Source organism: Humulus lupulus, chromosome 2, assembly GCF_963169125.1.
Source record: "Humulus lupulus chromosome 2, drHumLupu1.1, whole genome shotgun sequence".
In the NCBI taxonomy this organism is placed as follows: Eukaryota; Viridiplantae; Streptophyta; class Magnoliopsida; order Rosales; family Cannabaceae; genus Humulus; species Humulus lupulus.
This window is the reverse complement of record NC_084794.1, coordinates 170,516,634-170,588,722: the sequence shown is the minus strand read 5'-3', so window position 1 is coordinate 170,588,722 and position 72,089 is coordinate 170,516,634. Positions and strand designations below refer to the sequence as shown.

Genomic DNA, 72,089 nt, shown 5'->3' with positions numbered 1-72,089 from the left:
AATTTAATCCTCAAAATACTTAATCCATAATCATCCATACATAACATGTGCTTAAAATCCTATTGGTTGTTATCTAAACCTTATAGTATAATAAATATTATCCTTAATATAAGTCATATTAATCAAACCTTAGGTTAAACTTAATATTCTTAAACTATAGGTTAAACTTAGAAAATCTATAAGTACTACTATGAGTGTCCAAATAATTCCCGGTCTGAACCAAAAATCCACAGTTACAAAGATAATACTATACATACTATAATACTACTAAATAATTAGCTAAGTAAAGTTATTGGACTCTACAAAGGGATGCATCGCCTGCTAGGGATTTTGAAACCCTTCGCATTTTGACGATGCTACGCCACTTAGGTGGTGACGCATTGCCACCCCCTCTGACTTTAGACCCCTCCAATGGTCCTAAAATTGCTCCAAATTCTACAAAACTTTTTGGGAATGTTTGGACACCTCATTGTTTCAGTTTAGACCCATAAAAGTCACTTTCAGATGTCTTCTACACAATCTCATGTTTTTACTTCTCCTTATGTGAAAACTGTTAAGTGTTGTGCACCTCAACGTGTAAACATCTTAACCAGTATATTTATCACATCTCAACATTGCCCCACTTGGTTAAATATAATCAACTCTTCCTAGCTTAACAATTTTTGTGCATAAAATAAAGTATCTTTTGATTTGAACTTTACCTTAGTGAAAGTATTACAAAGCCTTATTGAATTCATTGGTGTCTAAGAGATTGAACCAAGTACTCTTAAATGATAGGACTGGTAACACCTCACACACCTCCACTTGACCATTCATTTCCCCACTGTCGCGCTTAACACTTTTCATGGCCTTGTGCTAATCCATTTCATGAAATTTCCAGGTAGAAAACTCAAGGAAACACCACCTCTAAGTTCACATAGGTGAAGTTCTTATAACATCTTTGCTTCCTTTAGAGATGTTTGTTGTACACAATTGAACTTCATTAAAATCCCTAGGCTTAACCCTCACTCGGTAGAAACCAACACTAACTATCCTTGGATGGAACTCACAACTTTGTTAGTGTTGAAACTATTCATCCAATAACTTGTACTACGAAGGAGGCTCGGGAGAACAGTGCCATGATGACTTTTGGCTTATTTGGAATGAAGAACATGATCATTCTTACCGATGAACTTCTCGTAGATCCCGTGGCCGTAAACCCTACTTCGAGTACTAGGAAGCTTTCGGATGCCCCTTTATCACCTTCATCAATATAGATTATATTGGACTTGGACACGATGAAAGAAATAAATTCTGATAATTTTTGTTAAAATATTGAATTTCAGCATTCATCAATTTTTGGTCGTTTGAGACTTGACCTCAATCCTGAAGTGAGTAATGAACTCCTATTTGTGCTTTTGTGACTTTTGACTTATCAGGTAAGGTTTAATATTCCTACGACTGAATTCCTGATATCTTGGATTCATAGAACTACAAGTAGCTGGGAGCATACTTCACATATATGGAATCTGCTCCTTACTTAAATGAAAGAAGATTAATTGTTCATTTTCGTGTTGATTCGAGTCTCGAACATAGAGCGCTTAATTTTTTGTTAGAGAAAAAAAAATTCATTATGTAATTAAATTTATAGAATAATGTTCATTAGAGGATCAATGAAACTAATTGATAAAGACAAAATTAGAAAGTTTAATTGACATTAAGACCTAGCTTTAATTATGAACAACTAGTAGAGGATCATAACACATGTAATGACTAAATCAATGGAGGATTTTATAGTTATAGCTTCTAATAATATAAGACTGTAGTTTTGAGAGTTCAACTATGAATTTCTAGTGGAATAATTAATAGTTAATAAATTAATTAATGGAACTAAAAGTTAGTGAAATTAATTAAATTATTGTAGCTTAGAACTACGGATTCATACTATCCCTGTACTAGCTCGATAATATAGAGGTAGGATTTTGATATTAAAAGGAAACACTAAGTATTATTTTTAATCTCATAAATTAATTATTTGTAAAATAATATATAATGGCAAATAAAATTATATTGATAATTTTGTGAAATTAATTTTATTGAAAATTCATTTAATCATATTTAAAATTTTTGGTATGATTGTATACTACATAAAATAATATTATAAATGCCCAACAAATAATATTTTATTGAGACAAAATACCACACGGCCCATAACCCTGAAGTTGGTGCCAACCATAGTCCGAATAACTTTGTTCTCTCTGTTTTGTGAGAAGAACACTCTCTCATGTGTTGAGATTCAAAAGTGTGTTCTTGTGTATCCTACCAAATAGTAGAGACATTCATCTGTCTCATTCTCTTTGTGTGAGGCATAGTACGGAAGATGGTTGGTTAGGAGGCTAAGATGCTATTTGATCTGCATCTAGAAAATCTATTTGTAATTTTTTATTTTATTCAGATTCATGTTGTATGAGAGAGATCTCATTCTAGTTATGGTTCCTAGAGTGATTCATTTTTATGCTTTAATAATTGTTATTATCGCATTGAAATGTTATCCCATGCTTTTGCTGCGCTGTCAATCACATGATCAAAAATCGACAATTTGTTAGGATTGGTTAAAATACAAAGTCCAAGTGGTCTTACACAAGCTAGGCGTAAAATACTAAATGGTTTCATATAGTGAAGAAGTGAAATTTGAATTTTTGTTGTAGGAAAATTGTGTTTTTGGCTCCAAAGTGATACATTGAGGTATCTAAGGATGCGTAAAAAGTCTGGGAGCATTTGGAGGTGTTTAAGGTCACTTTTGAGAAGTTGGACCTGACTAAGTGGCGTTGCGTCACCTCCTTGGAGGCGATCATGACCTGAAACCTTAGAGTTTTAGTGATGCTTACCAGGTGACGCTTCGCCTATAGATAGGTGACGCGTCGTTTGACGTGTTTGTACATATACATGTGTTAAGCTCCAAATGATGTGTTGAAAAGCTCCAATCCTATCGGATGGACTTAATGACAGTGCCTACACTATAAAAGGGTTCTCGTAGAGTTTTGATAGAATTGATCACTCTTTCAAATCTCTCTTTAACATCTCTCTCTAGCTCTCAAGATCATAAGTTTTCTCCAAGAAATTCATAAAAAAAGTACTTGTCTTTGTGAATTTCAAGGCTTGTTCAATCTTGATTCCCTTTCCTACTAGAAAAATCCTCAAGCATCCACAAAGGGCTAGGAAATAGAGAATTTGGACAATGATACATCTCATGTATAAGCCTTGGTTTTGATTCTCTCCGTCAAAAGTCAAAAGTGGTGTTCTAACAAGGTTTTTGCAATGTCCCAAATTCCCTAATGTGGCTTAATGCCTGGACTAGGGGGTCAGGAGGGCCATAATTGATTTAATATGAAATTATGTGATTATATGAATTATATTATTATTATATGATGATAATTGCATGCATGTGGGCCCACTTCTTATTAAAAGGGCATTCTCATAATTTTGGCCCGTTAAGGGTATATTTATGTATTTATGTGCATGTTTGTGATTTATGGGTGAGATCACATTATTATGTGGATATGTTTGAGCTATTTGGCATGAGATGATCCTAGAGTGCAAGTTAGCAGTTTTGTCATAACGGGATCAATTACTAGGATATTGGGTAATGAGAATGATTATTTGATGATATATTGGGAGTTAATGAGATCAGGAGAAAATTATGGGAATTTTGACTGTTTTACCCCCAGGGGCATTTTTGGGACCCCAAGCATTAGGATTTACTTGAGGTTACTTAAGCTTGAAGTAACCTGTCAGAAGGAAAATACGTTCAAACACTTTTTTCTCTTTTTCTCTTTCTCCCGTTATTCCTTTTTACTGTTTGTCGCATTTTCGAAGGAAACTTGAGTTTTAGGACTCAGATTCAAGCAAGGAATGAGTTATAGCGATTCTAGGGAAGATTATAAGCTTTTTAACTGGAGGATTTAGCGAGAATCTACTCAATCTTAGGTAATCCAAGCTTTAAGTTTTGAGTTTTCAAGTTTCTAAGCTTTGAATTGGATTTTATGTGTTGATGAGTTTTTGAGTTGTTTGAGCTTCGGGTTTTGATGGTTTTGGATCACTGGAATGTTTGGGAACATTAATTTTGGTATTTGGTTATGCTTGGATAGGTTTTTGGAGGATTTTAAAAGGGGAAAAATGAAGGTTTTTGGATGAGTTCCAGGTGGGGCCAAAATTGTGTTTTAATCGTGGGAACTCAAACCTAAGGCCTCATGATCGTTCCTACTACCCAGTTTAGTAGGATTCGACGTTGCAAAGGCTAGGTATTGGTCCGGGAACCTTTTATTACTTATTTTATTGATGGGATTTTATATTTGGTTATGATTAGGTGACCACTAAGGGACTTAAGGACTGATCATTCTCAAGGGTCATTCTTTTACTATTTCACTCTCGAACCAGAGGTAAGAAAACTACACTGAGTATGTGATATGCATGGTTATTGATGAAGCATGATAAGTGCTCTATTTATGGACATTGATTGCATTGTAAATGCTTAGCAGCTTTGCTTATTTATTAATGGTACTGGCTTATTAGTCAGAAACGACATTGGTGTTAGTATTGGTCGTGAAGCCTTGACTTATTAGTCATGATCGACAGTAGTACTGAGCACTGGTTGCATGGTATTGGATTAAGAGTCAAGAACGACATTGATGTGTTTAACATAGGCTGAAATCATTAAATCTAATAAACATGGGCATTAAATGCTTGACCGACCCAAAGGTCGAAGAAAACTAAAGCGCTGGTCTAGTCTAAAGGTTAGTTACTTAGAGCCAAGGCCAAAAGGCTCAGGTGACTGAAATGTCACGTGGTTTAGGGTGCAGAGCCCTAGAGTGTGACTCATTAGTCACCTACCCAGAGTGTGACACATTAGTAACCTACCTAGAGTTTGACTCATTAGTCACCTATCCAGAGTGTGACTCATTAGTCACCTATCCAGAGAGTGACTCATTAGTCACCTACCTAGGGAGTGACTCATTAGTCTCCTATCTGATTTGGGCTACAAGCCCCAGAATGATTACATGATCATTTATTGATATTGTATACATGTAGTAATAAGTGTTCTTACTGAGCCTTGGCTCACGGGTGCTCTGTGGTGTAGGTAAAGGGAAAGAAAAGCTCACACAACCTTGAGTGGAGAGCTTAGGTGGTGATGTGTACATATGCAACCACTTAACTACCACGACCAAGGTGTTTCTGAGAGGAACTAGGGGTTAACCCTATTTTTGCTGCTTAGGTCGGCGAGTTGTAACTTTTATACTATAATGACCATTTTTTATTGTAAATAACTTTGTAAACACTTTTATGGGCCCATGTACAGTTTAATGTTTTAAATAGAACATATACATTCCTCTTGACCGAGATTTTTTACCCTGGCCTGTTAATAACACCTAGATGCATGTTTATAACTTAATGACTCATTTAGCGAGTTAAGCACTATTTAAAGTCCACAGTAACGGTCTTGGAGTAACTAGGGCGTTACAAGTTTGAAGCTTGCAAGAAGAACAACAATTTTGTTATACAACTAGGCTTTGCATATCTCTATCTCATTCTTTCCTGTAGACTCTTATTATTATGGTGGTGTAATCTCACTCTCTAATGCTTCAACCTCTACCCATTAACTTTGAATTCACCTTGTTCATTATCATGCAACTCAACAACTCCATAAGGATAAACCTTGATAATAATGAATGGCCATGACCACCTAGACTTGAGCTTTCTAAGAAATAATTTAAGTCTTGAGTTGAACAATAATACCTGCTATCTTTTTTTTAATTCATGGAGTTGGATATGTTTTCAAGCTACCACTTTGTATTTTCTCTATAGAATGTGGCACACTTATGAAAACAGACACATTTTTTTTTCAAATTCATCAAGTTGTAACGTCCTCCTTTCACTCGTAAGTTGCAAGTCTAGTGTGAGTTGTTGGAGATCCCAATAAGATCTATTCTCAAACTCCACTGGTAAGTGACATGCTTTTCCGAACACCATGCGATAAGGTGACATACCCAAGGTAGTTTTGAATGTCGTTTGGTAGGCCCATAAAGCATCATCTAATTTCTTTGACCAATCTTTGTGATTTGGAATCGCCACTTTCTCAAGAATACCCTTGATTTCTCTATTCGACAATTCAACTTGTCCATTAGTTTGAGGGTTGTATGCGGTAGCCACCTTGTATTTCACACAATACATAGCCAACAAACCAGCCAACAACTTGTTCACAAAGTGAGTTCCCTCATCACTTATAATAACCATTGGAGTGCCAAACCGAGTGAAAACATGCTTGTGCAAGAAGCGCATGGACACCTTTGAATCATTAGTATGATAGGTATTGACTTCAACTCATTTAGAGACATAATCAATAACCACCAAGATATACAAATGGCCATATGAAAGCGGAAATTGGCCCATGAAGTAAATGCTCCACACATCAAACAATTCAACCCCAAGGATATTAGTTAAGGACATTTCATTTATCTTTAAGATATTTCCTATCCTTTAACAATGATCACATCTAGCAACATAGGCATGAGCTTCCTTAAAAAGAGAAGGCCAAAAGAAACTCGATTGTAAAATTTTGGCAACAATGTACACTCCCCTAAAATTTCCACCACAAGGAGAAGAATGGAAATGAAACAAGATATCTTCTACCTCATGTTCGACAACACATCTTTGAATCATTTAATCCCCACATTGCTTGAATAAATAGGGCTTCGCCTTTGTTGGCTTGTCATCTCCGACATAATTAATCCACTAGCCAAATAGTTAGCGAAATTAGCAAACCAAGGAAGCTCATGAGAATGATTTACCTCAAAAGGTTGCTCATCGGAGAAGGTCTCATTGATGGGGACAAGAGAGTTGGAATCTTTATCATGCTCCATTCTTAATAAATGGCCGATGACTGGATTTTCTACGCCCATTCTTTCTTGAATCTCAACATCAAATTCTTGAAGTAGAAGCACCCACCTAATAAACCGAGGCTCATCATCTTTCTTAGCAATCATATACTTGATGGCTGAATGATCAATGCAGACATTCACCTTAGTACCCACAAGATAGGGGCAAAACTTGTCAAAAGCAAAGACAATAACTAGTAGCTCCTTCTCTGTCATAGTATAATTCAATTGAGCCCCTGTCAAAGTGTGACTAACATAATAAATGGAATGAAACACCTTCTTATTTCTCTGCCCCATCACAACCCCAATTGAATAATCGCTAGTATCACACATCAACTCTGTTGACGCGGTTTTTCGCCAACAGTGAATAAGGAAAATAACAAGGTTAAATTAGTGCTTGATGGTAAACCGAAGTAAGAAAATAACTCTCAAGAACACTGGTCTTTTTACGTGGTTCAGTGGTTAAAATCCACCTAGTCCACGAGTCTATATTATTACTGTTTTTCTCTCTCTATTTGGACAGAGTCTCGGTATTTCAGAATAATCGTCCCCTTTTCCTGTCCAATATTCTCAACATTTATAGAGAAATTCCTTAGATAGGTTTGGGTAACCGCGTGAGTCAATCACGGATTTACATATATATTACATTTATTATGAAATATTCCCATTTATACTAGAATATGATCTGATCATAAAATAAATAATCTCCTAGTATCTGGGATATTAACTATCACAAGCTGGCCATAAATGACCGTATAAAGTATCCGAGTCTTCGGGGATCCATGGACATGCCATATCTCCAAGTTACCACGAGCTGAATGCATCGTCGAGCTCGTATCATGGAGGTCGTGCCTTATAAATATTACAAGCTCACGCTTTTCAATTTATGCATCCCTAGCTTGTGCAATCGTCATGAGAACCCTGCTATCAACGTGGAGGATACCTGGACTTATAGGCTATTCCTTCCCTGCAGTTACCTGCCAGCTGTACACGATCTGAGTAAAAGACTCGTACTGAAATTAGGATACACATTTTCCCCCTAAGTCCATGCTCGTGGTTTACAAAGTTATCTTCTGATCTACACAGTAGGGACTTTTAGACTTCTATTGCAATTTCCCATACGTGTCCACTACTCGAGTACTGGACACATGGAACACTACCATTGGTGTCTGTTCGGGTTTCGAGGACTGCAATAATGGTCTTGTCAACTTTTTCCCGTCGTTTCCCGTCGTTTTGTCCTTTGAAACACAGCCCTCAGATCTTGTACTGACCAAGTCGGATGGCTCACATTGATTTATGCCGTTTATGTATAAATAGGATAGAAAATTATCACTGTTCATCACCTTTTATTCGAAAACTTTCTCTATCTTCTCTCTTTTGTGCTTTTCAAACCTTTTTCTTTCTCAGAGAAAAGAAACCCCAAAACCTCTTCATTGCAAAATCTCTCCGACATCCAGTTGTTCGATTACTCAGGAGTGAGTCTTCCAGGCCTTGCGAAATATACTTCTTCAACCGACGAACACACAGTAAGTCTTGTCGTTTCAAATAAACTCATTCTTTACGGATTTCTGTGTTTTATTTACCACGCTCATCCATGCTTTGCCGTAGTTGATATTAGGGTGTTTTCTCGATGTTTTTGGCACTTACATTTCAACTTTAGGTTTACTGAGAAGGTTTAGAATATCTCTTAAAAACTATTACATTCACGAAACTGGGTATTTTCTGGGTAAATTTTAGGAAATACCCATTCGGGGTATAGAAGATGAAAGGTTAGGGTTCAAAAACCATATTTCTTAGGGAACACGTTTCTTGGGTGGTTTTTCTCTAAACCGCCCCACAAGGACAGTAGTGGCCAGATTTTCTGCACACAGATCCCTAAATATCACAGGGGTTTGTTGGGGAAACTGAGGCACATAGCGTAGGGTAGAGCGTGACATCACGCAACAGGTTAAGACTAACTGAGCTCGTATATCAGAGACACCATTTTCCTCTGTACTTATGTGTCTTTACCTTTACAAAATATTAGGTTGCCTACTAAGTGACTCATCATTCTTGTTCGTTAGGCGATCTAATGGCACCCAAGAAGAGCGTACCCAAGAAAAATGCACCTGGCCTATCGGCTCAACAAACCAACAAGGGAAAAGAGATCACCTTCGAATCTCCTCTTCCTCATTTCAGAATTATGGTGGAGAAGGAGATCGTGATTGACCTTAACGCATTCTTCGAGGCAGAGAAAATCATCTCCAAGATCACGACCCAAGGAAGGGTCAATAAAATAATGCTAAGTCACAATATAGAGGTCGGGTCCGGCGTCCTCATTGCTCGACCTCCTTTCGAAGGGGAACAGAGATGCGCGCCCCTCCAGGAAGACTTCACAGCCTGGGGTAAAGAGCACTTAAAGGCGGGGGCCTTCTTTCCCCTAGATCAATATTTTGTTGACTTCCTCAACTACGTGAAGTTGCCACTGTTTTAGCTCCCCCAAACTCATACCGACTTCTGGCGGGGCTGAAATACATCTTTTAAAAACACCAATGGGAGGTCCCCACTCCAGCAGATATCCTCTACTTATTCTTCCTTAAGGCCAACCCAGAGAAAAGAGGGCGAGGTGATGGGTTCTACTACCTCACCAGATTTCCGAACTCAGCCTTGGTTATCAAGCTCCCCAGCCACCCAACGACTACAAGGATCAATTCTTTATGTCTAATGGGTTCCGCAACTGCGAGCATCGATACTTCAACCGTCCTCATAAGTCTTATTTCTTTTCTCAGCTCGCGAAATCATTCTCTCTTTTTAATAGACATACTCGTATTTATACTAATTGAGTTTACTATTTTTTTATGCAGCCATATTCGCGAGGACGGAGAAGTCTGCAACCCTCAGGGGTCAGTATGACACATTATCTAGGCTTTCGGCCCGCAAGAAGGATTACCGCCAGCTCGTGACTGACGTCACGATGCTGGCGTGAAAATTGATCGATGAAGGCCAGACTTTGGCCTTAAGAAGGACACGAGCTACCCTTCCGATAGTCCATGAGCTCTCGCCTCCCCAAGAAGGAGACCATGAGGCTGCTGAAGAGGAGGAACAAGGAGAAGATGAAGTGCCTCTTGTGCGAAATAGGCGGGCTCCTGAGGCTGCTTGGGACCCTGACATAGAACAAGCTGCATCGGGGGCAGCAGTCGGCCCCTCCGGCCAAGGTAACCCATACCTTTATAGGGAATTAGATAGGGCTATCGCCGATTTTAGGCTAGTTAGAAATAGCCCAAACAAGCTCATCCACCTCCACCTTAGCAATCCAGACCGTAACATAACCCTGCTCCAGTGCGTGGACCATCTAGTGTTGCGTCATGATATGGGTTATCCTAAGGGCACTATTTTTGTAGATAACACCTCAACCTTTAGGTCAGCCATTTTTGAGGAGTATGGGACCAATCATAGGTCGTGGCCTTCTTTGCTCCAGGGCGCCTTTACCCCTAGATTTTGGCAATATGTAGATGAGTCTAGCCCCGAGGTAGAACTTGAACTCGAACCTTCTATAATCCAAGATTTTGTAGACTTAGACTCCCCATCTCTTCCAATAATCCCAAGGCTGGAGGTCATGATAATAGACTCCTCCCCCAGCCTGGAGGGTAGGACTTTCATTTATTTCTTTCATCTAAATTTATGACTTTACTTGTGTATTAACTCCCTTCTTGTTCTTTTCAGAAGAAGAAATGGAACGATCAGGAGCTCCTGACCTCCGCACAACATTTCAGGGGGGAAGAACCAGCTCGGGTCCTACCATAAAGAAGCCCTGGTTTACAAAGAAAACGCCTTCTGTGGCAGGAAACACCTCCAAATTTCCTGCTAAGGGGAAAGGTATGAGCTTAGCAGCTCTGAATTCCATCGTGACGGAGAAAAGGATTCCTCCTCCTCCGCCTCCTCCTCGATTTCCACCTGCTCCTACTCGGGATCAAGTTATACAAGCTAATCCCCCAACTCCTTTTGTCCCCACCACTACTGTGTGCATCCCAGTCAATCCTCAGGATTTGGAGAAGATCCCTGATACTTTTTGGGGAACTCTCTACAAGATGACGAACCACATGGTGGAGCACGTATATAAAGCCAACCCGAGGGATTTGAGGACGATAAAAGAAATGAGCCCAGAGAACGTCCTAGAGTCCGCCGTGGGGATGAATCTCATAATAAGATATCCTTCCTCAGTGAATTTCTTCTTTCAGTTTGCCCAAGCATGCGTCTAACTTGTCTCTTTATTTTGCAGTCGGCCCTGGCTCAGCACCACAGTATAGCCTGGGCTAGGGCTAGGAATGATGAATTTCAGACTGAGCTCCAGACTGCCAAGACTGCCTTGACCGCTGTTCAAGAAGGCAAGCAAACTGCCAAAGCTGCCCTCGCAGCTGCTCAAAAAGGCGAGCACAATGCCAAGGCTTCCCTTGCATCGTCTCAAGAAAACGAGCAGGCCGCAAAGGTTGCCTTGGCTGCTCTTTAGGTCGAGGTTGCTGAGGCCAAAGCCAAGCAGCTAGAGGCTGAGCTCGCTTTTAAGGAGGAGAAAGGAGCCTCACTATCCTCCATGGAAGGCATGTTGTACCATTTCTAGGCATTTAACCATGATGGAAACTTCTCTTTCATGGCTCCCGAGCTGTGGGATCCATACCTCGAGAAATTCAAAGCTCGGATCTTGCAAGAGCAGTCGGAGATTGGGGATGCTTCCACTGTGGGCGAGCAGGAGATTGAAGAGGTCACGTCCTCAGAATGCTCTGGAGGGGCTTGATGAAGCCTTTTTTATTTCTCTTTTTTATTTTTATGTGTTTGTAAACAACTGCCCTTGGGCCAGTTCGAGGTTTTTTTTCTTCGAGAAAACTTGAATTTTAATTCATATATTTAATTTTTAATATATTTGTCTTTCCCTTGATTATCCCTCATGTTTATGCTTTCTTATACTTGCACATTTGGGATTTTAGGAATCGATCATTAGATTGGGATAAATATTTTGAGTTTGGTTATTTCCAAATTAAATGTGTTGATTTATATCGTACCTGTTATGTGTTACCCAGTTATATCCGGGGTTTTAAATATTTCAAACTTAGTTCACGTTAGGTTTATTGACATCTCGAGCTTTTGGGAAAGCCATCGAATATTCAATTTTTGCTAACTTATAAGTTTTAGGCCTGGTTTTTATATAAGGTTTTAAGTAATTTGAGCTTAGTTTGTGCTAGGTTTATTGACACCTCGTGCTCTTAATAAGCCACTAGATACTCAATTTTCCAAGCTTCTAAGCTTCCGACCTGGTTATATCCAGGATATTTTTGTACCTGATTGTATCCAAGATTTTAAATCGGCAACCTTACTTTGATTCATCTCGGGTTATATGCTCCCCAAGTAACCAGAAAGTGAAGACTTTCTTGGTTGCTTTTACAAATATTAATACACGAACTAATTTATGAATAACCTTATAAGGGAAAAATATTTAAAACCATATTTATAGGAAACATTATATAACAATCCCTCATTATTTAATTAAATGGCTTTTATAACTAAGCCTTACATAGATGGTGGGTAATACTATTGATAATACTTCTTTAAGTGCATCGCATTCCAGGTCCGTGGGACTGTTTCTCCACTAAGTCGAGCTAACTTGAAAGTTCCCTCATGCAAAATTTCCACGATCTGATAGGGTCCTTCCCAGTTTGAACCTAAAGCGTTGTCTTTAGGGTCCTTGTTCGCCAAGAAGCCCCTTCGGATAACTAGATCGCCCAAACCAAAATTACGTCTTTTGACCTTGGAATTAAAATAACGAGTGATTTTCTGTTGGTAATGTGCGAGTTGTAGTTATGAATCCTCTTGTTTCTCATCAATTAGGTCGAGAGACGCATTAAGCAACTCATCATTCCGCTCCTGGCTGAATGTTTGTAACCTGTGCATGGATACCTTTGCTTCAACGAGAAGGAAGACCTCACTTCCAAAAGTCAGGGAGAAAGGAGTGTGCCCTGTGGAGGTCCTGTGGGAAGTTCGGTATGCCCAGAGTACCTGGGGGAGCTGCTCAAGCCAGACTCCTTTTGCCTCATCTAACCTTTTCTTGAGGCTCTCCTTTAGGGTCTTATTCACAGCTTCGACCTATCCATTGGCCTGTGGATATGCAACCGAAGAAATACTTTTGATTACGCAGTGTCTTTCACAAAAATCGGTGAAGAGATCACTGTCAAACTGGGTTCCATTATCTGACACGATCTTTTTAGGAAGCCCAAACCGGCACACAATGTTTTTAACCACAAAGTCGAGGACTCTCTTTGAAGTAATGGTTGCCAAAGGCTCGGTCTTTACCCACTTCGTGAAATAGTCAATAGCCACCATCGCATAGCAAACTCCTCCTTTTCCCATAGGTAAAGATCCTATTAAATCAACTCCCCATACTGAAAATGGCCATGGGGATGAGATCATCGTCAACTCAACTGGAACAGCTCAGGCGACTATGGCGAAGTGCTGGCATTTGTCACATTTCTGAACATGGGAGATGGAATCTTTTGTTAAAGTGGGCCAAAACTAACCTTGCCTTAATATTTTCAAGGCTAGGTTTTGCCCCCCATCATGATCTCCACAAAGCCTTTATGCACCTCTTGCAGAATGGTTTTAGCCTCCTCAGGCAGAACACACAGTAGAAGAGGTAGTGAATGACCACGTCGATATAACGTTCCATATATTATCACATATATCAGAGCTTGATAGAGTATCTTTCTCGCGTCCTTTCTTTCCTCAGGTAACCTTCCTGTTGTAACGTATTCCACTATGGGGCTCATCTTGGTCGGTCTTGTGTCAATCATCTCGACCTCTATCACTTTTTCTGCCATGCTTGGAATCTCTAAGAATTCCATTGATACTACGTTCAAAGTCTCAGCTTCCTTGGTGGTGGCAAGTCTTGCCAAAGCATCAGCATTAGTGTTCTGCTCGCGAGGGATCTGTTCAAGAGTACCATATTCAAATTCTGACAGCTCTTTCTTCACCTTGGCTAGGTATAAGCTTCCATCTTGGTACCATGCGCTTGATATTCTCCCAACACTTGATTAACCACGAGCTAGGAATCGCTATAACACTGGACGACCCCTGCTTTCAATTCCTTTGCCACTCTGAGCCCGGCTAACAAAGCCTCATACTCGGCTTCATTGTTTGATGCTTCAAATCTGAATCTCAACGTTGTATGGAATCGATGCCCCTCCAGAGAGATCAATATGATCCCAACTCTAGATCCATTCTTGTTAGATAAGCCGTCCACGAATATCTTCGACAACTCCTGCACCGGCTCCTTCAAAGCTCCTCTTGAAATCCGGTGCATTCAGCCACAAAATCAGCAAGGGCCTGGCTCTTGATCGAGGTTCTTGGTGTGTACAGTATCTCGAACTAGGTGAGTTCTACTACCCATTTTAAAAGGCGTCCCGGCGCTTTAGGTTTTTGTAATACCTGCCTTAGTGGTTGGTTGGTCATGACGTGGATTGAATGGGACTGGAAATATGGTCTAAGCTTCCTGGAAGCCAATATCAGGCAGAATGCTTTCTTTTCTATTAGTGGGTACCGTGATTTAGCCCCAAGGAGTCTTTTGCTTATATAGTACACCAGTTTTTGAGCACGGTCTTCTTACTGAACTAACATGACACTGGTCGAGTTTTCTGTTACGGCCAAATATAGGAACATGGGCTCTCCAGATATAGGCTTAAACAATACTGGGGGTTCAGCCAAATGCGTCTTTAGGGAGAGGAATGCCAGCTCGCATTCCTAAGTCCATTCAAATTTCTTATTTCCTCTAAGAAAGTTGCAAAAGGGTAAACACTTGTTAATGGACTTTGAAATAAATTGGTTTAGCGCCGCCACTTTTCCAGTCAAGCTCTGAACTTCTTTTCATGAGCTAGGTGAAGGCATCTCCAATAGTGACCTGATTTTCTCTGGGTTCGCCTCTATCCCCCTTGTATTGACTATGAATCCCAGAAACTTTCTCGACGCTACTCCAAAAGTACATTTTCTGGGGATTTAGCCTCATACTGTATTTCCTCAAGATTTCAAAACATTCCTTCAGATCGAAAACATGGTTATAGACAGTCTTTGACTTGACTAGCATATCGTCGACATACACTTCCATGTGTTTCCCGATCTGATCAACAAACATTTTGTTGACTAACCATTGGTAGGTAGCCCCAACGTTCTTCATCCCAAAGGGCATAACTTTATAACAGTATACATTCGTTGGAGTCATAAAGCTAGTATGCTCCTGGTCCGCAGGATTCATCGCGGTCTGGTTATATCCAGAGTACACATCCATAAAGGACATGAGATCGTGTCCCGCGGTGGCGTCTACAAATTGATCAATCCTTGGTAATGGGAAAAACTCCGTAGGACAAGCTTTATTCAGATCGGAGAAATCGATGCAGGTCCGCTACTTTTCATTCGACTTCGGTACCAGGGTAGTATTCGCTACCCAGATCGGGTATTTTGCTTCATGAATGAATCTATACTTTACTAAATGAGCTACTTCTTCTTCCAATGCCTCAGCTTGGACTGTTCCCAAACGTCTTCTCCAAGTTTAGGGTATGCATGATCACACTTGGGCTTATTCCCACCATGTCTTCATGAGACCAGGCGAAGACATCTAGATTCCGTTGTAGAAAATTAACCAACTTCTTCTTCCTATCATTGCCAATATTTTTTCCGATCTTAACAACTCTTGAAGCGTCTATGGGATCTATATTTATTTCCTCGAGCTCCTCAATAGCTTGGAGCTCTGACCTATCTTCTCCCATTCGTAGATCGATGTCATTACTTGAGGTAACATCTCTATCCTTTGTTCCTTGAGGTTCTTCCGTCCCGGAGGCAACTTCTACTTCATGGGGATCCTCACCTCCGTCACTTATGGCCATTGCATGCTGCCCAGGCTGTGATTTTCCCTTCATGGAAATGCTATAGCATTCCCTGGCAACGAGTTGATCGCCTCTGATAGTGCATATTCCCGTGGATGAGGGGAATTTGATTTCCAGGTGGCGGATAGAGGTTATGGCTTCGAACGCCATCAACGCAGGTCGTCCCAAAATTGCATTGTATGCAGTTGTACAATCGATGACCACGAACTCAAGAAGTTTGGAGACAGTTCGTGGAACTTCACCCAATGTTACCACTAACTCGATTGTTCCTATAGCTGCCGACCCTTCACTAGAAAACTCATATAGAATCATGGAGGTGGCCTTTAGCTCAGTTACATACAATCCCATTTTTTCTAAGGTAGACCAAAAGAGTAGATTCACGGAACTTCTATTATCTACTAGCATCCTCCTAACTCTCCGGTTGGAAAGCTGAACAGTTATCACCAGAGGATCTTTATGTGGGAACTGAACATGGCTGGCATCTTCCTCTGCAAAACTAATTGGTTGTTTTTCCAATCGCTGCTGCTTTGACAACCGTTGCTCTGGGACAAACTCGACTCCGTTATGGGATTTCAGCTCGTTGATATACCTCTTCTGGGCACCTCTACTCGTTCCTGCCAAATGAGGTCCTCCCGAAATGGTGGCTATATCTCCTCCTGTTATCGGAGGATGATTGTCTTGATTCACATGAGCTCCGGTTTGATTCATTGGAGCTTCCAGAACTGACGGAGTGTTTTGTCTAGCGGGCTGACTGGGAGTTGTTCGATTCTAGGCGTACTGAGCCAAAGGTCCTGCCCTGATGAGAGTCTCGATTTCATCTTTCAGGTGTCTACAGTCATAAGTATTATGATCGATATCATTGTGGAATCGATAGAAAGGGTCTCTCTTCGCCCTTTGATTCTTTAACGGTTCTGGTTTCTTCCATAGAAGGCGAGCAGAATTTGACAAGAAGATGCGTTCTCTAGTATCCGTGAGATCGGTATATGCTGTATAGACCGGCTTAAATTTCTCCACGGACTTGTTTTTCTTTGTTCAGTTTTGGTCGCCCTCAAAATTTGCCTTTCTCTTGTTATCCCCCCCTTGGTTATTCTGAGTACCAGTTTGTGCCGTAGCTGCTACATCCGTTATCGCTCCAATGGGCTGGACAGGGACTTGGCCGGTTCTTGCTATGGAAGCTCGCGCCTCTTCTAGATTAACCCACCTTTGAGCTTTGTTCAAGAACTCATCAATAGTACTAACTCCTTTCCTTTGCAGCTCTTGCCACAAGTCGCCTCCAACAAGGATTCTTGTTCTCATTTCCATGAGTTTAGAACTCTCGTCGGCGTCTCTAGCTCGTGCAGCAACATTGGCGAACCTACTTAGGTATGCTTTCAATGGTTCACTGGACTGTTGCTTTAAATTTTCTAGAGAGTCAGCTTTAATCCCAGCTACTTGAGAAGCCCTGAATGCACTCTTGAAATCAGCAGAAAAGCTCTCCCATGAGCTGATTGAATGCCTCTTGTATTGTTTGAACCATTGCCTAGCTAGCCCAATCAGTGTCAAGGGGAATATTAAGCATCTTAGCTCGGGCCCGATGTTGTGGGCCATCATCATGGTGTTGAACATCCCCAGGTGGTCGACGGATCTCCATCTCCGTCAAACTTTGACAAATGTGGCATCCTGAAATCCTATGGATATGCAGTCGCGACAATTTTCGGGGCGAAAAGCTCGAGCTCATCCTCTGAATCACCCTCATCTTTCTCTTTTCCGATAGGAGCCTTTTCATCAGCTCCTCCATCTGGGCTAACCTTTAAAGGGTTTGGTACCTAGTTCCTTGGTTATTCTGGGGCTGTTCAACAACTCCCATCCTATCGTACGCGTTCTGCGGGTTGTTGTCCTTCCAAGTTCGGGCTTGCTTTTGTGGGACATTCCTATTATCACGTACCTCGGAAGGACCTCCCCCATGGCAAGTGTAACTAAATCCTTCATTTCAAGCTGAATTTCTTCTCTGCGAGTTTAAATGATCTCCCAGATCAGGCTGTGGATCGAATCGGGGACTCTGAGCTGAACTTAGGTGCTTTCTCAGATCGCCTTTGGACCTGCCACTTTGATGGCTCTCAGTCCAATATCTTCCATTAGCAAAGCTCACTACTCGTGGTTGAGGTTGAGGATTTGGATTATTGACATGTGTTCACGGGACATAAGTAGGGGCAGATGGAGGAGGATTTCTCCTGCTGCCCCCATAAGCAGGAATGTCCCGCGTAGGCGGAGGAGGATTTCTCCTACTGTTCCCATGAGCAGGAATGTATCGTGCAGAACAAGGCAGTCTCAGATGTCTTATGGGTGATGGGGGATGCCTGACTAGTGAGGAGATTCTTGTCCCATCAGGGCAAACTAAATTAGCTTGTGGTCTCTCTGCCACACCATTTCTAGCTCTTTGCGCTTGGCGATCCGATTGTGACGCAGGAGGATTGGTCGGAATATTTTGTCTCTGTGAGCCTGCTCTGGCTCCTCCTCGTGGGTTTCCATGGGTATTCCCATGCGCGTGCAATGGTGGTACTGAGCTTGGGGTGGCAGTTCTGACTGACTAACTAATTTGTCGATGACCAATGGGAGGGCCACTAGGTTGAGCAGTTCGACGATCTTGTGTTGTGGGCACAGAACTTGGGGTGGCAGTTCTGACTGACTGACTTGGCTTGGATTGGTTATTCCCGTGGGACTTATGAGACCCACTTTGCCTCTTTTCGACATTAATGTTGGTTGCAAGAGGAGGTAACCGAGCCAAAACCTCCTCGATTTTCCTATTTTCCCTAGCAAGATGGCTTCGTAACTGCGTGTTTTCCATTTCCACCGCAGTTAAGTAGTTTGTGTTTGGATTCGGCAGCAATGACGCCGAACTCCAAGTATCGTCGTGGCCAACCGGTTGCTTTCCCAGGCGTTGCTGAACTTCAGGGCCATGCTCATTTGGAACAGCAGTATGGTGGCCCCCCTGCTCACCAGGCTGCTCCATCTCATTGTCGTGCATCGAGCGAGTGACCACCATGATGAGGTTTTGTTGGGAATTTTGATGAAAGCACTAATCTCAGCTCTCAATGAAAGCACCAAAGTGTTGACGCAGTTTTTCGCCAACAATGAATCAAGAAAATAACAAGGTTGAATTAGTGCTTGATGGTAAACCGAAGTATGAAAATTACTCTCAAGAACACTGGTCTTTTTACATGGTCCAGTGGTTAAAATCCACCTAGTCCACGAGTCTATATTATTACTGTTTTTCTCTCTCTATTTGGACAGAGTCTCGGTGTTTCAGAATAATTTTCCCCTTTTTCTGTCCAATCTTCTCAACATTTATAGAGAAATTCCTTGGACAGGTTTGGGTAACCGCGTGAGTCAATCACTGATTTTTCGTATCTATTACGTTTATTATGAAATATTCCCATTTATACTAGGATATCATCTGATCATGAAATAAATAATCTCCTAATATCTGGGACATTAACTATCACAGGCTGGCCATAAATGATCGTCTAAAGTATTCGAGTCTTCGGGGATCCGTGGACACGCCATATCTTCAAGTTACCATGAGATGAATGCACCGTTGAGCTCGTATCATGGAGGTTGTGCCTTATAAATATTACAAGCTCGCTCTTTTCAATTTATGAATCCCTAGCTCGTGCAATCATCATGAGAACCGTGCTATCAACATGGATGATACCTGGACTTGTACGCTATTCCTTCCCTGCAGTTACCTGCCAGCTGTACACGATTTGAGTAAAAGACTCGTGCTGAAATTAGGATACACAAACTCAAATTCCAAACTCTAATCCGATACAACAATGATATGTGTTGAAATTAATGTCTTTCAACTCATGAAAAGCCTTCAAACATACTCCATCGAAATGGAATGGGGGTGTCCTTTTAGAATAGATTGCAAAGTTGCTTTGAAATCTTAGATAAATATTTAATAAACCTTCAATAAAAATCAACGCGCCTAAGGAAGCTTCTAATGTTCTTCACTGAATTAAGAGGTGGTAGCTTCTTAATAACTCCAGTTTTTGTTTTACCAACTTCAATTCATTGCTAAGGATTAGGTTAATTTTTTCACACCTCTTTAACACCTTGGCCAAGTTGCTCAAAAAAATCATCACATGAGTCTCCAAAGACCAAGAAATCATCCATGAACAACTCTAGAAATCGCTCAACCATATCAGTGAAAATGACAATCATACATCGCTGAAATGTCATAGGAGCATTGCATAAACCAAAAGGCATTCTTATAAAGGAAAAAGTATCATACGTGCAAGTGAATGTGGTTTTGTGTTGATCTTTTGCTGCAACTACTATCTGATTATAGCCAGAGTACCCAATAAGAAAACAATAGTACTTTCATCTAGCAAGTTTGTCTAGCATCTGACCAATGAAAGGAAGAAGGAAATGATCATTTCTAGCGGCCTTGTTTAGCTTCCTGTAATCCATGCAAATTTTCCATCTAGTCATCGTTCTAGTAGGAATCAACTCATTTTCTTCATTGTTCACCATTGTGATCCCACCCATAGGCATACAATGAAATGGGCTCACGCATGAAGTGTCAAAGGTAGGACAAATAATTCTAGCATCTAACCACTTAATCTTCTTCTTCACCACTTCCTTCATGATAAGATTTAGCCTCCTCCTTCTCTTCTCTTCAAAATAAAACTAAAACTCCTCTCTCCCTATTTATAAGCCTTGGCCGAAACCCTATAGAGAAGAAAATGAAATTTCCATTTTCCTTTATTCCCATTTTTCCTTAATGCATGCTAATTCCTTAATGAGTGCTTTATAAAAATAGAAAATCTTACACTCTCTTTCCCTCTCCCTTTCACTCCTCTCTCTCTCTCTCTCTCTTTATTTCTTTTTTTTTTTAAATTAAAAAAATCAACCCTCTCCATAAAATACCATTAGATTATTCTAGAGAAAATTCACTTAAGTTTTCCCATATTTCCTTAAATTAAGTCCAAATACACTTACATTATTTCCATGATACATTTTAATAAAAGCTTATGAGATATTGTTTCTAAAAATGAAAACATTTCATCCCCTTCTTGCTCTACATTCTCATGCACACTCTCTCCTCTTTTATTATCTTTTATTTCATAATAAATAATTTAGTCAACTCCCCCATAAAAAATATATTTGAAATACTTCTAGAAGGATTTTTCCTCTTAATCATTTACGCCCAAATATATAGACTCGCACTCTTTATTCTTCTTATTTTTGGCCATGGTGTCACACACACAATTTCTTTTCAAAATAAATAACTTTTTTAAAGAAAATCAATTCTAACATTTTATATAATTAGAAAAATTAACAACTTCAAGTATCGTTCTAATTATATCATAAAAATTGACAAAAAATATCTACCAGATATTACAATTGATTTTTATTTTATTTAGATGAAAAAATAATCTGCAATCGATGCATTCTTTAAAAGGAAGAATATTGTCGTTCGAATATCTAACGAGTTGTCAACTCAACTATAAGATATTGAGAATTCAAATTTTGAAAATTGCGCCACAAAAATTCTAAGAGTGCAAAACAAAGAAGGGTTTGATATCAATTCATTAAAGCGCGATCTGGGATTACGATAACAGATACGGGAATATTCTATTGAGAAACATGATGAAATTTGCAGAGCTTATATTATGCTGGTGCATATCAATGTCTACTTTCTATTTATCCAAAAATTGGGGAAAAACATTCACGTAGTTTTCAGTCATAATGGTTTAAGCTATTTCCATGTTGGTTGGAATATTCTCCTAGAATGGATACTACATTTTTTCTAGCATGCTTCAATACTAATGATCGACCCTGTGCATTTACAGTTAATGGATTTCGATAATAAAAAAAGGCAAGGGATGAAAACGTTGTGCATTTCTGGCTAGAAATGCTGAAAAAGCGTGTGCAAATCTTATGAAGAACCCAACACATATTGCAAGAAAGTTTGCAAACTTCACTTCACAAGAAATTACTGAAAATATACTTCGGTTGAATGTTTCAATTGAGTCAATTAGGTGGCTTGCATTTCAAGGATGTTGTAAAGACCTGGGATAATCTAATTAATTTACTATAAAACATTTATCGAAACACATTTGTAAACAAACATGAATTAAATATCTTTTAAAAAATATGCAACTTGAGATCTCGTTATTTAAAATAAACCATCTTTTACATGCATATCGTAGGTAAAAATACAAGTTATTAAAACTCAACAAATAACCATGACATGAAAACTTTTATGTTAGAGAACTTATACATGATTTTTATTTATTTTCATGTAGATCTAATGTTAAACAAATTAATATGAGCTAACCTAGAACATTTTTCTAAAATTGAATTCAAAGAGAAATAATGATAAGAATACTGACATTATACACATCGGAATTAATGAGTCATTCCTTCAGTTTCTCTCACCCTTGTATCCTTTCTGTCGCAGAGTATTACCAAGAAACTGAACCGATCTTCAATTTTCTTAACAGCCTTCCAAAGTATCCTTAGAATCACCTAGGCTAGAGTGGAAAATTCTCAACACACGAGATAGATACAGAGAGAAGAAGAGAAAAGAACAATAAGGCTTAGAAAATGACTTATATTTTGAGAGAATCTAAAACCTATCAGAAACGTGTGTTCTCAACTCTCTCTAAGCACTCCCTTTATAGAATCATTTAGGTCATTTATTTAATTAAAAAATCAATAAAATAATAGCCAATAAACAACCCTAGGTCGAAATTATCATGGGCTTTAGGCCCGTGAAATTTCCCATTTGATTATAAGCCCGCTGGACTTAAAATCAAGGCATGTATTATTTTCTATTGATTTAATTAATTAAATAATTATTTAAATTCTTTATCAAATTAATTATTTATAATTTGAACCTTGATTTAAACTTATTTATTAATTTAGATACCAATTTATCTTAATTAATAAATCTGCCCTAATTTATCTTTTCTTCTCTAAATTACATTACTCTATGTAACTATCCAAAATTAACCTGGTAAACTTTGATAATTCTAATTGATAATTAAATCAATTAATTGAGACTATCTAGATGATTTTATCCAAGTTATAGTGGGGACCATGGGCCTATGCAATCAAGCTCCAATAAGTTATCATAAATCTAACAAATAAATTTACTAACTTATTAATTCCTCGTGACTCCACTAAAAACTTGGAATTGCACTCTTGAATTCATAGAACGCTCTATAACAAATATAGATACGCTATTAATTATCCATTAGTACAAACATAATTGTCACTCAATCCTCTATAAATGGTCTACAATGAGATGAGACTAAAATATCGTTTTACCCCTCATTGTATTTTATCCTTAAAACACTTAGTTCATTGTAAATGATATTTCAGTAAACCAATATTAATTACTGAAATGAGATCTCTATCATATAGCACCTTAAACCAAACTAAAAGGAAACCACCGTTTCACTTCTTCATCATAAGCTATAGATGTTCATATCTATGATTAATAGTCCCACTCAATATACTATCGAGTTCCCAAGACATAAGTATGGGCTAGTTCGTAAGGTAAGCTGGTAATGAACAAGTCAAAGAACTCAAATAATACAATCAATTAGAATACTAACCACTCAGAATTGAGATTGAATTGACCTATAGTCAACTATATCATATGACTAGAATAGATAATAACAGTATGTTTACTTATCCTATCTAATGCCAATATTGGTCCTGTCCGATGTAACAAATACATCTGATCTTATCTACATTGCTAATGTTCTAGAAAGAACATAACACTGTTATGTGTAAGTAGAACATATCGTAGATTGGCAAGTCAATGTAAATCCTATGCACTGAATAATCTTAGGAAAACTTATTTTGAACATATAATCATATTTATATTCCACTGTGATTACATCACTATAAATATGATTAGCTATATGCTCGGGATTTAATAGAAGTTTATATTAAACAAATAATCATGAAAATAAAACATGTGAGCAAAGTGATTGACCAAGTGAAAAAATGATTTCTATTCTTTTATTGATAATAAATGAGATTTCAAAGAAATTGGGTTTTAATTAGGGCATAAAACCCCAACAAACTCCCACTTACTCTAATTGAAACTAATGCCTTAATTATACTAATCCCATTTCTTTGATATGCTTATCAAATGTAGCTTTTGGTAGTGTCTTTATAGACGGATCCGCAAGATTGTCTTTAGATGAAATCTTCATAACCTTCACATCTCCCCTGGCCACATATTCTCGAATAATGTGATTCTTCCTTTCTATATGCTTACTCCTCTTGTGACTACGAGGTTCTTTCGAGTTGGTTATCACTCCTATATTGTCACAAAACATCACAAGTGGTTTATCCATTTATGGAACGACACCAAGATCCGAATAGAACTTTTTTAGCTAGACTATTTCCTTAGCTGCTTCTGACGCAACTATGTACTCAGCCTCCGTGGTGGAATCTGAGATTGCAGACTGCTTTACGCTTGTCCATAGCACAGCTCCACCCCCAAGAGTAAACACCATTCCAGAAGTAGACTTCCATTCATCAACATCAGTTTGAAAATCTAAATCGGTGTAGCCTACAAGGTTAAGAACACCACCTTTGTAGACAACCATATAATCCCTAGTTCATTTTAAATACTTCAGGATATGCTTAACTGCTATCCAATGTTCTTGTCCTGGGTTTGACTGATACCTGCTCACTACTCCCACTGCATAGAAGATATCCGGTCTAGTACATAGCATAACATACATCAAACTTCCAACTGCAGATGCGTAAGGAACTTTTCTCATTGCATCTTCCTCTTCAGGAGTCTGGGGAGACTGCTTCTTTGAAAGATAATTTCCATGGTGGGACGGTAAATGCCCTTTCTTGGAATTTGTCATTGAGAAACGTTCAAGAACTTTATCAATGTAAGCTGCTTAAGATAGAGCTAAGAGTTTGTTCTTTTAATCCCTAATGATCTGGATACCTAGAACATAACATGCTTCACCCAAATCCTTCATCTGGAATTGAGTGCTCAGCCAGTTCTTCACATCTAACAATTTCTTAACATTGTTTCCAATGAGTAAGATATCATCTACATAAAGAACCAGGAATACCACTATTTGATTTTCCTTCAGTTGGTAAACACAAGGCTCATCAATATTTTGTTCAAAGACATAGGTTTTGATTATTTCATCAAACCTAAGATTTCAGGAACTAGAAGTTTGCTTAAGTCCATAGATGGACCTATTCAACTTACAAACTTTTCCTTCTTGTCCAACTACTTTAAATCCTTCTGGATGATCCATATAAATGACTTCATCAAGCATCCCATCAACAAAAGCTGTCTTAACGTCCATTTTCCAGATCTCATAGTCGAGAGCGGCTGCTATGGATATGAGGATGCGTATGGACTTGAGCATGGCTATCGTACTAAATGTTTCCTCATAGTCCATGCCTTTTCTTTTGGTATAACACTTTTCCACTAATCGAGCTTTATAAGTCTCGATTTTTCCATCAATACCTCATTTCTTCTTGTAGATCCACTTGCTCCTAATGGCCCTAAAGTCACTGGGTGCTTCCACAAGATCCCAAACAGAATTTGAGTACATGGAATCCATTTCATGTTTCATGGCTTCGAGCCATAGTTCCTTTTCAGGGTTAGCCATTCCCTATTTGAAAGACAATGGATCATCATCACCAGTGTCACCAACAACTATATTGGTTTCACCATCCAAACCATAATGAACTGGGTTCCTAGAAACCCTCCCACTACGACGAGGCTCCGTGACTGTTTGTTCAGGAACAGTGGTACTTTCTTCATTTAAATTGACTTGCGTCAGTTGGACAAGAAGAGTGGGAATTTCATCATCAACTCGCATTGATGATGATGGAACATTGGTTGGAGTCAATTCTTTAACCATCTCCTCTAAAACTACTTTGCTGCGAGGTTTGATGTTTTGGACATAGTCATTTTCCGGAAAAGTAGCATTCGTAGAAGTAAACACTTTCTTTTCTGAACGACTATAGAAAAGTCCACCCCGAGTACCTTTATGATAGCCAACAAACATGCAAACTAAAATTCGTAGTTGTAGCTTTCCTTCCTTTTTCCTCAGGACTTGGGCGGGACACCCCCGGATTGTATAATGGCGTAAACTAGGTTCACGACCAATCCATCGTTCTAAAGGTGTTTTGGGGATTTATTTAGAGGGCACGACATTGAGAATGTCATTTGCAGTTTCAATTGCATGTACCCAGAACGACGTTGGTATAGTTGAGTAACTAAGCATGCATCTAACCATTTCCAATAAAGTTCTATTCCGGCGTTCCACTACACCATTTTGTTGCTGAGAACCTGGGGCAGTAAGTTGTTATAAAAGCCCAAGCTTAGTTAAATGATCTTGGAACTGCATATCCAAATATTCTCCACCCCTATCAGATCGCAAGATCTTTAACATTTTACCTAATTGGTTCTGAGCCATCTCTAGGAATTCTTGAAACTTTGAAAATGTTTATGATTTCCTATGCATTAGGTAAAACACGTGAGTATCTAGAGTAATCGTCATTGAAAGTGATGAAATACTCAAAAACAACCCTTGTACATTCAATGGCCCATAAACATCTGAATGCACAAGTCCAAGTGGTTATTTGGCCCTATCACCTTTGTAGAGAATGGACGCTTGGTTAGTTTGTCTTCTAGACAAGATTCACAGACAGGTAATTCACCTAAGGTGAGTTCCCTCAAGGGCCCGTCCTTTGTAAGTCTTTGAATCCAATCATAGCCAATGTGACCTAGTCTCAAGTGCCATAAATACTTCATATTATTGTTATGGGTCTTTTCAAGTTTATTGGTCCTAGGTTTAGCTACTTTGAATAAATCAATCTTAAGAGCGAGGGGTTCGTTAGGTCACATAATATAAATCCCTTTTTCCAAACATGCAATACACAGTTGTGATCTATTGAAGGAAATAGATATATTATGTGAAAGTCAACAAATTGTTCTAATTGCAACATGGAAACTGAAATTAAATTTCTACTAAAATTCGGAATAAAAAATACATCTTTTAAAATTACAAATTTATTTTCGAACTTCAGACGAGATCTTCCTCTTGCTTGGACCGTAACGAATGCCCCGTTCCCAACTCTAAGCTTTAAATTGCCTTCGTTTAGTTCCTCCCACGATTCAAGAAGCTGTAAAGAGTTGCAAACATGGTTGGTAGATCCAGAATCAATAATCCAAAAGGATTTATCATTCTAAAACACATGTTTCTAAGATAAATGAACTATAACATCACCTTTGTTTTTCGATGCTAGAAACTTGGGACAATCATGTTTCCAATGCCCCTTCTCTTTGCAGTGAAAGCACTTATCTTTACCTTTCTTGTTTTTCTTCTTCTTCCCCGTAGATGTCTGTGCATTTGGTTGTGCACTCTTCTTTACAGCCTTTGCAGGCTTAGGGTTGTTGTTTTGTCCACCTTTCCTTTTGTTTCCAGCTTTCGAAGATGAAGCTTGGTTAGCTTCAGCCTTAGCTGGATCAGCAGCAATAACAGTAGTCTTATTTTCTCCTCCTTTACTAGGTCCACCCATGATAGAATCGAAAGTCTGAAGCTCGTTCATGAGCTGCGTTAGACCATAGTTGAGTTGACCATGAACGTCCGGACATGGTGCCATTCGAGCATTCACGGTGTCATCACTTATGTACGGAGATAGTGCTATCCAAGCATTTATGGTGCCATCACGAACGTGTGGACACAGTGCTCGTTCTGGGGATTCCTCAATCATGACGAACTCAGAGTTATCACCAATCAACTCTATGTTAATATTCTACTTCCAATTAAGGAAGTTTTCTTTATTGATTTTTTTCCATCGAAAGGTGAGAAAGGATGGGAATAGACACAGCAAGACTTAAAAACTACCGATTATCAATAAAATAGAAATCAATCACTTTTTCTCAATAGAACTCCTATTCACACAAATTTAAAGAAATAGTACAGCATATACCAAAATATGTAAGATATGAGAAAAAATACCAAAATAATCATATCTCTATTTCTTTAGGATTTTAACTAATCCATGATATCCTTGTACCGGTTGGTGAGAGTAAAAAATACAACTAGTTAATAATGGACACAATTATTAACAACCTACTATTCGATCAAAATAAGAAAACAAAATCTCTTATTTTATGAGCTAGACCCATGGTTTCGATAATCATAAATTTAGTCCTAGTAGTCACAGTAGGGGTGAGTCTAGTAGAATTTGACCTATAATTATCTATCTTTCGAAATCTAACCTTGTCAAAATAACTAATGAACACCTTCCGTACGGGGGCGAATCAAAGTGTCTCAAGGCCCCATTAAGCTATTGACTTTGTTAAACCAACGGTGGAGATCGAATATAATACTTAAAATAAGCTCACTAAAAATAGTATTTTTATTATTTATTTTTAGAAAATTAATGACTATGGTTCTTCAGAATATTGAAAAGATTAAATATTTAAAACCAAAGTCCAACAATTTCCTATTAATTCTAAAGTGTCACATTGAAACAAATCCAATTAATTTAGAATTAATTTGTTGCTAATCAATATTTAGATTTAACTAATATAATGAACCTATACAATTAAGTCCACCTCAGGTAAATGGGCCTTAACAATTAGGCTTGTATGGAGGAGGGCTGGGTTCAGTATGTCATTCCCACTACTAAGGCCCCCAAACATCCATACAAGGTCCAAAAGAGAGGAATTTAAACATTCGTTTTATTAATTGATATTAATTGATTATGCCCACTATAGTCATGCAAAGCAAATGAGCATTCACAAGTGGAACCACCCACAAGAGAGGAATTTAAACTTTACCTTTTTAATGGGCCCAAATAAAACCTATCATTTTATGAATATTTTATTTGGCAAAAAATCCATATATCTAGCAAACATATGGGATACTATATGCATCTAAGCCCAATTGCAAAAATACCACATATAGTGCAATCAGACATGTTATAATTGGATGAGCCTAATCATGTTACTATATGAGCAATTCTATGAATTTATGCAAAAATACCACAATTTATTTCATTTGCAAAAATACCACAATTAATTTTCTAGAATTTATCAAAATATTTGAATTAATTAAATTGTTACAAAAAATAAGTCAATTTAAATGAAATTTATCAACAATTAACAATAGTTAATTTAAATTTCATTTAACAACAATCAACTTGGTTTAGGTTAATTTGAAAAATATTAATTTAATTTATATAGGACTTATCAACAATTAACCAAAGTTAATTTAAATCCTATTTATTAAAAAAAATATTTTATTAATTGGTTGAAAAAATGATATTTTTCAACATTTAACCAATTTTAAAATTTAAAATCAAGATCTTAACTATTTTTTAAAAATATATTGTGTTGTTACAACAATAAGCTAATATTTTGACCATTTAAAAAATATTAATAGTTATAACAAACCTAAAATATCTTAAAATAGTTAAACAAATTCAAATATTCATGAAAATATCTAACTAACTAATTTCAAATTTCAAATAATTTAAATATTAAAAAACTATAGAATAGACATATATTTATATTTTTAAATAAAGATTTAATAAAAAACATGTATTTAAAAGAAAATATCTTAAACATCTAATATCTTAATTCTAATATTTTAATATATTAAAATATTTAAAGTTAAGTTGTTAGTCTATTTTTAAATTTGAATTTGAATCTTTGTAAAAATATCAAATTATTTAAATTTCAACCAACAAAAATATCTTATTTTAAAAAAATATTTTAAAATGATAAAACAAATATGATATTTTTGGCTTTGATTATAAATAATAAATTTTCACATTCTTATTTGAAAAAATAAAATCAAATGAATAGTACCCCCGAGACGGGTACTATTCACTGTGCGTACTGATGGCTGGGGTGCAAGGGGACGCGCTCGCATGAGGTCTTCTGGCTGCCGAGGGGTGTGTGCAGGGCTGTTGGGCGATGCATGTAGGTGCACGCGCGTGTGTGAGCAACCATGCAAAATTTTCGAAAAAAAAATTTTTGTGCAATTTTTTTCAAGCCAAAACCATTTTCTAATCAATTTTTAACATGTTATACACAAAGTAAAGCATATATAAAAATTCATGGCATAGAAAACACAACAAAATAACCTAAAATTTGCTAATAATCACATAGAACTCAATATGCTTCATAAAATCATGAAATCCATCCAATTATTCAAACACATCAAATAATTCAATTTTTAACATGTTCATGCATGAAAATAAAGATTACCAAAGGCTCTGATACCAGTTGTTAATAACTTATACATGATCTTTATTTATTTTCATGTAGATTTAATATTAAACAAATTAATATGAGATAACCTAGAACATATTTCTAAAATTGAATTCAAAGAGAAATAATGTTAAGAATACTTACATTATACACAGTAGAATGAATGAGTCTTTCCTTTGGTTTCTCTAACCCTTGTATAATTTCTGTCGCAGAGTATTACCAAGAAACTAAATCGATCTTCAATTTTCTTCACAATCTTTCAAAGTATCCTTAGAATCACCTAGACTAGAGTGAGCAATTCTCAACACATGAGATAAATACAAAGAGAATAATAGAAAAGAACAATAAGGCTTAGAAAATGAATTATGTTTAGAGAGAATCTAAAACCTATCAGAAACTTATGTTTCAACTTTTTCTTAGCACTCCTTTTATAGACTCATTTAGGTCATTTATTTAATTAAAAAATCAATAAAATAATAGCCATTAATCAGCCCAAGGTCAAAATTATCATGGGCTTTAGGCCCGTGAAATTTCCCATTTGATTATAAGCTCGTTAGACTTAAAATCAAGTACTGTATTATTTTCTATTAATTTAATTGATTAAGTAATTATTTAAATCCTTTATCAAATTAGTTATTTATAATTTGAACCTTGATTTAAACTTATTTATTAATTTAGATACCAATTTATCTTAATTAATAAATTTGCCTTAATTTCTATTTTCTTCTCTAAATTACATAACTCTGTGAAACTATCCAAAATTGACCTGATCAACTTTGATAATTCTAATTGATAATTAAATCAATTAATTGATACTATCTAGATGATTTTATCCAAGATACAGTGAGTACCATGGGCCTATGCAATCAAGCTCCAATAAGTTATGGAAAGAAATTAACATTGTGATGTGTAAGTAGAACATATTGTAGATTTGCAAGTCAGTGTAAATCCTATGACTGACTAATCTTAAGACTAACTTATTTTGATCATATAATCATATTTATATTCCATTGTGATTATGTCACTATAAATACGATTAGCTATATGTTAGGGATTTAATAGAAGTTTATATTAAACAAATAATCATGAAAATAAAACATGTGAGCAAAGTGATTGACCAAGTAAAAAAAATGATTTATATTATTTTATTGATAATAAATGAGATTTCAAAGAAATTGGGTTTTAATTAGGGAATAAAACCCCAACATTTAAAACCATGCATAAGTAGCAACCCCTTTGACCCCCAGGTCAACTTATCACGATATGCACATATCTGACCAAGCCTGCTCCAACTCATCACCTCATTAACTATGCTTATGCCTTTACCTGCAACAAAGAGTACTTGTGAACTAATGCCCAACGAGAAGAGCTATATAGGGCACAATCCCCAAAGCCCAACAATATAAGATAGAAAATATTAAGCTTAAATCATAAATCATAAATCATAAAACATAGACATAAACTAATTTTTATCATCACAACCTAAAACATAAACCACTCATAGTCGATACCTTATCATACAAAGTTCCATAATAACCATATCGTATTGTAACATAGTCATAACACAATATAATCTATCCTAACCTAACCATAGCGTAACATAAACATAGCATAAAATAACCTATCCTAGTGTAACATATTCAATCCATAACACGTATTACCAGTGTCGTTCTGGCCCTTTACCAGTGTCGTTCTGGCTAGTTATGCAACTAAGCATGAATTAACATAAGCATGCATTTTCATAATGCAAGCACGCCACACAAACATACAACATATTCATGCATATCTCAGTCACAAACAACATGCATCACTCACAACATAGATCCTAACATAACTAATAACATAATTCATAATGTAACTCATAACATAATTAATAACATAATTCTTAGCAAAGTTCACAACATAATTCATAACATAATTCCTAATATAATTCACAACATAGTTTATAATGTAACATCCAAAGTTTACCACACTTAAGTACGTAGAGCGTACACCTTGTGTGCATGTGTCCACTCTTCTTACCTAGATAGCAGCAACAATCCACACACACTAACGTATCCCGTCAAATATCCTTAGCGAGCCTAAACATGTCACATAACATCAAAGCTTTTAAAAACTCAAACTAAACCAAAACCATATTAAAATACACCCATGTCCTTCTTAAGGCTAACTCATACCGAATATATCCTTAAGAAAGTCTTAAAACCTATTCAATAAAACCCCAAACCAAAATGTACTAATATATAAATATATAAGAGTGCATTTGAACCAAAATAATATATTTCTGGGCAACCAGCGCAGTCGCGCCAGTGCCTGGGCGCTGTCATGCCCACATATCATTTCAGCTTTCTAGGCTGGTAGCGTGGTCGCACCAGGGCTGGGTGCATTCGCGCTAGTCCCATTTTCTAGAAATCGCAGACGTGGTTTTTTAAACCTAAAATTCGACCTAAATCCCAAAGTTTCAACCCCAAAATACCAAATCAACCATCCTAGAATGTTTCTAACCCTTAAAACACATATATACTCAATTCTAAACGTATAATAAATATCTATCATATATATAATCATGAATACAGTAAAATTCATTTTTCAACATCAAAAACCTAAATCTATCATCAAACCTAAATAGTAAAATTGGAAGAACTTACCAATTAATATTCAGCCACCAATCTCCCAATCCTTGCTCCTTTGTATGATTCTTAGTCTGCCAAATTACTAAATCCACGCCCTCTTATGGATCCCTAAGTCTCAAAGATCCAGATCAAGAACTAAAGAATTATTCTTGCTATGCACTCTATCGTGTATTGTAGCTGAGAAGTGTCTGACTATCTGTAACGCTCCACGTCACTATGGATGCTTCTTGGAATGACGACTGGCCCTACATACCAACACGAGTCTTTCCAGCGTGCCTTGTCCTCACTCGTACACTTCCTGGGAAATATTCCGAGGAGGTCACTCATCATGAGACTACTCTAGGTCAAGCATGCTTAACTTTGGAGTTATTAAGTGATGGGCTACCGAAAAGAAGACGCATCTTGTTGGCATAGGTAGTACCCATCAATCCATTTAATCCCTCTTCAACTATGTAGTCCCATGCCTACACAGTCATAGAATCATCACACTTGACCTTCCCCAAGCGATGTGGGATTGCAGATCTTTTAATTGGTCTTTCTCCCTGCAGATCACCAGATTCTAACTGTAACAATCACCCCTCCTTATGGGTTCGATGTCCCCGTTGGCCACACTTTCGGTTGGGTCAAGACTCTGATAGCAAACAACTTCAAGTGTGCTTAAAGTGTGCAAAAACGTATTTGATATAGCAGCGTATGCCAATATATCACAACTATAGGAGCCGATATATCGCCTAGGGTGATACAGAAAATACATCGACTTCGCACGAACGAAAACACGGAGGCTCAGGATAATGGGGGAGGCGATATATCGCCTTTAGGGGGTGATATATCAACTCCACTTGCATGTTTTGAAAATCCATGGAATCCGAGCTAGAAACAACCCTCAACAACTTGGCCTTGCTCTTGAACGTTTTTGACCAAGTTCTGGGCATCTGTTGAATAGAAAATTCAAATTTTATTCATTTTAAAAGGAGTTAGTTTCACTCCTTGAACTCTATAAATATGACCCTTCACTCAGCCATTTGCATCATTATTCAAGCACTCTTCAGAGCCTCCAAGCTGCTAAGTTTGTTCTAGAGAGAAACACTAGGGTTTTGGGGTTAAAAGCTTTCCAATCTAAGCTTTTCTAAACACATGGGAAGTAAGATAGAGTGATATTTCGGCACTGAGGTGTAGATCAAATTTCTAATCTATCCAAGGTATTCTTTGTCCTCAGGTTTAGTTCATTATAGTTCCTCTTATTCTTTTCATTTCTTCCAAATCTTAAGTTGTTATAATGGATTTTGGTTAGGTGTTTGATTTCCTTTGAAACTTAATGTTTTCAGTAAGTTCTTATCTTGATGGTTTAGATCTTCTCTTCATATTCTTTTCTTTAGGAGACTTATGATTTTACTGTTTGGTTTTAGGAGTTTTCAATCCCGCTCTTGTCTCAAATATCCCGATTTTTGGTAAGGAAAATAGGTTATATTTTATGTGATATATTATGTTTATGTGCTATATGTGTATGTAAGTATATATGTATATGTTTTATGTTGTAATCGCTTGGGAAATGTAGTTACTTAGATAGCAAATAAGAAAAATCCAAAGATTTTTATCATTATCATAGACTATAGTTATGATTTAACCTACCTCGAATAGTAGCAAGAGGACCTGGATGGTTTATGTAACGACCCAAATTCGCTAATGATGCTTAAGGGCCTTGATTAGTGTGCCTGGAAGGCATAATGGGAATTATGTGTGACTTTAATGAGTAAAATGCATGATTATGATTTAAAGCATGTTATATGACTATTTGAATATTTGAGATGCATGACTATGTGTATTAGTATGCATGTAGGCCCTGATTAGGTCAGAAGGGCATATTTGTAATTTTGGCCATCATGGGCATAACTGTATTGATATATGTGATAATTGTCAAGACCACATTATTATGTGGATATATCTGTGATCTGTGACTCAAGACGATCCTAGTCAGCGGTTTAGCGGAAAAGTCATGGCGGGGATTTATACCCGGCTCGGGGTGAGCCTAGGGGTATAAATGGGAATTTAGTGAGTATATTGGAGTCTATTTTGACATCGAGGAATATTATTGGTGATTAATTAGGTATTGGGAAGCAAGCGGGAAAATATTAGAGACACTCGAGGAGTTAGCAGGAATTGGGTAAAATGACTAAAATGCCCCTAAGTGGACTAAAGGGTTAGAATTAAAAGGGAGGGCATAATGGTCATTTGGCTTGTAGGAGTTAAGTATTATGAGGCTTTATACTTAGTGGGAATTGTAGAAAAGGGTAGAAGGCTAAGGAAAGAAAAGAAGGGAAAAAGAAAAGGAAGGAAAAACAGAGCTGTTTCCTCTAGGGTCGGTTTGTGGTTCTCTCACCACTTTTCTTGGGTTTTCTTGGAGCAAAGCTCAGAGGAGAGCTAGGTTAGGCTGAGCATCAAGGATCCTAAGCTAGGGTTGAAGAACTGGCAGGGGTTTAGCAAGAACACACCATCACTTGAGGTACAACTTTGTAGCTTCTTTAGCTTTTGGTTTTAGTTTTTGACCTACGGTGTATAAACTGGACTTGATGGGAACTTTAGGGAATTCAGGCCAAAGGTTGAGGAAGAGCAAGCTAAGGAGGTGTAGAGGTTGTCTTGAAACAGAATTCCCACTAAAGGTAAGAAATTCTAAGCTTTTAACTTTGATGTTTTGACTGGTTTTTGCTGAGTTTTGATATCTAGAAGTGGCTATGGTGAATTTTGAGATTAGGGATGCATGTGCTTGAGTTCTGGGTATTTGGGGTGCTTGGGATGAGTAGAGTGTGTTAATAAGGTTGTTTTTGAGTTTGGTGAAGGTTTGGAGAGGTTTTGGTTGAGTTTGGCTCGAGGAAATCACAGGAGGGAAAACTGGGGTATTGCCTGTCTTTGACTAGCGCTACAGTGCTAGCCTTTGGGCACTGTAGCGCTAGGCCAAGCTTTCTGGGGGAATTTGGTTCTACTTGTAGCACTGTAGCGCCCTCCTAAGAGCACTGTAGCGCTGCCCTGTTTCCATAAAGGGGTTTTAGGGTTATTTGCAAGTTTTTGACCTAGGGTTCGGGGTTCGATTCCACCACCTTGTTTGGTGGAACTAGGACTTCCCAGGGGCTCGGGATTGGTCCCGAGGCTAGGTTTTGGACTTGAGGTTTGGTGATGACTTTAACCTATGGTTGTGTTAGGTGAGCGCTAGGGCTCGTGCTCAAGGAGTCAAGTGATCAAAGCTAGCGAATTGAAAGGTAAGAAAACTGCACCTGGATATATGTTTGTGATGGGAATAAGTGCTCCCGATATTTGTATTATGTCAATGATGGTATTATGCCATGGGACATGTGATAGCAGCCTAAGGGTGCCGTACACAATATTTGCGCACAGGGCGCGGCTTGGCCACTGGTAGCTGAGGACAGCTTAATATTCACTGAGCTCGGTTTAAGCGGGCATGAGTTAGTGGGATAACGGAGGGAGCGCCTGAGGGCACTAGCCCTAGTTATCATTCGTGAACTGATAAATGATATGAGTTGATATGTTTAGTATGTGGAATATCTGATTATACTGGATGCTTATATGGTTGAGAATATGTGATGCGATATGAGATACTGAATTGTCTGTTGATTGCTTATGCTCTGTTGTTGTGTTTTCTTGCTGGGCCTTGGCTCACGGGTGCTACGTGGTGCAGGTAAAGGCAAAGGAAAGTTGGACCAATCCTGAGAGGGAGAGCTGTGGGGTTGAATGTACATAGCCAGCTGTTCGATCATCATGGTCGAGGAGTGGATCAGGACAGGGATTGCCTAACTGTCTGTTTTGCCTTAATATGGCTTGATATTGTATTTAAACCTTATGTCTTTTGTAAACGGTCTTTAATCTTAATGTTTTTGGGATCCCGTGTAAACAGGAAACGTTTCTTTATGAAAATGTGACTTTTGAGACCAAAACATTTTAACCCTAATTCCTTTATAGTTTCAATAACACATTTTTAATTAAACGACTTGATTAGCAAGTCTAGCACTTTATAAACACACAGTGTAGCGGTCTTGGCTATCCAGGGCGTTACAGTTTATCATATACTATATTGTGCTTAAACCTACCTCGAATGGGTGCAAGAGGATCTAGATGTTTTCTATCACATACTACGGTAATGATTTACGTTTTTACGTCATACATGTTATTATTTATGTTTTTATGTTTTAAGATTTATGATATGTTTCAGTAGTTTTTCCTTACTGGGCATTGGGCTCATTTCTTTTTATTTTAGATGGTGCATGAAAATGAGCATGGAAGGCGGGACGGATTTGTGGCAACTTTGGCATGTGTATTGGGCGAGGACTGAATGAATGGAATGATGGGAAAGATTGAGGATGACGTTTATGTTTTGAGTCTTTTTAATTATGTATTATAAATTTCCGCATTTAGTATTTTCAATGATTAATAATAAAGGTTTAAGTTTTCTTTATAATTTTATTTAATAACAATGGGATCCCATATTTTGGATTTTTATAATGAAGTTCTATTATTTTATGTATGTATTCCAAAATAGTAGTTATGCTTAGTAGTTTTAAATGGCTCGAGGTCTTTAAGTTAGTCGGGTCATTACACTATCGTATCAAGCCTAGACCTAATTCCCAATATTTTATTTATTTATGATAATAAATCACATAAAGTCCAACTACCATACTATCCCCAGTCTCTAACTTTTCTCAGTAATTACTTAAGCCAATTTTGTACTTTCCGTCAAAGCTAATAGTTTCAACTTTCCTTAATTATACTTTCTACCATAAATTTTATATTTCTAATTTGATCCCCATAACACAACTACTATCACATTTTGGCCCCTAATACTTGAAGAAACACGCATGTGGATAAACTGACAATTTCATATAAAATAAAACGTACATATAAATCATGCATATCGTAGCTTAAATCATGTGTCACATAAAACATACAAATTACCATAATACCCTGGCCCAAGCCAGATTAACAAAATACCCGTACAATGTAAAGGGGGATATTACAAATGTTCTTTTCGAGGTCATGATGAGTCTAAGATGTCAAACAATCGTGGAAACATTTTAGAAATATTAAGTTTCATAGCTTCTTATAAACGATAAAATAGTAGAAGTTTTGGATAAAACTCCAAGAAATGCCTCATATACATCACCAACAACGCAAAAACAAATTTGTGTCTTGGCAACTAAATTGAGGAACAAAATTTGTGAAGAAAAATTGGTGATGTAAAATTTTGTATAATAGATGACGAGGCACGAGATGAATAGAAAAAGGAACAAAGGTCAATTGTATTGAGATTTGTCGACAAGAGCATTTTTTAGATACATACATAAAATAATAGACACTGGTGCAATAGCATTTTTTAGGCTTATTCATGTCGAAGACACTAGTGCTTTAACGTTGCAACAAGGTACTTTTTCAATTATAAAAGACCCGACTATCTTAAAGACCTTGGAGCTTTAAAACTACTAAGACAATAACTACTATCTTTTGGATACATACATAAAATAATATAACTTTATTATAGAAAATCCAAAAATAAGGGATCATATTGCTTATACATAAAATCATAAAGAAAATTAAACATTTATTTTAAATGTTCAAATACTAAATGCGGAAAGCATAAATACATAATAAAAAGACTAAAAAGTCAATGTCATCCTCGATCAATTCCATCGGTCAATTCCTTTAGTCCTCACCCAATACACATGCCAAAACCACCTAGGATTTTTCCTGCCTACACAATCTAAATAAAAAAGAATGGGCCTAATTCCCAGTAAAGAAAAACTACTAAAGCATAATATAAAACATAAAAAAAAATGGACTACAATATTAATGGCCATTAACTCATTACTGTAATATGCGATAGAAACCGCTATAGTCCTCTTGCTACTATTTAGAGGTAGGTTTAAACATAACTATAGTCTACGATAATGATAAAAATCTCGGGATTTGCTATCTAATCAACTATATTTCCTAAGCGACTAAAAGACATAAAAATCTTGGGATTTTCTATCTAAACAACCATATTTCCCAAGTTACCTAAGACATAAAAAAAACACACATACAAACACATAGCACACAAAATCTAACTTATTTTTCTTACCAAAAACTAGGGTATTGGAGACAAGTGCGAAATTGGGAACTCCTAAAACCAAACAGTAAAACCATAAGTTTCCTAAAGAAAAGAAGATGAAAAGAAATCTAAACCATAAAGATAAGAACTAACCGAAAACCTTCAGTTTCAAAGAAATCAAGAACCTATCCAAAAGCCATTATAACGAGTTAGGATTGAACTAAAAGAAAAGAATAAGAGGAATAGTAATGAACTAAACTTGAGGATTAAGAGTACCTTAGATAACTTAGAGCTTCGCTTTATACCTCAATACCGAAATCACAATCTTTCTTACTTCCCAAGTGTTTAGAAAAACATAGATTTGAAAGCTTTTAACCCCAAAACCTTAGTGTTTCTCTCTAGAACAAAATTGACAGGTTGGAGGCTCTGAGAAGTGTTTGAAAGATGATGCAAATGGCTAAGTGAAGGGTCCTATTTATAGAGTTCAAGGAGTGAAACTAACTCCCTTTAAAATGAATAAATAAATGAATAAAAATGGAATTTTCTGCTCAACAGATGCCCAGAACTCGGTCAAAATTCTTCAAGAGCAAGTCCAAGTTGTTGAGTGTTGTTTCTAGCTTCAAATTCTGTGGAGTTTCAAAATGGCCTGATGGAGTCGATATATCTCCCCCTATAGGCAATATATTGCCTGCGCCATTTTCGAGGCTCCGTAGTTTCGTTCGTGCGAAGTCGACGTATTTTTCGTATACACATAGGCGATATATCGACCCCTATAGCTGCAATATATCGGCTTACGCTAATATATTAAATCACGTTTTTGCACATTTTAAGCACACTTGAAGTTGTTTAAACCACTTTGACTGAGTAATACGAGATCCCAACATTTGAGGGAATGTTCTAGACTTCCTAGGTTTATCCTTTATTATTTTATTCAATTAAAATCCTTAAATCCTTAATAAACATACATGTGACAAATGTCACATTCTTAATTATTCTATCTAAACCTTAGGTTATAATAAATAATATTTATAGGATCAACTTCAATAATTAAACCTTATGATAAAATTAATATTTCTAAATTATAGTTTAAACGTTTAAAATCCATAACTATCTCTATGAGTTTTCAAATAATTCTCGGCTTGAACCAATAACCACGAAAACTAAAATACTACAACATAAGATACTACTATTTAACTAAGTAAAATTCGGAGGCGTTACAATTCTCCCAAGCATAAAATAATTCTTTCACCGGAATTTACTTACCAAACAATTCCAAATACCATGCTCGGATGTCTTTCTCCAATTCCCACGTTGCCTCTCGTTTTGTACTATTACTCCATAAGACCTTGACTATCAGAATACTCTTTGACCGTAATTCCTTTACCCCCTTCTCATTACACCAAATACCCCTTCTCATAACACATGAATATAATACTAATGAAAAAGTATTATGAAAAATATTATATATGTGGCAAAGTTAATGAAAAAGGCGGTAATTTTTTTGGGAGCGTGCCACTTATACATTTTTTCACTCTTTCTTCCTTCATCACTCCATACGGTGCGCCACTCTCTCTCTCTCTCTTTTTCCTCTCGACCTAATATTTTACAGTCGTGGCTCTGGTCATCATCAACATCAGCATCGTCTTCTTCTTTCAGGCTCTCATCTCACACACTCGCACTTATCTTCTTCAAGTCTCATCTCACCCTCTCGTGACCTTTGTCTGTCACGATCCCTCACGCGCCAATCTGATCACTGACCTGTAAACGGACCCAGCTACTTGCCACCATCGCCACCAGTTCGCCGCCAGTTCGCAACCAGTTCGCCACCGTCGGCTATACGGGCATTGGTATCAATTCTCACGAACCAATATGTCTGCTTATTTATTTTTGTTATCCCCAGGTTTGTGCCTTAGTGGTTCTGCGAAATATTTTTATGATTTTGTGCTGCTGCTTTGTTTATGGTGTTGTGTTTATGAGTTTGTGGATTGTGCTGCTATCATTTTTTTGTGAAATATTATGTTCAAATTTGTGTATCAGTATGGTTGACTTTGTTCAAACATGGGGAATTAGGGTTTGCAATTTATATATTCAGGTTCAGAAGGTTGATCTTAATACATACCATCTTCTTTCTCCTGCTGCCTTTTAAATCTTTAACTTCTCAAAACCTTAGTCGCTCTCTTGAAACCTCAATTTCCCATGTTTTTATTTCTTCAATTTTTGAGTATAGTAACGGATGAAGAAAAATATATAGTAAGATTTAGGTTAATGCCTTGTACTGAGTTTAGCCTTAGTGGTGTTTTGTTTGGCCATACAGTAGTAATAAATCCTTGGTTCAACCTTCTAATTGGTTGGTCCCCAAATCATTAGATAAAGAGTTTTGCCAATCCAAGATTAAATTTGGTGTGTAGCTAGAATTATTGTTTTTTTATGATCTAAAATCACAATTTTATGTGATGGGTTGTCATTATGATCATAATTGCATATTCAATAAAGTGCCTCTTTGCTGTAGTAAGATAGAATCCATTTGCTTCCAAATTATGTTATGTAGTTATATGTATGTACACATTTCTAAAAGGCTTCTTTCATTAATAAAATCTCAGTTATTTATTTATTCTTTATGTTTATGATGTATTGTATTCCTATTTATATTTATGTTTTTAAAGTTTTTAACATATTTGAAAATTTTTAATCTAAAAGTACCTTAGTCATATTTTCTTGTAACTATCATGTTGCCATCAATAGACTTTTTCTGGCCTGGTTAGCTTGTCTTGTTGGAGATTGATTGAAGCTTTGCAAGGGCAACGAGATTTCATTTTGTTTGTTCCATTTTCTTCCTTTGCAAGTGTGCCAGAGGATTATCTTGGGGTTCTTGACCAACCTGCTGTAGACGGAGGTGAACTATTTTATGTGAACTATTTTATGTCTGGTTTATGCTAGAGTTTCAAGGGGTATTCAGTTGAATCATGTATGTTGTTTTCTGACATAAATTCATACAGGATTCTGATTAGACCGCATCCAACAATTTGGCACTTAGTTCATGGCATGGCTGTTGTTTACCTTGTTGCTCTCACATTTTTACTTTTTCAGGTCAGCTCTTCTCTTTCCTATCTTTATAGTGATCCTTTTTTCCAAAAAATAAAAATTTGTGGAGAAACATTCTTTTGATTCACTCTAGAGTCATCTACTTCAGATTCTTATCACATTTTTTCCAGCCTTTTGAAGTTATTCATTTATCTATGATTTTGTTTTTTTATTTATATCTTATGGTAATAACTTTACATTTTCTCTCTTTCCAGAAGCGAAATGATGCTCGACAGTTTATGAAGTTTCTCCATCTGGATCTTGGTGTTGGTAATGCAGTGTAAGCTTGCAAAATTTAACTTTGCATATTATTTATGCAAATTCTTTTATTTTTCATCAGTTGAATGAGAATCTTATGCTGATTGTTTATACTTTCGAATTCTGCCTTTGTAATTACGTGCAGAACTTCCTGAAAGATCTTATGGAGCTGACTGCCGCATATATCTTCCTGAAAATCCTACAAGCAGGTTTAAGAATGTTTATGTATTATTTCTTCTTCAATAATCTATTTACTTATGATATTCTCTTATCATATCCTCTTGGTGTACTGTGTACGTCTTCTATGTTGCAGTTAAGCAGACTTCTGACTTCTCTATGTTTATAATATTTTAATTTCTATAGGAAACACTTTTTGACGAATTCGTTTTAGCTCATATTATTGGATGGTGGGGTAAAGCTATATTGCTTCATAATCAACCTCTTCTTTGGGTGCTATCAATTGGATTTGAGATGATGGAGGTTAGTTCTTTGACAAATATAATATGTTTTATTGTGTGCCTTTCATAGTTTATTTAAATTGGTTCTACTTTCTCCTTCTTTGAGCGGAGATCAAATGTCTTTTATGTTTCCGACAAGTGTGTTTTGAGTGCTTTGGTGGTTATGGCTGTATATTAAAGCTTATCTTGGCATTTTCAACTTACCTTCCATCACATGCTACCAAATTTTAATGAATGCTGGTGGGACAGTATTGTTCTTGATATTTTGATCTACAACTGGTTTGGTGAGAACTCAATTTATTAACAATTTCTGCTTATAAATTATTGAGCTCTATTCGTAGCCATAGTATTCAATTATTTCTTCTACAATATTAAGCAGATTGTGGCTATAATTTTTCATTGTCTGCTATATGAGCTTTCTGTGCAAATTATGACAAGTTTCTTTTGGTGTGTATGCTGCAGGTATCTGGGCAGGAATGCATACTGTTAGGTACTTTGATGGAAAAACGTACAAGTGGGTTAGGATAAGACGTCGGCCTAATATTATTGGAAAAGTATGCTCTAAGTTTGGTGTTTAAGTTTTGAATAATTAATGAAGAGTTAATATTATTGGAAAAGTATGCTCTGCTTTTGGTGTTTTAGTTTTGAATATGGCATTACAAGTGATGTTAGGTGGAGATCGCCTTGATATGATCAAAGGGATTCCTCAGAAGATATCTCTTCAACGATCCGCTCATTGGCTGTCCATTTCTACAACACCTCCCCTCTCTCAGTCCCGTCCTCTATTTCTATGAAAACCCAGCAATGACTAACAATCTCTCCTTCCATATATTTCTCAAACCCTCTTTTTTGTTTCAGGTTATTAGTTTTGTATTAATATTTTAGAGTTTATTTTCAATGGTAAATGAATCTATCTTTTTCTCAGTTATGATTTTTAATTTATTTCATGAGAGAGTAGTATTTCTCTTCATGTATATGTATTTGTGGCCTCTTATAACCCAGTATTTCTATTGAAATTGCTTCAATCTTTTAAATTTCTCTATTCGTCATATTTCTCTAGACTGACGCAGCTATTTCTATTCTAATTATTTCCATTGTCCTTATCTTCTTTACATTGATTTAAACAGTGTCAATTATTCAATATCAGTTACTGCCCACCAACAGAGGAAGACATTCCAGAAGGAAAAAGTTTGGTAAAATTTTGAGATTTCCTTACCCTTCAATGGATACTAAGGTGAAATTTTTAATGTTTCATTGTCTTAATTACTAATACTATTTCAAGTTGTAGTGGCATATAATCCTCTTGGTTGGCCCCGTACCGACATGGTTAAAATACTGGTAAGTATATGTTTGCCCATTCACATTATCATATATTAGAATATTTGAATGAATAGAATACTCTCTCCAATGTGGTCTGAGAATCACAATTTCCACCAAGTTAATGATGTCAATCTCGTTGTTCAAGATTCTTCAGGCAATACAATTAAGGCACAGTATGTAAGTTTAGACAATGTTACAAAGAACTTGAGAAAGTTCTATGCACAAGCTTACTTGGGACAATCACCAAAACAAGCTCCAAAGTATTGGCTTCATTTTCAAGTTTCTATACTATCGCTTGGTTGGAATACTTACTTTGTCTCAAAGGCATCTAGTACAGGTAATTGAGTTCAAACTTGCTAGTCAAATTATATTGAACATATAGTTGATTCTTATGAAGCTCACCATTAAGATACAATATCATACAGTATGCATTAAGAGGCATTAATTGTTTAATTGCTATGGTTTCTTTTCCAAACTATTGCAGTAAACATGAATTTACTCTCCAAGATAAAGAATCCACAAAATGATACCATTGAAGTTGGGCCTAGAGATTTAAAGCTGACCTTTTCGTCTACCTCAAGACAACTAAAACAGATGTACAATTCTAAAACTAAGGTAAGTTGTTTAATTTCAAAAAGTAACCATGGAAATATTTCTTAACCCAGTAGTTACATATTATAAAATCAGGCAAGCCAACCACAAATGGGCACTAAAAATGGAATGCTAACTTAAGTTTATATGTCAATTTTACATCTGTAAGGAACTTTTTTATGTCTTTTCTGTGACTTGACAAAAAAATTTGCATGCTAAAATAATGCTCATTTGATTGTCATATATTACAAGGTTGATGTACTAATACAATAGAGCTATCTCTGGTATGGTTCAAGCACTGGTGATTCTGATTCTCAGGTAAGCACTTCATGTTCTATGGTTGTCGAGTTATTCAAGTCTCAAATTTGTCCAAGCGATGCCTTCAGTACTTAAAATGATCTGTCTTGCAGGCTTCAGGGGCATATATTTTCCGGCCTAATGGGGCACCTCCAACTGTTGTTTCAAGATCAGTAAGCACTTTCTTGTTGTTCAATGTATATATATGTTATTATATATTTTCTATAAAAAATTATAAGACCAATTTATGATAATAAGTTTTGAAAACAACAAATTAACCAAGAGCTTCTAATGGTTTTGACTTCTGATCTGTTGTCTAATTTCATGCATTTTACAGGTTCCACTAAAGGTCATTCGTGGAGCTTTATTTGATGAGATTCACCAACAGTTCAATTCATGGATCTATCAAGTTATTAACATATTTTCGGGTTTAACATTTTAGGCCATAATGTAAGAACCAAAACTTATTCTCTTATAATAGTATCAAACAAAAATGAAACACAATCATATTGCAATTTTCTGGTCTTAGGAACTATCAGACCATTCACAAAATATAATTTCATTTTTAAGCCTTCATTTGGTAACCATAACTTTTCGGTTTATGTCATATTAGGTTACCAGGCTTTACAAGGACAAAGAACATGCTGAAGTTGAATTCACAGTGAGTACAAACATACCAGACCAAGAAAATATATATATATATAGATCAAACAAATAATGAGACATATAGACTTAGTGTGTGTAGTTCTGACAACTCTTTATTTTGAAAGATTGGTCCAATCCCCGCAGATGATGGTGTTGGGAAAGAGGTCATCATGCGATTGGCAACGAATATGGAAACGAACAAAGTTTTCTACACTGATTTGAATGGAAGGGATTTTCTGAAACGAGTAAGTATTTCTTATTAAACATAAGTTACTGGTTTTTCTATCTTGATATATATGATCACTGACAATGGTTTCTCAGGTTCGAGATTATAGAGAAGATTGGTCTCTTTCAGTTACTCAGCCTGTAGCAGGAAACTATTACCTAGTAAATTTTCTTAACCACTGCTCCATATGATACTAACAAGTATTACCATTTTCTTGAAACAACAAGAACAACTACTAACTTAAATGAACTCTTATATTTCTACTAATAGTAGTAATAATCTTCTATAACCTTTGGCTTTCCACTTTCTTCAGCTTAATCTTGGAATTTTCATGGCGGATAAGAAATCTGAATTATCGGTATTAGTTGATTGTGCCACTGGGGGAGCCAGCATTGCAGATGGACAACTAGAGCTGATGCTGCACAGATAAAAATTTCCATATATTCATATTCTCAGCAACTAGAGCTGAGGTGTTCACATTATACATATATGGATTAATTATCTGTTACTTAATAACACTATTCTAATATCTCTTAGCTTTACTTATATTGTTTTTTCTTTTCCTAAAAGACTTTCTTATATTCCTTATCAAGATTTTTTAATTGTTGTTACATATTTTGTTCATAGATCAACATTTAATGGCTATGAAAAGGTTAGAATAAACTGGTAAAATTAGTATAATTGAAGTTACATATCCTGTTATTACTTTGTATACGATTTTTTCTTTTTATTAAAGTTACTCTCTTGCATCTCTTGTTTATAATCAACTTTTTTTTTTTATATCTCTTCCCTTAGAACACTAGGCAATATATATACTAATCACTTATTATGCCTAGTACATTTCTTATAATCCTATTGGACATATATTCAGCCAATAATAATAGGCCTAATTAGTAACTAGTTCTTTTTATTTTTTTAGGAATAATTAAACCTCAGAGAAGGCCTAATATTCTTATCATCTGTCTTGTTATAAGTAGTTGTGTGTCACGATAAAACTTTGTTATTGCACTAGTTCTTTGTCACTCACTGAATTAGCTTACATAACTAACTCTTTAACTCTCTTTAAACATTCTTCACAGTTGCTACTTTATCATGCCATTAATAGAAGATTTATTTAATTCTTCCTGTTGAAAATTACAATGTCCAAGTAATGCTTGAACTTTGAGAGAGTTGGAGATTTTTCAGCATAAATATCTGTTGTATGAACTTACTTATGTCAATATAATCTTCTGCTTTAGTGGCAGCTATGATTATGGCAGTGAAAACATTTGATAACTACTGAATTTAAATTGGATTGATTCTCAGATTGAAGATTGCATTCCCTAGTTTTAACCTGTTCCTAAATTTTGGTTTTAGTCTCTCTAGCTCTTAATTTCCATCTCTGAGAACTATAGTACTAAATTTCTAATTCAGATTATTTAGGAACCAGTTGAAATGATAGTAGAATTCTTCTATGGTGTATAATTTCATTAAACTTCTGTTGATGAAGAAGTTTAGCAAAATTACACACCATAGAAGTTTAGCAAGCCATGAGAGTAGAATGAGCAAAAAAAATTAAAAATGCAGTTTTATATTAAACAAAGAAAGATGATAATGATAGTTATGTAATGCTCACCTTAATAAAGCAGGGCTGAATTCTAATACTTTCATCTTAATACAGTTGATAATTATCTATTTAAGGTTAAATAGTATTATAAAATCCAGTCTTTCTTACTTTATTTGTGCCCTCCTAGATAGATGTTAAAACTAGTGACATGTGACTATTTTACTGCTTGGCTATTCATGCATTTTTCTGTTGAAATATGTTTTATTGTACATTGGCTTTAAAGTCTGTTAACTATTTTTTGCACTTTGAAATTGGCACAAATGGGAATCTTCAATTTGTTGTGTTTTGATTATTTAAAAATTTGCCAAGAGTTTCTTTTCTTGATAGGCTTGTTTGATTTTTCTATAATTTTTTTGGTTTACCTTGTTCTTTCTATTGATATTTTTTTTCTTTATGCTCTAGGCGGTGTGTTTTGCTTTAATGGGCATTGGCAGTTCATTTCATGCTCAAGAAATTGCTATGAGTGGGCAATTGGAGAGTCGAATGTGGTAAATACTGTTCTTTTCCTGTGTACTCTGTTATGTTTGGGGTCATCTGGGACATGTTACTTTCTGATTCTTTTGAGATCTGCACGTAAAAGCCTCAACTTATCTGTTTGCATACATTTGTTGAAAACATTAGGTTCTGGCCTTCGAGTACTGTGTGACTTTAGGCCATCAACTACAGAGGTTAACATAACAATAAAGCTTTTACTTGTGTTGCTTCTCTCAACAGTGGAGTTTTGTCGTCTCAGTTCACGTTTTGGTGGCATGATCGACATGGAATCTATCGAGGACATGGCTAATATTTCTAATGTGTATGGGATTACTACCCATTCTTTGTAACTGTACAGTCATTGCTGACCACTGGACCCTCTCCCTGCAACTGTACAGTCATTGCAACTATTGTTTTTTAATTTGGCAAATACTAGGAGCTTAGGCATAAATGCACTGTCAGGGGAGAATATTTTGTGCTGAAAGTAGTAACTTTTCAATATGTTGAATATTTAAGACTACTTGAATATTTAAAGAACATTTTGTTGTTGATGATAGTGTTGAATGTTTTAAACTAATTTGTGGATTGTTAATACAATGTTGAATGTTTTTACTTTTTGTTATTTGAAAATCAAGTTCATTTGATGATGCTAGTATATATTAGAAAGCTAATTTTAATTATATAACAAAAATTAAAATATAATAGAATAAATTAGTGTTATATAAATGAATATATAATGAGAATTTAAACTTATCTAAATATTAAAATAATACGAAAATTGTGTTATAATATCTATTACAATAACACTTTTTATGTAAAGAATTTTGTTATGCAAACTTCATTATATAACACAAAAAATGTGTTATACTAAAGTGTAGTATAACACAAATTTATAAGTATTGAAATGTGTTATATAATCAACTATAAATAATAAAATTAAACACTAATTTATTTATTAAAATAACACAGAAAATGTGTTATCGTTGACAGTATAATAACACATCTGTATAACAATGATAAAGTGTTATGTAAAGTACCCTAACCTACGATAACATTGTCGGTCTTAACACATCAAAAAGTGTTATGGTATGTTTTGATAACACATTTTTGGTGTTATTAAAAGCATTTTTTCTTGTAGTGTCTCTAGGATACGAACCAGTCGTTCCTCATAACTTAGGTCTTTCTGAAGTGCTAACGTATCGTACTTGAGAACGTGGGATGGGTCTGGCACATATCTCGCAACATCGAGATGTGAAACACATTGTGGTTGTCTGCTAAAGCTAGTGGTAGGGCTATTCTATACACTACTGGTCCCACCTTGTCCAATATCTCAAAATGACCTATGTACTGGGGTCTAAGTTTGCATTTCTTCTCGAATCGCTTCACTCCTTTCATTGGAGATATTCTTAAGAAGACTTGATCTCCAACCTTGAATTCCACATCCTGTCGCTTGGCATCTGCATAATTCTTTTATCGACTCTAAGCAGCGATCATACATTTTCTAATCAGTTCCACTGCGTTTTGAGCCTCTCTAACAGCTTCGGGTCCAAGAAGTTGTCTTTCTCCTACCTCGTCCCAATGTAACGATGATCGACATTTCCTTCTGTAAAGTAACTGATAGGGCGCCATACAGATTGTTTCTTGGTAGCTATTATTGTAGGAGAACTCTATAAGTGGAAAGTACTTACTCCATGATCCTCCGAAGTCTAGTACACAAGCGCGCAACATATCTTCTAAAATCTTTATGGTACGGTCAGACTGTCCGTCAGTCTGAGGATGAAATGACGTACTGAGACTTAGTTTTGTAACCATGGCTTGCTGCAAGCTTCCCCTAAATCTCGATGTGAACATCGAACCTCTGTCAGATAGTATGGTCTTAGGGATTCCATGCAGTCGGACAATTTCTTGAACATAAATGTCTGCGTATTGGTCCGCAATATATGTAGTCTTGACAGGCAGGAAGTGAGCTGACTTTGTGAATTTATCCGAGTCGTGTTGCTTACTTGTCCGTGGTAATCCTGTCACAAAGTCCATGGCTATGTCTTCCCACTTCCATTTCGAAATACTAAGTAGTTGTAATAAGCCTGCAGGTCGCTGATGTTCTGCCTTTACTTTCTGGCTTGTTAGGCATTTGGACACATACTCTGCTACATCTTTCTTCATTCTCGCCACCAATATAGTGCCTTAAGGTTGTGTGTCATCTTGGTAGACCTCGGGTGAACTGAGTATGGGGTAGTGTGTGCCTCTTCTAATATTTTCATCTTAATCTCATGGTCATTCGACATGCATACCTGACCCTTATATTTCAAGAACCCATGACCTGATATAGAGAAATCTGTAGTCTTGCCTTATTTGATTGCATCCATATGTGATAATAACGTGTCATCATGCCTTTGCCTGATTTGTATATGCTCTAGTAAACTCGACTGGATGGACAAGTTAGCCAGTTGACCCATGACTATTTCTATCCCAGCATTAATTAGCTCTTGCTGTAGCGACATTTCAATTCTGCATAATGCTGCCAGATTTCCATTACTCTTCTCACTTAACACATCTGCAACTACATTCGCCTTTCTTGGGTGGTATAGGATTTCACAGTCGTAGTCCTTTACTAGTTCCAACCACTTGCGCTGCCTCATATTGAGCTCCTTTTGCGTGAGAAATATTTTAAGCTTTTGTGGTCCGTATAAATCTCACACCGTTCTCCATAAAGATAATGGAGTCAGATTTTCAGTGAGAAAACCACCGCCGCCAACTCCATATCGTGTGTTGGGTAGCGTTGCTCGCATTCCTTCAGTTGTCTTGAGACGTAGGCTATCACCTTGTAATTTTGCATCAACACATAACCTAAAACTTGCTTGGACGCATCACAGTATACTACAAACTTGTCGTTGGGTGTCGGTACACAAAGTACTGGTGCTGAACGCAATTTGTCTTTGAGCAATTGGAAGTTTTCTTGACATTTATCCATCCAATTGAAATTCTACTATTTCTAGGTTAGGTTGGTAAGCAGAGTGGCTATCTCAGAAAAGCCTTCTACAAATCTCTGGTAATAGCCTGCTAGCCCGAGAAAACTTCTAACCTCTGACACATTCTTAGGTCTTGGCCAATCCTTCACAGCCTTTATCTTAGTTGGGTCTACTGCGACTCCATCCTTGGATACTATGTTCCTGAGGAACACTACTTGTGATAGCCAAAATTCACATTTCTCGAAGTTGGTGTAAAGTTGATGCTCCTTTAGTCGCAGCATGGCCAGTCTTAAATGTTCCTCGTGCTCGACGTCATCCTTGGAGTACACCAAAATATCATCAATGAACACCATGACTAATCTTTCCAATTAATCCTTGAAGACCTGGTTCATTAAGTCAATAAATGCGGTTGGAGTGTTGGTAAGACTAAAAGACATAACTAGGAACTCGTAATGTCCGTATCGAGTCCTAAAAGTTGTCTTTGGTATATCTTCTTCCCTTACCTTGAGCTGGTGATAATCGGACCGTAGATCAATCTTTGAGTTATTCTTTCTAGCACTCCTATTATATCCCTTGGATCTCTAATCCTTTTCAATGCCTTAATTGTACAGATATCTTGATAAGTCATGGCTCCATTCATTTTGATTGAAAACATAATGACTAAAATGTTAGATTTTTAACGTAAACAAAATATTCATAACATAAACACTTACATTGGCGGTTACATCTGGAGCTTTTGCGTGTGTATCAAGGAGAAATTCATGCATATGAACCATGGCTTCGATACCGACTGTAAAGACCCGGCTATCTTAAAGACCTCAGACCTTTAGAGTTACTAAGACAATAACTACTATCTTTTGGAACATACATAAAATAATAGAACTTTATTATAGAAAATCCAAAAAAAGGGATCCCATTGTTTATACATAAAATCATAAAAAAAATTAAACCTTTATTTTAAATGTTCAAATGCTAAATGCGAAAATCATAAATACATAATAAAAAGACTTAAAAGTCAAAGTCATCCTCGATCGATTCCATTGATCCATTCCTTTAGTCCTCACCCAATACACATGCCAAAGCCACCTAGGATCCACCTTGCCTTCCATTTTCATTTACATACACAATCTAAATAAAAAGGAATGAGTCTAATGCCTAGTATGGAAAAACTACTAAAGCATAGATTAAAACATAAGACATAGAACATAAAATATAAAAAATGGACTACAATATTAATGGAAATTAACTCATTACCGCAGTATACGATAGAAACCGTTATATTCCTCTTGCTACTATTTAGAGGTAGGTTTAAACACAACTATAGTCTACGATAATGATAAAAATATCAGAATTTGCTATCTAAGCAACTATATTTCCCAAGCGACTAAAAGAAATTAAAAACTCAGAATTTGCTATCTAAGCAACCATATTTCCCAAGTGACCAAAGACATAAAAAAAACATACATAAAAACATATAGCACATAAAATCTAACTTATTGTCCTTACCAAAAACCAGGGTATTAGAGACAAATGCAGAATTGGAAACTCGTAAAACCAAACAGTAAAACCATAAGTTTCGTAAAGAAAAGAAGATGAAAATAAGATCTAAACAACCAAGATAAGAACTTACCAAAAACCTTAAGTTTCAAAGAAATCAAGATCCTAAGCAAAAGCCATTATAACGAGTTAGGATTGAACTAAAAGAAAATAATAAGAGGAATAGTAATGAACTAAACTTGAGGATTAATAGTACCTTAGATAACTTAGAGCTTCGATATATACCTCAATACCGAAATCACACTCTAGCTTACTTCCCAAGTGTTTAGAAAAGCTTAGATTTGAAAGCTTTTAACGCCAAAACCCTAGTGTTTCTCTCTACAATGAAATTGGTAACTCAGAGGCTTTGAGAAGTGTTTGAAAGATGAATCATATGGCTGAGTGAAGGGTATTATTTATAGAGTTCAAGGAGTGAAACTAACTCCCTTTAAAATGAATAAAAATGGAATTTTCTGCTCAACAGAAGCCCATAACTCGGTCAAAATTTTTCAAGAGCAAGTCCAAGTTATTGAGGGCTGTTTCTAGCTTCAGATTCCACGAAGTTTCAAAATGTCCAGATGGAGCCGATATATCGCTCCTTATAGGTGATATATCGCATGCTCCATTTTCCCGAGGCTCCGTGGTTTCGTTCGTGCGAAGTAGAAGTGTTTTTCGTATCAACATAGGTGATATATTGGCCCCTATATTTGCGATATATCGGCTTACGCAGATATATTAAATCATGTTTTTGCACATTTTAAGAACACTTGAAGTTGTTTAAACCACTTTGACAGAGTAATACGAGATCCTAACATCTGAGGGAAGGTTCTAGACTTCCTAGGTTTATCCTTTATTATTTTATTCATCTAAAATCATTAATAAACATACATGTGACAAATGTCACATTCTGAATTATTCTATCTAAACCTTAGGTTATAATAAATAATATTTCTAGGACCAGCTTCAATAATTAAACCTTATGATAAAATTAATATTTCTAGATTACATGTTAAACTTATAAAATCCATAACTATCTCTATGAGTTTCCAAATAATTCCCGGCTTGAACCAATAACCACAAAAACTAAAATACTACAACATAAGATGCTACTATCTAACTAAGTAAAATTCTGAGGCACTACTTGAATTTCTTAAATCATAGTTTTGATGTTCAGTCTATTTGAAGGCAAGGTTGTTGGGAGAGACTAAGATTATACCACAACAATAATAAGAATCTACATATAGTAACACTTGACAGAGTCTAAGAAAATATTGAGATAAAGATATCCAAATCTATGAAAATGCAATAACTCAATTTATAATAAACTTGGTCAAAAGGTTTAAACTCAAAGATTTAGGTCCACTTCATTTTTTTCTTGGTCTAAAAATAGGTTGATCAACAAAGGGAATACATGTGTCTCAAAGACCATTTATGTTACAACTTTTATTTGATGCATGGTGCCTCAAAGAAAACTCTACCACCACTCCCATGGAACCTAATATGAAGTTAAAAAAAGACTAAGGATAGTTGCTATGAAACCCTAGAACATATTGAAACATGATTGGAAAGCTGATATATCTCACAATTATAGAGCCAATTTTTTTCTATGTAGTCAATATACTCAACCAATTTCTAATTGAACCTCAACTTCATCAATTTTTTTTTATTATTGTGTCCTTTTGGTAAGAGCATCATCTCATGGAAATAAAAAAGCAAAGTAGAAGCTAAATATCGCGCTATGGGCTAATGCCACTTGTGAAGTAGTTTGGCTACTTGCTCTTCCAAAAGACTTTTGAATTAAACCTGATCAACACACTCTTTTATACTCTAATAACAATGCAATTATTCACATCTAAGAAAACCTTGTTTTTCACGAGTGGACAAAGCATGTGGAAATCAATTGCCACCTAGTTCGAGAGAAAATCAACAGGGTGTTTTAAAACTAATTCATGTTATTTCAAAGAACAACCTAGCTAGAGTACTTACTAAAGCATTATTTTCCACCCTATTTCGTGATCTTAAATATGTATATAATCGCTCTTTACACTCTATCTTGAAGGAATTACAAGATATTAGGCTATAATTTTTTAGTTACATCAATTATTTATTGTTTTTATTTTTAGTTAGTCTACTATATTGCTTATGGTAGCAATCTGTTACCTCTTGTGATTCTAATTGTCTTTATAAAGCATCTTTCTCCTCTTGTACATTTATTAAAATCATTCAATAATATTTTCTCCATTTTCTTTCCCTTTCTTGCCCTCTTTGTAATACATATCGCTCAAATAATGACATAATTGTAAAAAAAAATTATAATTCAAAGTCAATCACTAATTAAATTAAAGAACATCAAATCAAAAAAATCAAAAACCAGAAATCAATTTACAAAAAATAAACTTATAGGACATCAAAACCAATAACAAAGTACCTTAAACTTAGTTACTCCAAATAATCAAGTATATGAAACATGAATGAAACCAAAATAAAATGATTGAAAAGAATTGGCTCACGAAAACCATGAGAAAAGGTGGTTAGCGGGAAGTAACCTTGTCTTGTATGGGCTATTGATGGGTACGTATTTCATGCACTCATTTAAAACACTTTTATCTTGATTTGGTGTATTTACATCCAATTTTTATGTGTATTTGATGTGTTATCTTAAAGTGTGCAAGAATAAGCTTAATTGATGATTTTGTGGCTAATTTAGATCTTCAAGCCTCATTATAACTATGTTTCCACCATTTTCTTGGAGTTCTTCTGAAACACAAAGTTGTAGATACATTTCTCAACTTTCCAAAACATGTTGAATCATCTCATTTGGTGTTCAGATAAAAATATTATGAATGTTTAACCAAGAAAGGTCGAATTAGGAAAACCTAACAAAGCTCCATGCGTCATGTTGCCTATTTGCACAAAATTTTCGAGATATTTTTATTTTTCACACTTTTTCCCCTCAAATGTAACCATAGGTTAGTTATAGAGGCTAAGACACACCCAAAGGACTAATAAAAGGACAGAGAAATATAATTTGTAGAGGAACAACATATTAAAAAGAACTAGGAAGCGAATCAAAGTCGTTCAGACAAATTTTTCATAATTTAGTTATGCTTTATATGATTATATTCAATGTTTTATTTATATTGTGAGAATTATTACCCAAGGTGGGAACATTTAGACAATCCAACAGTCGGTAGAATAACTATGGTGGTGTGAGGTTGAGAGATAAGAATTTATCTAATTAAAAGAAAAAAAATAGGTTGTTAATTGATGTGGAATGCTTAGAATTATTTCTAGAGTTTAACTTAATGAAGGTGTGATAAATAGTCATATAGATATATAACCTAGATATCAGTTACACATTCTTTATGTGGCACTCTAGAGAGGGTTAAGAGATAAATTAATGCTCTAAATTCTTAAGAATATTGATCCAAGTATGACATTTTAAATAATAGAATTATAATCACTTAAGAGTGAAAGTGAAACCGTAACACTTCAATATCTTAAGGCATTCAAAATTTATTTTAATTTACTTTTGTAATTTATATTTATATTTTATTTTCCCTCCAATATTAGAACTTGATTTCCTAGATAAAATTAAGATCTATTATTTGTTGTATTTAATTTATTTAATTATTTTAATCCTTGTGGGATGATATTGTTATCTTGACCATATTATGACTTGTTCGATTAATGCACTTGCAAGCATTATTTAACAAGTTTTTGGCATTGTTGTTGATGATTATTAGGCTAAGATTTAAATTAATATAGTGAATAAATATCTTATTTTAATTTAAGCAATTATATATTATTATTTTTTATTTGTTAATTAATTGAGTTGTGCTATAAGGTAAATAATTATGTGATGTATTATTTGTTAGGATTATAGCTTATGATAAAAAAAATATAACAATTTAGAAAGAATTAAACACAAGATAACCTCATAAACAATGGAAAAATAAACACAACTTAAGTCATGGGAGAGAAAAACCCTAGTTACAAAAAAATCATAAAGTTATGATTTTATGTGATCAAGCAATGGAGATAAACATGAAGGCTTGACACAATAGAATTGTTGTAACGACCCAAAAATCACTAATAAGTCTTAAGGGCCTTGATTAGTGTGTCGGGAGGGCATAGTTGGTTTATATGGGGTTTAAATAATTTTAATGCATGATTCTGTGATAAGCATGCTTATATGATTATATGGATATATGAAATGCATGTCTATGAGTTTTAGTATGCATGTAGGCACTGTTTAGCTTAAAAGGGCGTATTTATAATTTTGGCCCATTGGGGGCATAAATGTGATTATATATTTTAATTGTGGCGACCACATTATTATATAGATATATTTGCAGCATGCGACTCGAGGCAATCCTAGGGAGCGAATTAGCGGAAAAGTCACAACTGGACCTGATACCCGACTCGGGGTGAGTCAAGGGGTATTTTGGGTATTAGATATTTAGTTGGGTTATTGGGTTGTGAAAATAAATAATTGGAGATATATTTGAAGTTAGAGAGTTTAGGAGGGAATATTGGGGAAATTTCCCATTTTGCCTGCGGGGACGTTTTTGGTACCCCAAGCCTTGAGATTAACTTAAGTAAGATAAAACAAAACAAAGGAAATAGCAAGAACTCTGCCAAACCGACCCACCTCTTCCTCTCAGCTCACTAATATTATTCTCAAAACTCTCTCTCAAGAAAACCATTGAAACCAAATGATGATTTGGCTAGAAACTCAAGGATTTGAGCTGGAATCTTGGGGAATATCTCAGTAGCAATTTGGAGGTTCAGACAAGAATTTAGGTAAGCATTAAATCATGGTTTTAGCTGTCCAAAATTATGTTGTTTTGGCTGGGTTTTAAGTGTTCTTGGCTGCTTGGTATTGAAGATTGGGTTGAGGCTAAGGACTTGGGGATTAGCTCAGCAACAACTTGGTGGATTTGTTCTTTAGTAAAGGTAAGTTTCTAATTGTGGTTTAGCATTGGAATTCTATGAACTACTGGCTGTTTTAAGAAGTTTATGTGCTTTTGGGTTTCAAGGATTGAAGTGTGATGTTAATGAGTGTTTAAGCTAGGTTCTTCTTGGGTTATACTGCTGAGTGCATGTTAGGATGTTTGTGATAGTTAAATTGTGTTATTAGGATGGTTTTAGGTTGAATTGAGTGAGGTTTGGTTGCTAGAAATGATGAATTTTCTGAGTTTGAAGGGGTCGGGCCAAGGCCCAGTTCTTGGGAGTTAAAGAGAAGGGCGGGCCATGGCATGGGGAGTGCTGGGCCGCGGCCCGTGTCTACTGTTTGTGGAGGCTGGGTGTCTGGTTGGAGGCGGGCCGCAGCATAGGGGCCTTAGGGCCGCGGCTCTTAAGAGCATTTTTGCCTTTGAGGAGGTTTTAGGTGCAGAAACCTAACCTAGGGGTGCTCGGTATCAATTCCACTACCGTGTTTGGTGGAATTCGATCTTTCGAAGGCTAGGACTTGGACCGAAAACCTTTATTCACTTATTATCGATGGAATCCCTTATCTTGGTTGTGACTAGGTGTATGCTAGGGCTCGGGAAAGGGATCGTGCTCAAGGGTCGTTTCTCGTAATTAAAACGCTTGGAATTAAAGGTAAGAAGGGTTCCCTATACCTGTATGCATTATTGTATGATGGTATTATGCCATGTGAATATGAAACAAACAGGCTAACAGTGCCGAAGTTAATATTGGCTCATAGGACACGGCTCAGCCACTGGTAGCTGATGACAGCTTAATATTCACTGAGCTCGGTTTAAGCGAACTGGGGTTAGTGGGGTAAAGAGAGGTTGCAACCTAAGGGCGTCGACCTTGGCTATTGTATGACTTGGTTATTAATGTTGATTTGAGGACTTTGTTATGCTAAATGTCTGATTGTGTGAATACTATGGATTGCTGAGTATATGGTTATGCTGTATGAGTTATTTGATTATTGTCAATGATCATGCTATGATATTATGGTTTTCTTACTGGGCCTTTGCTCACGGGTGCTACGTGGGGCAGGTAAATGCAAGGGTAAGCTTGATCATCCCTGATATGGAGAGCTGTAGAGGCGAAATGTACATAGTCAACTGCTCAGCCACCACGGTCGAGGGATGGACAGGAACAGGAGAACCTTAAATGTCTATTTCGCCCTTAGAGTGGCCAGTAGTTGTATATACCCTGGAATTTTGTAAACTGTCCTTTAAACTCTATTTCTTTTGGGATCCCATGTACAAAATGTTTATTTAAATGAAATGTATCTTTTATGACCAAAGTCTTTTAACTCTAGTTCAATTATGGTCTCAGTGAAACGTTTCTAACAAAATGACTTGATTAGCAAGTCTTGCACCTTTATAAACACACAGTGTAATGGTCCTGGCTACCTAGGGTGTTACAATTGTTGTCCAGGAAACTCTATTCCTAGCCTCCCATAAGAGATTGCTTGAAGCTACTATAATAGTGGAATGAGTATTGGGATTAACAAGCTTTGGTCTTCAAACAAGTCAAATTTCTTAATAGCAGGGATGGCTATGGGTAGGGTATGCCTATTCTAGGACCCTACCCTATAAAAAAAAGTTCTTCCCATACCCTACCCTATTACCCTAAATTTTTTTCCGAGTAGGGTACGAGTATTACCCTAACAGATATTGGGCACCCATGGGTAACCCTACCCTAATAAATTTTAAAATTTTAAAATAAAAAAATCAATATGTTATACTTATAAAATTAAATGAAATATAACATGATTAAGTATTAAAAATAGTAAATATCAAAAATTAATTATTTATACTTATAAAATTAATAAGAATATAATATAATGTGATAGAGATTGTAAAAGTTAATACGATATATTATCGACTCAAGGGAAACAAACGGGCCATACATCTAAGGACCCACAAGACCCACCTTCACCTCCTCCCCAAGAGTTACTGAAGAGGAGCCTCAAGTGGAGTTAGATGACGACAGTGAGGAGATGGACGCTTACACTCTACTAGCAGCGTTGGGAATGTTGAAAGATGAGTTAACCACTCTGAAGGCTAACCAAGAAAACGTGGCTGAAACAATGATCATGCAACAAATGGAGATTGACAGGCAGCAGTGAGAGCTGAATGACAGTAGGCGAAAATGGATCACCGACAGAAGGATGCCACCATTGCCCTTGAAGCTGCTATCCAGCTAGCTCATTGATATTAACCTACATAGAATCCTCAACATCCTGAGAATCCTTAAATCCTCCACCCCCTCAAAACTTGCAACGCCCAGAACAACCTTGAGCAGTCTTAAAGGAAAACCAGCAACAAAAATCTGGTAGACAAAATGAGCAGTGTCATCCCCGACGATCTGGTCGACATAGTGAGAAGCTACCAAGGAAAAATAGGGATGAACAGCATCACCGAAGTCTAAGATGCCTGGTCACTGATGAAAAAGTTCTACCTGGGAGGGAACCGAAAAATATCCCACAAGAAAACAGAAGGCAGCCCGACATAGACTCTATGGTTGGAGGACCCCTATGGCATAGAAATGCCTCGAGACCTAGCTACTTATGCAGGCCACAAAGGCTACCACCTCTTTATTGAGATGACCTTGGTTATAGAAAAGGAGGCAGTAGTTATAGTTAGTCATGAATAAACTAATCTTATATAGAGACGAACATGAATATAATGAAAGAGATTCTGAATATTATCATAATCAAAGGAGAGAGGCTGGTCGACAGGATGAACAGAGACGAGGGCAGCAAGTATCCCCTCCTATGAACAATCGACTAGAGAGTCAAAATGTAGGGGGAGACAATGAAGTGAAAATGTAATTGATCGCTTAGGAGGGTTAGACCAGAGGTGTAGAGCAGAAAATTTGTGAAATGTGTTAAATGATCGAAGAAAAAGACATGATTAAAACATTCTAGCAGCCACCCCTGCCACCCATAATTCCATCAGCGGTGCAAGCGCAAATAAATACTTTAAATCAGGTTATACAACAACTAGCAGGAAATAAAACTTCTGATATCGAATATGATCGAAGGAAGGACACCCAATTTATTAATATAATTTCCCATGCAGAAGGCCCGGACAACTTTAAAATTCCAGTCTTGTCCAATTATTGTAACGACCCAAAAATGATAATAGGGTTTAGTGCCTTGATTAGCGTGCCGGGGGGCATAATTGGATATATGTGTGTTTAATTAGTTAAATGTGTGACTATGTGGCATGCATGATTTATATGATTATGTGAATATATTATATGCATTTTTATGAGTATTAAAAACGCATGTGGGCCCTTTACTTTTTATAAGGGCATACCTGTAATTTTGGCCCGTTAGGGCATAAATGTGACTATATGTGTTAAATGGTTTACACCACATTATTATGTGGATATATTTGTAGTATATGGATCAAGGCAATCCTAGTGAGTTGATTAGCTAATTAGCTTAATTGTCACAACGGGGTTTAATACCTGGCTCAGGGTGAGCTTAGGGGTATTTTGGGAACTTAGAATATAATTTGGGGTTTATTGAGGAAAGAGTAAGTATCTGGTAATTATTTGGACATGTCAGGATTAATTGGGAATTGATAGGATGATTTGAGGAATTAGCGGGAATTTGGGAAAAGACCATTTTAGCCTTGGAACAATTAAAGGAGGTTGAGTTTTAGAGGGGCATTTTCTGTCTTTTAGGGGTTAAGTTTATCTTAGACACTAAGATTTTACCAGAACTATTAGGAAATCACAAGAACCTCGTAGCCTTCTCACTCTCTCACTCACGTTCTCACTCTCACCTTCTCTAGAACCTAAGTTAAATTTGGAGAATTTGCTGGAGAACACTCAGGGAAATTAAGCTGGGATTTGAGGATGGAAGTGGACAGAGATTAGCTTGGGGATTCAAGCTATCAATTTAGGAAAAAATCTAACCTTGGACTGCTGAATTGCTATTAGAGTTTAGAGGTTGCATGAATTCTAGGTTGTGATTGATTATGGTTGTTTGATGGGTGCAAGGGAATTGTTTATAGATTGGATATAATGTTTAGGTTATAGGGATGCGAATTCTTGGTTCAATTCTGAGTTTGGCTGAAGGTTTGGGTTGAATTTTAAGGCTTAGACTCGAGGGAAACGCTGGAAAAAGGGTGGTTTTTCTGGGTTTGGTGGCTTGGGTCGTGGCCCTATTCTTTAGGTGTCGTGGCCCGCATGCTTGAAGATTTTAGGGTGCCTCTGTTTTGCCAAGCGCACCGCGACCCTGGGGAGTGTAAGTCGTGGAACGTGTCCTCCAGCAGGGAGAGCTGGGTCTTTGTCTAAGGGGCGAGTAGCGGCCCTTAAGGTAAAGTCGCGTCCCTAAATGGAAAATTAATGGAAACCAAGGTTTTAGGCTCAGGGAGGCTTGAGGATTCAAACCTAAGCGCTCGGGACGAATTCTACTACCCAGTTTAGTAGAATTCGAGGTCCCGGAGGCTAGTATTTTTGTCGAAAACATTTATTTGAATTAGAGATTGATAATTATCCATGGTTATTTGTGAGTAGGATTATCGTCAAGGCTCAGGACTGAGGATCATGCTCGGGACCGCTCTTTGTTCATCGCTCGGGATTTGAGGTAAGAAAACTACATCCATGTGGTTGTGAACGGGACTGAGTTTCCCTGTAGCTTAACGTATGTATTATATGGTTATATGGTTGTTATGCCTTATATGAAAGTATGGCCTAAGGGTTTCGGGGCTGATGATAAGCGTACTGAACGCAGCTCGGCCTGAGTGAGCTGGGATCAGCTAGAAAAACAGAGGGCTCGGCCTAAGAGCGTTGACACCTGAACAGTTGTATTAATGATTGAGATGTATGCTTGAAAATACATGTATACCGTTGTTTAGCTTAATAATTGTACTCTATTGAATAATTGAATTAATTGGATTAAATTTAATTGAATGCTACTGCTGTTATATGTGTTTGTGGTTTTCTTTCTAGGCCCTGGCTCATGGGTGCTACGTGGTGCAGGTAAAGGCAAAGGGAAATTGGACCAACCATGAGTTGGAGAGCTCTGGGGGCAGAGTGTACATCGTGAGCTGCTCAACCACCACGGCTGAGGGAAAGTTAGAGGAATGGAGCTCTAAATTGTATTTTGCCGTTAGACTGGCTTTTGTTGTATCGACTTTTGAGAGTTGTATTAACCACATAAACCATGTTTTTGGGATCCCATGTATTAAATATTTTTTTAATGAAAATTAACTGTTTATGATCAAAATATTTTAACCCTAACCTGTTAGTGACTTTAGAATCACATTTTTGTTCAAACGACTTGATTAGCAAGTCTTGCACTATTTTAAAATACATAGTGTAACAGTCTTGGTTATCCAGGATGTTACAGTTATACTGGAAAAGAAGATATTGTATCTCATTTTAATAAGTTTGAGATACATATGAACTGTCAAAAATTATCAGAGGATGCTCGATGCAGGAAATTCCCTACTACCTTGTCTGGTGCTGCCAAGGAGTGGTACTTTAAGTTTCAACATGTTACAATCACTTCCTAGGTGTTGTTCGTCAAGGAATTCTATGGGTAGTTCTATGCTGCTTGAATACACCCAACAGAGGCCAACCAGCTGGTAGATATATGACAGAAAGATGATGAGACTTTCAAAGAATACATACAACAGTTCATGAGAACATCTGCTGATAGAGTTTTTTTTATGGTGTTTTAGAGTTTGGCTTAGGGAATTTTCAAGCTTATTTAGTTATGTTTGTGTAGTATGAGACTTTTTTTTGCCTTTGTTTGTTAATATTTCAATATTTATGGAAGAATTGATGAAATGACCATGTTTTGCCCCAAAAAGAAGTAAATTGGCGAAAATCGGACATTAGAGCCACGACGGTGAGATGAAACAGAGAACTGAAGGTTCTGGGAAAATGAGGGTCGCAGCAAAACCTTTTGGAGCTGCGTCACTATTACTTGAGCAATTGGAGCCACAACGCAGGCCTAGTAGGGCCGCGATACTGGTTAAGCCAGAGACGAGACGATTTTGAATTGTGGACAAGGGTCGCGGCGCAAACTTATGGGGCCGCAGCGCCTGAGGCGGTCAATGTGCATATTAGGGTATTTTAAGAAGGTGAAAAATTGGAATTTCATGTTAAAAGCACAATCTACTATTTAAGCAATATTATGACAATTTCTGAAAAAAGAAAAAGAAAAAAACATTTAAGAGGAGACTCAAGGAAACACTCTGTGGAGGCAAAAGCATGGAGATCTACTAGTTTTATCATTCTTTTTCTGTTTCTTCTTCTTCTTCTCTTACTTTCCCTTGTAGTGATGTTTATATTTAGTTTGATGGAATTGATTATGTTTAGCACGAACTAATTTTCTTTTTTAGGGTGTTAATGGATTCTCTTGAAACCTTATTATGATCTAATGAAGTTTTATTGAAATCTCTATCAATATTGTGTATTATTTGTCTTGTGTTTAATGCTTGTGAATGCTTGATCACCATTTACATGATTTATATGATTTTAACCTAATATCTGAGACTTGAAGAATAAATATGCTATAGTCAAATAATCACAGAATTATATTGGACGAGAGTACCTGTATAGTTTGTGTAGCTTAGGGATTACATGTTTAATGTAACGCCCTACTTCCTTAGAGTCGTTACTAAGTGAGTTTTTAAACGTGCTTTCATCTCGCTAATCGAGGTTTTAGATCAAACAGTGTAATTAAGCTATAAACAAAGGAAAAACCTTAGAAATAATAATTTCCATAGAAAATCATAAAAGGTTTACACTTGGGATCCCAAAATACAGTTTAGAAATGTTTACAACATATTGGTTAAACCAAGTCGGCTAGACGACAAAATCAAAGTTTATTTACAAGCATCTCCCAATTTCCTCTGGCCGTGGCGGCCAGGCTGGCCAAACATGTACACGCCGTCTCACGCCTGCTGTATTCATGGTTGGTTGATCACCTCTGTACCCTTTACCTGCACCACAGAGCATCTGTGAGCCGAAGCCCAGCAAGAGAACCCACAAGCAGATAACATATGCAACACATGAATCAAACATATAATCATGCCACCAATGGCTAAGCACGTACGGCCTAGCCGTCCCAGGCATTTACCAAGCCCTGGGTTCGCGGACCATGCCATGAGGATATCCCAGGTATCCTTCTGGGGACTCGCCCTGCAACTCGCACTCCACGTGCTCAGCGCTGCTCCCGGCCCCTTGCTATTCTCGGCCTTGCACTCAACGTGCCCAACGCCGTTCTCGGCCCTTCACCGTTCCCGGCTTAAGCCGACCATTCACATCATAATTCACATAGCATAACAAGCAAGTATAGAATTCCAGCATAATCAGATAAAGGGCTACGCCCCGCAGTTCTAACATATTGGGCTCGGCCCTGCATATTAATCCATTCAATCATACTAGGCTCAGCCCTGCATATTAGTTCATTCAAACACATTGGGCTCAGCCCTGCACACAAGCTCTTATGGGAACAATGGTTCTCTTACCTGAGTTCCGAGCTTTCTGAGCACCGACACCCCGAGCACAGTCCTCCAACGTGAGCCTCACCAAGACCCTAGTTACAACACATAAACAATGTCCATCCATCAAATTCTAATCCATAAAATAACCTAGAACCATAACCCTAACCTCCGGGTCCTTGAATTCAATCAATCCGGGTGATATAATCCATCCCGAGCCTTAACCATTGAATTCCCAAGCCTAAACACCCTTAAAAATGCAAACTGGCACTAAGGGTCGCGGCCCCACCCTCAAGAGCCGCGGCTAGCCTCAAAACAGAGGCTAGCACCACACTGACCCCCACATGGGCCGCGGCGCACCCACCAGGCGCCGCGGCACGCATGAACCTTCTCGGCCTCCCATGGCCGCGCACGCACACGGGCCGCGGCGCTCCTCACCGAACCCAGAATTCTTCATTAATTTCCTACCTTTTCTCCAAGCCAATCCTCACCAAAACTCACCTATCTAACCCATATATTAAACACATACACTCCAGCTCAATAAAAACTCAGTAACAACAACAAAACCCATTAGAATCCACCCCAAAACTCAACTAGACTACACAAGAACAAATCAAACTTGCTAGAATGCATATTCTAATAACCAGCTGCAACTCTAGACTTATCCACCATAACCAAAACTTACCTCTTGCTGAATTGAGCCTTAGAACCAATTCCCCCTATGCTTCAATCTTCAAGCTTCAAGTTCCCTTAGATTTCCCCAGCTGAAATCCCTTAGCTTTAGATTAGTTTTCCTTAAGTTTCCCCTTGGAGTCGCCTTCGTTCACTTCCTCCCACGATTCAAGAAGCTGTAAAGAGTTACAAACATGGTTAGTAGATCCAGAATCAATAATCCAAACGGAGTTATCATTCTCTAAAACACTTGTTTCTAAGATAAATGAACTATAATCATTACCTTTGTTTTTATCTGCTAGAATCTTGGGGCAATCTTGTTTCCAATGCCCCTTTTCTTTGCAGTGAAAACATTTACCTTTACCTTTCTTGTTTTTCTTATTTTTCCCTTTAGGCGTCTGTGCACTTGGTTGTGCACTCGCCTTTGCAGCTTTTGCAGGCTTGGGGTTATTGTTTTGCCCACCTTTCCTCTTGTTTCCAGCTTTTGAAGATGAAGCTTGGTTAGCTTCAGCCTTAGCTGGATCAGCAGCAGTAGTAGTAGTTGTCTTCTTTTCTCCTCCCTTACTAGGTCCACCCATAATAGACTCAAAAGTTTGAAGCTCATTCATGAGCTGCGTCAGACCATAGTTGAGTTTATTCAACACATAGTTGGTGGTGAATGGAAGGAAAGCTGGAGAAAGACTGTTGAGGATTAAGCCAACTTGAGTTTCCTCATCTATTATGGCTCCGTGCAGTTCAGCTTCCTGAAAGTAGTTTGTCATCTTGATCAGGTGATCACGAACATGTTGAGAAGGTGCCATTCGAGCATTGGCATATTTCTTGGTGGCCTCAAAACGAGTCTGCGCTGACTTGGCACCAAACATGTCTTGGAGCTGATCCATGATTTCGTAGGCTGTCTCGACATTCTCCATCTTTGTCTTGAGAGTGTCGACCATACTAGTCAACATGTAGTACCGCGCCTTGTTGTTAGCCGCCTGCCAACGCTCATACTTGTCCCTCACAGACTTGGTAGCTCCTTCAGCTGGAACTTCCGGGGATTCCTCAGTCATGACGAACTTGGAGTTGTCACCTATCAACACAATGTTGATGTTTTGCTTCCATTTAAGGAAGTTTTCTCCAGTGAGTTTCTCCATCGAAAGTTGAGAAAGGATGGGAGTAGACACAGCCATAACTCAAAACTACAAAGTATCAATAAAATAGAAATCAATCACATTTGCTCAATAAAACTTCTATTCACACAAATTTCAAGAAATAGCACAACATATACCAAAAATATGTAAGATATGAGAAAAAATACCAAAAACAATCATATCTCTATTTCTTTAGGTTTTTAACTAATCTATGATATCCTTGTCCCGGTTGGCGAGAGTCAAAAATACCACTAGTTAAATAGAGTTGTAAACTCATTTAATAATGGTCACCATTATTAACAACCTACTATTCGATCAAAATAAGAAAACAAAATCTCTTATTTTATGAGCTAGACCCACGGTTTCAATAATCATAGATTTAGTCCTAGTAGTCACAGTAGGGGTGAGTCTAGTAGAATTTGACCTATAATTATCTATCTTTCGAAATCTAACCTTGTCAAAATAACTAATGAACACCTTCCGTAGGGGGACGAATCAAAGCGCCTCGAGGCCCCATTAAGCTATTGACTATGTTAAACCAACGGTGGAGATCGAATCAAATTCTTAAAATCAGCTCATTATAAAATTAAAAATAGTATTTTTATTATTTATTTTTAGAAAATTAATGACTATGGTTTTCCAAAAAAAATTAAACAGATTAAAATTTTTAAAACCAAAGTCCTATAATTTCTTATTAATTCTAAAGTGTCACATTGAAACAAATTCAATTAATTTAGAATTAATTTGTTGCTAATCAATATTTAGGTTTAACTAATATAATGAACCTATACAATTAAGTCCAACTCAGGTAAATGGGCCTTAACAATTGGGCTTGTATGGAGGAGAGCTGGGTCCAGTATGTCGTTCCCACTTCAAAGGCCCCCTATCTTCCATACAAGGTCCAAAAGACAGGAATTTAAACCTTCGTTTTATTAATTGTTATTAATTGATTAGGCCCACTATAGTCATGCAAAGCAAATGGGCCTTCACAAGTGGAATCACCCACAAGAGAGGAATTTAAACTTTACATTTTCTAATGGGCCCAAATAAAACCTATCATTTTATGAATATTTTATTTGGCAAAATACCATATATCTAACAAACATATGGGCCACTATATGCATCTAAGCCCAATTGCAAAAATACCACATATAGTGCAAACAGACATGTTATAATTGGATGGGCTTAATCATGTTACTATATGAGCAATTCTATGAATTTATGCAAAAATACCACAATTTATTTCATTTGCAAAAATACCACAATTAATTATCTAGAATTTATCAAAAAAATTCAAATTAATTAAATTGTTACAAAAAATAAGTCAATTTAAATGAAATTTATCAACAATTAACAATAGTTAATTTAAATTTCATTTATCAACAATCAACTTGGTTTTAGGTTAATTTGAAAAAAAAATATTAATTTAATTTAAATATGATTTATCAACAATTAACCAAAGTTAATTTAAATCCCATTAAAAAAAAATTATTATTAATTGGCTGAATAAAAAATGATATTTTTCAAAATTTAACCAATTTTAAATTTTAAAATCAATATCTTAACTATTTTCCAAAATATCTTGTGTTGTTATAACTATTATCAATATTTTAACCATTTAAAAATAATAAAATACAAATAGTTATAACAAGCCTAAAATATCTTAAATAGTTAAACAAATTCAAATAACCATAAAAATATCTAACTAACAATGTTCAAATTTCAAATAATTTAAATATTAAAAACTATAGAATAAAAAGATATTTATATTTTCAAATAATGATTTAATAAAACAAAATCAAGAATTTAAATGAAAATATCTTAAATATCTGATATCATAATTCTAATATTTAATATATTAAAAGATTTAAAATTAAGTTGTTAGTTTATTTTTAAATTTGAATTTGAATCTTTGTAGAAATTATCTAATTATTTATATCCCAACTAACAAAAATATCTTTATTAAAAAAATAATTTTAAATGATAAAACAAAAAAGATATTTTAGGTTTTGATTATAAATAATTTATTTCAACAAATTTTAATTTTATTTATTTTTCAAAAAAAAAAAATTTAAAAAAAAAAAAAAAATCTGGATGAACAGTACCCGATACGGGCACTGTTCACCGTGGTCTGGCTGCAGGGGCGTGCGTGCGGGGCGCGCTGGTGGCGCGCGCGGTGCGTGGGCGGGGCGCGCGCGTGCTGCGCGCTGGGCGCGGGGTGTGCTGGGCGCGCGCGCGCGGAAGAGCGTGGTGTGCGCGCGTGCATGTGCGCGCACATGGCAGCCAGAACAAAAAATTTCGAAAAAAATTTTTGTGCAATTTTTTCAACCAAAATCATTTTCTAATTAATTTTTACCATGTTTTACACAAAATAAAGCATATATAAAAATTAATATCATAGAAAATACAACAAAAATAACCTAAAAATTGCTAAAAATCACATAAAATCAATATGTTCATAAAAACATGAAAAACCATCCAATTATTCAAACATATCATATAATCCAATTTTAAATATGTTAATGCATGAAAATAAAGATTACCAAAGGCTCTGAGGCCAGTTGTTAGAAAAAACTTATACAGGATCTTTATTTATTTTCATGTATATCTAATATTAAACAAATTAATACAAGATAGCCTAAAACATATTTCTAAAATTGAATTCAAAGAGAAACAAATATAGAATACTTACAGTATACGCAGCGGAATTAAGAGTCATTCCTTCAGTTTCTCTAACTCTTGTATCCTCTCTGTCGCAGAGTATTATCAAGAAACTGAACCGATCTTCTATTTTCTTCACGATCTTCCAATGTATCCTTAGAACCACCTAGACTAGTGTGGGCAATTCTCAACACATGAGATAGATATAGAGAGAAGAAGAGAAAATACAAAGAGGCTTAGAAAAGGACTTGTGTTTAGAGAGAATATAAAACTATCAGAAAATCTGACTTATCAAAAACCCTTTTTTGACTTCTCTATAACACTCCTTTTATAGACTCAATTAGGCCATTTAATTTAATTAAAAAATCAATAAAATAGCATCCATTTTGAAGCCCTAGGTCGAAATTATCATGGGCTATAGGCCCGTGAAATTTCCCATTTGATTATAGGCCCATTGGACTTAAAATCAAGGCCTGTATTATTTTCTATTGATTTAATTAATTAAATAATTATTTAAATCCTTTATCAAATTAATTATTTATAATTTGAACCTTGATTTAAATTTATTTATTAATTTAGATACCAATTTATCTTAATTAATAAATCTGCCATAATTTCTCTTTTCTTCTCAAAATTACACAACTCTGTGAAACTATCCAAAATTTGACCTGGTCAACTTTGATAATTCTAATTGATGATTAAATCAATTAATTGAGACTATCTAGATGATTTTATCCAAGGTACAATGGGGACCATGGGCCTATGAAATCAAGCTCCAATAAGTTTTCATAAATCTAACAAATAAATTTACTAACTTATTAATTCCTCGTGACTCCACTATAGACTTGGAATTGCACTCTTGAATTCATAGAACGCTCTATAACAAATATAGATACGCTATTAATTATCCATTGTTACAACCATAATTGTCACTCAATCCTCTATAGACGGTCTACAATGAGATAGGACTAAAATACCGTTTTACCCCTCATTGTATTTTATCCTTAAAACACTTAGTTCCTTGTAAATGATATTTCAGTAAACTAATTTAATTACTGAAATGAGATCTCTATCATTTAACACCTTGAACCAAACTAAAAGGAAACCATCATTTAACTTCTTCATCAGAAGCTATAGATGTTCATATCTATGATTAACACTCCCACTCAATTATACTACCGAGTTCCCAAGATGTAAGTATGGGCTAGTCCGTAGGGTAAGCTGGTAACGAACAAGTCAAAGAACTCAAATAATACAATCAGTTAGAATACTAACCACTCAGAATTGAGATTGAATTGACCTATGGTCAACTATATGATATGACTAGAATAGATAATAACGGTATGTTTACTTATCTTATCAACTGTCAATATCGGTCCTGTCCGATGTAACAAATACATCCGATCTTATCTACTTTGCTAATGTTCTGGAAAGAACATAACACTGTAATGTGTAAGTAGATCATATCGTAGATTGGCAAGTCAGTGTAAATCCGGTGCACTGACTAATCTTAGGACTAACTTATTTTTTGAACATATAATCATATTTATATTCCACTATGATTACGTCACTATAAATAAGATTAGCTATATGCTCGGGATTTAATAGAAGTTTATATTAAATAAATAATCATGAAAATAAAACATGTGAGCAAAGTGATTGACCAAGTCAAAAAATGATTTCTATTCTTTTATTGATAATAAAAATGAGATTACAAAGAATTTGGGTTTTAATTAGGGCATAAAACCCCAACAACCTGCTTGTAACGCCCTACTTCCTTAGAGCCGTTACTAAGTGAGTTTTAAGGCAAAACAGTGCAATGAGCTCGCTAACCGAGGTTTTGAAACAAAAGTGTGACTAATAAAGAAAGTTAAGGCTGTAATCTTTGAAAATGCGTTGACTCAATAAAACTTCTAGTATTAAACAATTGGGATCCCAAAATAAGGTTTGAAAACTAATTACATCTTGAAATAAGTTTACAGTTGATAAATTCTAAAATCATAGATTATTACAGCCATTTTCAAATAAACCCCCAACCAAAGCAGTCGGGCAGGCCAAACATGTACGCGTCGCTTCACGCTCTCCGTACTCATGGTTGGTTGACTCAGTCATTGCCCTTACCTGCAACACAGAGCAACCGTGAGCCGAAGCCCAGCAAGAAAACTCATGCAAAACATAACATATGCAATTTATACAATTTATCATAGCAGATAATCCACACATAAACAAGTCAACCATTAGACTAAGCAAACACGGCCATGCCGTCCCCGAAGCCTTACCGAAGCTTGGGGTCTCGGTCTTCACCGCAGGATCTTACACATATCCTGTGGGTCCCGGGCCCTGCCCTGACCATAGCATCCCATGTGCTAGGTGTTACTTCCGGCTCCGCTGCCGTACCCGGCCTACGCCGCACTCGGCCCTTGCCATTCATTTCATTATAATCATACAAAGCATAAATCAAACAACAATCATACAATTATAAATACATGTAAGTCTACACACTAACATGTAATGCAATATAGGGCCATGCCCGGCAATCATCTCATCATGCAATATAGGGTCGTGCCCCGCAATCACACTATGGGCCCACGCTCTATCCTACGGGTGTTATAGTTTTCTTACCTTTCCCTTCAATAGCTTAGATCACCTGACTCCTTGAGCACGATCCTACTCGAGCCTAAGCGCACACCTAGGCACAAACATAGGTCAAAGTCAACACCGAACCCCAAGTCCGAATACCTAGCCTCGGGACCAATCCCGAGCCCCCAGGGAAGTCCTAAATCCCCAAAACAAAGTGGCGGAATCGAACCCCGAACCCTAGGTCAAAATCCCTCATCAAAACCCAAAAATTCACCTCTGTGAACAGTGCAGCGCTACAGCGCTCTAAAGAGGGCGCTGTAGCGCTACAAGCA

The 72,089-nt window shown here is 36.5% G+C and overlaps 1 protein-coding gene and 2 long non-coding RNA genes across 3 annotated transcripts; all 3 read left to right on the top strand.

The window, feature by feature from the left end:
- Positions 1 to 42,102: 42,102 nt before the first annotated feature.
- On the top strand, positions 42,103 to 42,573 carry LOC133816411 (uncharacterized). Its single transcript, XR_009885220.1, has 3 exons — positions 42,103 to 42,164; positions 42,298 to 42,377; positions 42,516 to 42,573. It is a non-coding gene; the product is annotated as an uncharacterized LOC133816411 (long non-coding RNA).
- A 2,017-nt stretch (positions 42,574 to 44,590) lies between these two features.
- Positions 44,591 to 45,229, top strand: LOC133816410 (uncharacterized). Its single transcript, XR_009885219.1, has 3 exons — positions 44,591 to 44,839; positions 44,932 to 44,991; positions 45,156 to 45,229. It is a non-coding gene; the product is annotated as an uncharacterized LOC133816410 (long non-coding RNA).
- A 332-nt stretch (positions 45,230 to 45,561) lies between these two features.
- On the top strand, positions 45,562 to 46,119 carry LOC133814925 (alpha-mannosidase-like). Its single transcript, XM_062247828.1, has 3 exons — positions 45,562 to 45,708; positions 45,785 to 45,850; positions 46,003 to 46,119. The coding sequence occupies exons 1-3, from the start codon at positions 45,634 to 45,636 to the stop codon at positions 46,117 to 46,119; spliced, it is 258 nt and encodes an 85-aa protein (XP_062103812.1). The 5' UTR covers positions 45,562 to 45,633.
- Positions 46,120 to 72,089: the final 25,970 nt, after the last annotated feature.

Excerpts from the sequence above, each read along its gene's own strand:
- LOC133814925 (XM_062247828.1), top strand. The coding sequence starts at position 45,634 with ATGCGATTGGCAACGAATATGGAAACGAACAAAGTTTTCTACACTGAT. Across the intron at positions 45,709-45,784 it reads GAAGGGATTTTCTGAAACGA|GTTCGAGATTATAGAGAAGA; the intron begins GTAAGTATTTCT and ends ATGGTTTCTCAG. Across the intron at positions 45,851-46,002 it reads TAGCAGGAAACTATTACCTA|CTTAATCTTGGAATTTTCAT; the intron begins GTAAATTTTCTT and ends CACTTTCTTCAG.